The sequence below is a fragment of the Ambystoma mexicanum genome, chromosome 6p (assembly GCF_040938575.1).
Source record: "Ambystoma mexicanum isolate Mex_15411 chromosome 6p, UKY_AmexF1_1, whole genome shotgun sequence".
In the NCBI taxonomy this organism is placed as follows: domain Eukaryota; kingdom Metazoa; phylum Chordata; class Amphibia; order Caudata; family Ambystomatidae; genus Ambystoma; species Ambystoma mexicanum.
Window position 1 is genome coordinate 238,778,847 of NC_090935.1, and position 72,089 is coordinate 238,850,935.

Below are 72,089 nucleotides of genomic sequence, written 5' to 3' on the forward strand. Positions count from 1 at the left end.
AGAAGCAACCATCCATTTGCAAAAGGCTAAGGAAAAATACAAAAAGGATGCGGATCAGCACAGAAGTGAAGCTCCTCAATACCAAATAGGGGACCAAGTATGGTTAGCCACTAAGCACTTACCACTCAAGGGGACTCGGACCTTTAACCCCAGGTATTTGGGACCTTTTTCTGTCAAGGCAATTATTAACCCAGTGGCCGTCAAGTTGGACCTACCTGCTCATATGCGAATCCATCCCGTCTTCCACGTGTCTCTTTTGAAGCCAGTGCAACCAGGAACTAGGCTAACCACTTCACCTGAACCTATCCTCATAGACGGGGAGCCCGAGTTCGAAGTCAAAAATATTTTGGACTCAAAAAGAGTGAGATCAAAACTCTTTTACCTAATTGACTGGAAAAGTTATGGTACGCAGGAAAGGTCTTGGGAACCTAGTGACCATGTGCATGCACCTCGTTTAGTGAAGAGGTTCCATCGGGAATTTCCAGACAAACCACGGCCAAGGGGGAGAACGACTTTAGGAGGGGCCTTGAGGGGGAGTGCTGTTATGATGCCTGCCCTCGGAAGACCAGACCAGGCCCAGCAGCCCGGGAAGCAGGCATCATGCCACTTGGAGCATGCCCAAAAGCCCCAGTTAGGGGCTGTTTGGGTGCAGTCCTGGCGCCTATGGCGCCAGCCTCATAAAGATAAAGTCAGTCCTGGCGCCATGGGCGCCAGGCTCATTATTGATAACTTACCTGAAGCAGACCATGCTGCATACTCACCTAAGGCAGACCATGCTGCATGAAGACTCAAGCCAAATGAGGCTTAGGAGGGACTATTTTACTGAAGGGACTATTTTGTTACTTGGGTGGGGCTGTGGAAGAATACTTACCTGGATCTTCTTCCAAGGCAATTTAAACCACGCCCGGACAGCCACACGTGCTTCGCGTTATTCTGCTTGCTGCAGCGTAACGCTCACCGTGTTTTCAGCAGCTCCAGTCTTCAGCCACGCCCGCTTCAGTCCTGGGACTACTGAAACAAGAAGAAAAGAAGGATAAAGGTTAGAACAGGAGTTTTAACTTTAATCATTACCTGAATCCTGATCCATTTCGCCACGGAGCTGAAAGACAGAAGTCTTTGAAGCATCGCTTCGCATTCCTACGGCGCCGCGCTGAACTCACCTGCTTGGCGGTACTTCAGCATTCCATCACGCTCTCTCCATCTCGCGGCCGCCCTCCGAAACCTAAGGAGACAAAGACAGCAAGGTGAGCAAGGGGACTCTCTAAGGCTATACAAGCTACCCCCAAGGACTTACCTGATTTACCACGGGGGTACTCGCCTCATCTCGGGTCGGCGCAGTCAACTCTGCTTCATCGCCGTACCCCGGCCCCTAAGGGGAAAACCACAATAAACTTACCTGAATCTTACCAATTGCCCTTTGGAAATCTTCGAGTGGATTAATCGGCAACCTGTAAGGAATCGGACAGAGTGAAGATCAGACATTTCAACTCTTATGAACAATTGGACTTTAGAGTCAATACTGGAACTCATCAATTCCTCTACGCCAGTAAAGTAACTGGTCATCAACGCGCCCCTGCGGTCAACGCAGGATGGAGAGCTCATCCTTCCAAACCATCAGGTGAGACTAAGGAGGGGACATCAAGAGTGATCTGTGGGAAGACAACGGGAGTGGGGAAGGTGGGTTGACACTCAATTCCACGGGTGGTTAATTCCTCTTCTCCTTTGCAGAAGAATATTCCTGCGAGCCAGACAAACTAGGCTGAGCGGGCCAGTCCACTCAGTCATCTCGGTGCTACACGTCACGCTGGTGGAAACAACAGCAGCCCAGTTCCGGTCGACGCCCCCGTGGGAACCAGGTGAGCGTAACAGTATTTAAAAAAATTCTTTATTGCAACTGTCATCCAGGAACGGTGCCATTTTAACGTGCTCAAAAATTACAATAAACCAATTAAAATGATGTTAAAACAAATAATCAAAAAGTCAAAAAGGTGGATGGGGGGGGTGGATGGAGGAGCACCAGCAGATCCAAAATCACTCCATGGTGGGTGGAGGCACAGAAAGGCTCCTCTTATTATTTATTTATTTTATTTTATTTTATTTTATTATAGGAATCCAACCAATCCAGCGCTTATACACTTATCACCATCAGGAAACACCACAGCGAAAACATTATTTCTGCTATGAAAGGCCCTTAGAGAAAGCTGTCTGGCAACTTCTTTAGCTCCCCGAAACGATCTTCTCAGGTTTAAAACTTCTCTAGGATAGTCAGGGTAAACAAAAACAGCTTTACCTTTAAAAGTGACATTCCCAGCCAATCTTGCAGCTTTCATCAGGCGCTCCTTAGATCTGAGGTTCAAAAAGGTAACCAAAACATGCCTTGCCTTGTCTCCCAGGTGTTTGCCAATCCGAAAAATGTTATCAATGTCCTCCAGTTTGATAGTGGTGCACTTAAAACTGTCTTTAAAAACCTGAAAAACCAATGAAGGCAAGTCTTCATCACCAATATCCTCCACACCAACCAATCTGATGTTCCTTGCCCTGATCCTTAATTCCAGATCCAGACGTTGTTCCTTTTCTTTCTTCAAGTCAGCCTTCAGATTATTGTAAGCCTGAAAGCTACCAGCTATCTCAGAGCTCATGGTAAGGGAAGATTTTTCCAAATCAGTGACTCTGCCATCCAACTGTCCAGTCTTCAAATTAAGCTCCGTCATAGTTAGTTTAATATCACTAACATCCTGGTCCACCTGTAGAATAGTGTTGTAGACATCAGAAAGGCTTGGGGTGTCCTCCATTTCAGGAACCTGTTTGGATTTCTTAGAAGCAGGGTTTTCAGCCTCACAAATCTTTTTCTTGGAACTCATAACAATTTCTTTATAAATATCTTCAGGGAGAGGTCCAGAGCAGTTGAGTTAAGCTGCTACACCGCTACCAGCCATTCTAGAATCTGACTATGGTTCTAGTTTGAACATCTGTAGGGCTGCAACATAGAGGCAATCAGAGTATATTAGCTCTGGATGCAATATATCGCTAGGATTCTCATTTTGCGTGTTTAAATCTTTTAGTAAGTACAGAGTCCACCTACATCGATTTCTGCCACGGGAGACGGCAAGTGCAGGGCTATAAAATTGCAGCTGAGGGAGAGCCACAGGAAGAGACTAGGACGATGATAGAGATAGCAACTCGTGAACACTATATTTTTGGGGGTTCACTTAAAATCATGAATGACTGCAAATAGATCACGGTCTGTATAGAAATAATCAAGATTGCTTTTGCTTATCTCTTCTCCAGGTATTCCGAGGAGGAATGTTGCCAGGAGTCGTTTCATTGACCCTGATGAGTTGTCTGTCATCCATCAATGACGACCAACGATGTGAAAGGGCTGCATTTCGGGTGTAGCCTTTGGACAGAGAATGCATGTTGAGGTCACCAGCTAATACTGTGTGATCTACCGAGCAATCACTGATGATTAAATCTAATATATGTTCAAGATTGTGCAAGAACACATCAGGCCACATTACGAGTTGGCCGGTAAAACAACCAAATTACTGGCATGCCGGTGCAAGCGAGTCCGTGTTGCTCTGCTGCCGGAATCAACGGTTGATTCTGAGTCAGCGGGCACGCGCATACTGGTATGCCGGTAACGGCTGCACCTGCTTGCCGGTAAGGCCCTACAAACCCCCAATAGCGGCATTATCCATGGCGCAGACACGGGCACCGGCATCCTAGATGCCGTAAAGAACGGTACCATTGATACCGATATTGTAAAAACCGGCACCGGAAGTGCCGGTACCGGAAGCAACGTCATTGCGCCGGAACAGGGAATGCTCTGGCAGCCATCTTTAAAAACACAATCCTTTGCAATCCTCTGCCTACAACACCTGAATTCTGAAACTGTGGACAGTGTTAGCAAGGACATGGCCAAGGCAACCCGAAAAGGCGCAGTGTGGAAGCGAAAGCCACGTTTTATAGAAGAGGAACTCAACATGCTGGCCGACACTGTTACGCTCACCTGGTCTCTGCGGAGGCATTGGGGCATGGTTGCAGCTCTCCCAGGAGTTAGATCGCCCCTTCAGGTCTCTTCCCCTGCGAACAAGCTATGGGCGGCGACAATTGGTGGCACTCCTCTTGCGTGGATATGAGAAAATGTGAGTGCGCTGATCAGTGACTGTTGCACCTCTCAAACCCTTCTACCCAAGGTGCGATTTCTGTGGGCAAGTATCGGCCCATAAGGCTCACCTGGTAATTATAGATGATGAGCTCTCCATCCTGCTACTTCTGGCAGGGTCACTTGTTGATGGGATTTAGTTCCTTCACTGATCCCTGGTAAGTAATAGTCCAGTCCAGCTGCAACTATGCTTCTCCTGTTTGGTGGTAAGTGTCTCTCAATGTCTCTTGTCTTTTGCCCTTTCTGTTTTCTCTCAATGTCTCTTGTTTTTTCCCCTTTCTGTTTTCTGTCTTGGTATTATTGCTCTCAATATTGTTGTTAATTCCTGAATAACGTTTTCTTTTCTGTTTTCTTCCCAATAGATGGAAATGCGGCCCAAAAACAGCTGTGGAGGCGTGGACCACGACCTGGAGGAAGATGGATCTAACCGCAATGTCCGACAACAGGTGAGTGAAGGTTTAAGGGAAAGCGCGAGGTTCGGTGTTAGCGGGACCTTAAACTTAATGTCTGTTAAGTGTCTAACCTTGCCTTGCATTTTTAATTGCAGGTGCTGTGGTCACAGGTGGAGCGCATCGTGCTGCATTGTCAAGATGAAGATTTCAGCGGTCCGGAAGGTTTGGAGATGAGCTGCGGTACCAAGTTGAAGATTACAGCATCACAGAAAATTTGAAGATGAGCTGCGATGCCAATGAAGACACGCACAGGTGAGAGCAGGATTCCCAGGTGGTAAGTATGGAAGCAGGGAACAGGATTTCCAAAGGTAAGTTTAATCCCAGGCAGCGGTGAGCGTTACGCTGCATGGATGTGCAGAATAACGTGAAGCGTCTGCCTCAGGGATCGGATCAGCTTATATATCTGCGATCGTGGGCACGCCCACTAGGCCTGGCTTGCCTGCCACACCCCACCCGAGTACATGTGGGGCTGCTGTAGAGATGAAAGTTCCCATGTCAAATACTCTTTGCACCCGAAATGAGGTGCTATGTTCATAATAAAAGTATTCTTGCCCCAAATGAGTGTTCTGGCTTATTGTTTTTCATGAGCCTGGCGTCAAAGGTGCCAGGACTGTTTCCATCCGGGCCCCCTGTGTATGTGACCCTGTAAGGTTTGCGTCCTTGGCCCGATGACCATGACACACACAGATGTCATGTTCTGTGCAGACCTGCGCCGTGTGGCACAAATAAGAAAAAAGAACATTTGGGAGGAGGTCGCACAGAAGGTCTCTGCAGAGCGGACACAGTTAAAGACTGCAGGAAACGTTGGGACGATCTGCGGCTGCGTGTCCGCAACATCCTGTCAGCAAACCGGAGCCAGGCCCAGGCAACAGGTAGTGGAGCATCATCGCCTATAAAGCTGGCACAGTGGGAGGAAACCTGCAGCTCTGTAATAGATATGGAGGCCATTGAGGGTGATGTCCATTCCGAGATGGGAGTCCCATCATCGGTGGATGACGGTGAGTGACCCTTAGCGTAACACAAAAGTCACCACACACACCCAATAACCCAAGAACAATGTTGGAGTCCAAATGGCAACTAGATGTGAGCAAATACATGGGCCATCACCTTCCACCTAAAGTCAGCCCCTACAAAAGCACAACATCCCTGCCATGAAAACACACAACCAACCCCACTGACACAATCCACATGAGTCCCCATTTGCAAACACAAGCACCATCTGCATACACACACACACACACACACATATACATCACCACAAAGATACAGGCCTGACAACTGTGCAATCCCATTGCATGGTGCACACATCACCACTGCCGATTGCACACTTAACATACCCACCATGACCATGCACAAAGGGTAAACACCAATGCAACAACGCACATAGTGCAAGCACGTCAGACCCACATCTAGACACCATATGGCACACAGCTCCTGAGGCATGGCCAGAACATGCAAGCCACGATACACCTGTTGGCCACCCAACAGACACCATGCCCATCATGGCTGCACCAGAAGGATGCCCAAAAACGGTGCCCCGCCAACTCCTGTAAGCACCATGGCCACCCCTCCAACATGTACACGACAATGCACAGGACTCTAATTGTACTAGCATCGATGTATATAGGATATACGTTCACTCATAACTGATGCCGTGCCTCTCTGTCCCCCACAGGCACCAGATTAGACCGCGAGGCCGAACATACCGCAACACCTAAAAAGCCAACATCACGCCTGAACAGAGGGACCGACGATGCCTCCAGGGCTGGCCACAGGCATACCACCGCACCCAAGCCACAGCCACCACGCCAACAGGGCACACAGGCTGGAGAAGCAGATGAGTACCTAGCTCAAACACCTAGCCAGGAACCCCAGCAACAACACACTGGTGCCATCAAGGCACCCATGCCAAAGGGCACACCTGCCACCAAGGTGGCATCAAAAAAAACTCCTGCACCACAGCATACCCCTCAGGTGGATGAGGAGGGATCACCAGTGGGCAGTGATGTTGAGGGGCCACAGTTGACGGCCACGAGTGACCTCAGTGAGGCGGCACAATCCGCACAACATAGCGCGAAGGAGGAGGATGAGGAACTGGAGGAGGCGTACACTGCAGGCTTTTGCATGTCTGAGGAAATGCCACACACCCCTACTATGCCGTCTACACCAGAGTTCTCCTCCGAACATGGCTCTGATGGACGCAGCTCTACAGAGGACACAGCCCCAGAACCACGCAGACACCACCACCTCCCGTGCAACCACTACCTGCGGAATCCATCTGGGACTTGGAAGGGTGGTTGAGCCGTATAGGGAGGAGCGCCTGCAGTCCATGTAGGATATGGTCAAACAATACATAACGGAAGGGGAAGCCACACGTAAGGCTATGCAAGAGAACAGCAGGACAATAAGCCGTGCCGTCTACCGTGTGGCCTGGCACGTGCGTGAGGGCATGGCAGCATTCACCCATGCGGTCACTCAGTTGGTGGCCACCATGGCCCAACATCGCGCTGCAGAGCCCAACTCACAACCCCCCCTCGACCAGCTCAACACCGGCGAGTTCCGCTCAGACGAGCCCAGTGCGCAGGCCACTGCACAGTCTGCGCTGGCCAGGAGAACAAACCCCTCCACCCAAAAGGGGGCGTCAGTAGCCTGACACAGTTGAACTTGAAATGGGTGCAGGGGGTGGGGAACGTGGGTGTGTGGGGATGTTGGGGGGAGGGGTGTGGGGGGAATGGGTGTGTGGGGATGTTGGGGGTGGGGGGTAGTTTGTTGTATATTGAGGGGTAAAACCCACGTAAGATCCAAGGGAGTAGATGTCTCAGAACCTATGCAAATCGGGGGGGTTAAAGGACCCTTAACCCAGAAGGAAAGAGATAGAAGACGGCAGCGGCAATTATGTTTATATTGCGGAACTACTGGTCATTTTCTTCGGAACTGCCCTGTAAAACCACCCAAGAAAGTTATAGGAGCAGCAGACGAAAACCATGTGAAATCTGACTCGGGAAACGACCACGCCCGGCAAGCGTAGAGGTCCGCTTGCCGAGCTTAAAGAAGGACACTCTGACCTCCCATTTCACCATACCCATGGTCCTTGTAGATCCAGAGCAGCCATCACGCATGCACGCGGTAAAGGCGTACGTAGACAGTGGGGCCATAGGAAATTACTTGGACTGGGAATTGGCTACCAGGATGAATCTATCTCTCACCCGCAAGACCACGGCTGATGTTGTCACCACTGTAGATGGAACGTAACTCATTCCACTGCAGAGATGACATTGCTGAGTCAAGATGGGCATCGAGAGGCTATGTTGTTTGACTTAATCAAGGCCCCACAGTTTCAGCTGATACTGGGGATACCTTGGTTGGAAAAACATAATCCCTGTATTGATTGGCGAGAGAAGAGACTAACCTTCCCAGAATGTGCTCACACCTGCTACCCAAGGAAAACTCAAAACTCAGTCCTGGCCCCAGTAATTCCAGTAGCCATACAATTACCTGTTGAATACCAAGACTTTCAGGATGTCTTCCAAAAGGAACAGGCAAACACCTTACCACCTCACAGATCATATGATTGTCAAATAGATCTTGTACCTGGAGCACAACCACCTTGCAGCAGAATCTATGCCCTTACGGAACCCGAAAATCTCCATTTGCGCCAGTACCTAGACCAGTACCTTGCTAATGGCTTCATTCACCCGTCCAAGTCCCCTGCATCTTCAGCTTTGTTCTTCGTACCGAAAAAGGAAGGCGACCTTAGAACATGTATAGACTACCGCGCACTGAATCAGATAACCATCAAGAATCGATACCCACTGCCTTTGATCCCAGAACTACTAGACCAGGTGAAGGACGCTTGTACATACACAAAACTAGACCTTCGGGGGGCATATCATCTGGTACGTGTCAAAGAGGGTGACGAATGGAAGACTGCTTTTCGCACCAAGTACGGACTATTTGAGTACCAGGTGATGCCCTTCGGACTATGCAATGCACCAGCAGCCTTCCAGTTCTTCATGAACGATGTCCTCCGAGAGCTTATAGACGTTTGTGTGGTCGTTTACATCGACGACATCTTAGTATACTCTTTATCAGAATCTGAGCATGTAAAACACGTCCGAGCAGTCCTAGAGAAGTTACGCCAGCATAAATTATATGCTAAACTGGAAAAGTGCATCTTCCACACTACTGAAGTGGAATTCCTTGGATTTATTCTGACCCCGAGAGGAATCCGGATGGATACACGAAAAGTGGATGCCATTCTTAATTGGCCTTCGCCAAGTTCAATCAAAGGAGTTCAAAGCATGCTGGCTTTGCCAATTTCTACCGCAGGTTTATCCCAGACTTCTCGCACATTGTACATCCCATTACGACGCTATTGCGAAAAACAAACGCTTTGTGTGGACAGAGGAAGCCGAGAACGCTTCCAAGAGTTAAAAGCTAAATTCACATCTGCTCCCATATAAGACACCCGCGCCCCGAGCTTCCCTACATAGTGGAAACAGATGCATCCAGTTCAGCCATGGGAGCAGTCCTTTCCCAAAAGGATCCTGAAACTAACCAGCTTCACCCAGTGGCATTTTGGTCAAGAAAATTTTCAGCCCCCGAATTGAACTATGCCATAACCGACAAGGAGCTGCTGGCCATCAAGTCCGTCTTCAAGGCTTGGCGGCACTATCTACTGGGTGCCAGACATACCATCACGGTCATCACCGATCACTGCAACTTACAATACCTAAAGACAGCCAAAGCCCAATCTTTGCGCCAACTCCGTTGGGCATTGTTCTTCGCCGAGTTTGATTTTGTAATAACCTATCGACCAGGTTGTAAGAATGGTAAAGCAGACGCCTTGTCCCGGATTGGAATGGGAGAATCAGAAATAACTTTAGAACCCGTACCCATAATTCCGGAACAGAGAATCCTTGGCCTGACATCCATACAGACACTGGAGGACATTCAAAACAAGATCCACCAACTCTTTGATTCCGTTGCCCTACAGGACTGGGCAAAGAAAGGTCCAGAGTACTCTGTCATCGATGATTTACCTTATTACCAAGGCCGGCTATTTTTACCGCAAAAAGAACTACAGGAACTTGTCATTTCCCATTACCATGACACCTTAATAGAAGGGCATCCGGGTATTGCAAAAACCGAAGCTAAAATTAGGAAGCAATTTTGGTGGCCCACCTGGCGAAAGGATGTCAAGTCATTTGTCATGTCTTGTGGCATTTGCGCACAAAATAAAGGGCAAAAGAAAAAACCTGCTGGATTATTGCAACCATTAGACATGCCACCTACCCCTTGGCATACCTTGTCATTAGACTTTATCACGGATTTACCCCCGTACCAAGGTTACAATACCATTCTAGTTATTGTAGATCTTTTTTCTAAAATGGCCCACTTCATTCCTTTAAAAGGGATACCTTCAGCTTCAATCCTGGCCAAGGAATTCCTTGAAAATGTTGTCCGCCTGCATGGCTTTCCTTCAGTGTTAATTTCAGATCGGGGCAGTCAATTAATTTCACATTTTTGGAGGAAATGCTGCCAACTGGCACAAATTGATGTTAGGCTTTTGACCAGTCACCACCCTCAGACCGACGGTCAAACGGAGAGGACCAACCAGACTCTTGAACAGTACCTCCGTTGTTTGCTACATCAGTCTGAGGGGAATTGGAAAGACATTCTGTGGATCGCAGAGTATGCGTACAATAATTCCGTACACTCAGGAACTGGACAAAGTCCTTTTTTTTACCATTTATGGGCACCATCCTTGAACCTCGGATTTTGACTCACCCTAGCATTTAGAGATGCCCGCAGTGGACCATCTCCACGCTGTTATTACACAAGCCTTTAAAGAAGCAACCATCCATTTGCAAAAGGCTAAGGAAAAATACAAAAAGGATGCGGATCAGCACAGAAGTGAAGCTCCTCAATACCAAATAGGGGACCAAGTATGGTTAGCCACTAAGCACTTACCACTCAAGGGGACTCGGACCTTTAACCCCAGGTATTTGGGACCTTTTTCTGTCAAGGCAATTATTAACCCAGTGGCCGTCAAGTTGGACCTACCTGCTCATATGCGAATCCATCCCGTCTCCACGTGTCTCTTTTGAAGCCAGTGCAACCAGGAACTAGGCTAACCACTCCACCTGAACCTATCCTCATAGACGGGGAGCCCGAGTTCGAAGTCAAGAATATTTTGGACTCAAAAAGAGTGAGATCAAAACTCTTTTACCTAATTGACTGGAAAGGTTATGGTAGGCAGGAAAGGTCTTGGGAACCTAGTGACCATGTGCATGCACCTCGTTTAGTGAAGAGGTTCCATCGGGAATTTCCAGACAAACCACGGCCAAGGGGGAGAACGACTTTAGGAGGGGCCTTGAGGGGGAGTGCTGTTATGATGCTTGCCCTCGGAAGACCAGACCAGGCCCAGCAGCCCGGGAAGCAGGCATCATGCCACTTGGAGCATGCCCAAAAGCCCCAGTTAGGGGCTGTTTGGGTGCAGTCCTGGCGCCTATGGCGCCAGCCTCATAAAGATAAAGTCAGTCCTGGCGCCATGGGCGCCAGGCTCATTATTGATAACTTACCTGAAGCAGACCATGCTGCATACTCACCTAAGGCAGACCATGCTGCATGAAGACTCAAGCCAAATGAGGCTTAGGAGGGACTATTTTACTGAAGGGACTATTTTGTTACTTGGGTGGGGCTGTGGAAGAATATTTACCTGGATCTTCTTCCAAGGCTATTTAAACCACGCCCGGACAGCCACACGTGCTTCGCGTTATTCTGCTTGCTGCAGCGTAACGCTCACCGTGTTTTCAGCAGCTCCAGTCTTCAGCCACACCCGCTTCAGTCCTGGGACTACTGAAACAAGAAGAAAAGAAGGATAAAGGTTAGAACAGGAGTTTTAACTTTAATCATTACCTGAATCCTGATCCATTTCGCCACGGAGCTGAAAGACAGAAGTCTTTGAAGCATTGCTTCGCATTCCTACGGCGCCGCACTGAACTCACCTGCTTGGCGGTACTTCAGCATTCCATCACGCTCTCTCCATCTCGCGGCCGCCCTCCGAAACCTAAGGAGACAAAGACAGCAAGGTGAGCAAGGGGACTCTCTAAGGCTATACAAGCTGCCCCCAAGGACTTACCTGATTTACCACGGGGGTGCTCGCCTCATCTCGGGTCGGCGCAGTCAACTCTGCTTCATCGCCGTACCCCGGCCCCTAAGGGGAAAACCACAATAAACTTACCTGAATCTTACCAATTGCCATTTGGAAATCTTCGAGTGGATTAATCGGCAACCTGCAAGGAATCGGACAGAGTGAAGATCAGACATTTTAACTCTTATGAACAATTGGACTTTAGAGTCAATACTGGAACTCACCAATTCCTCTACGCCAGTGAATTAACTGGTCATCAACGCGCCCCTGCGGTCGACGCAGGATGGAGAGCTCATCCTTCCAAACCATCAGGTGAGACTAAGGAGGGGACATCAAGAGTGATCTGTGGGAAGACAACGGGAGTGGGGAAGGTGGGTTGACACTCAATTCCACGGGTGGTTAATTCCTCTTCTCCTTTGCAGAAGAATATTCCTGCGAGCCAGACAAACTAGGCTGAGCGGGCCAGTCCACTCAGTCATCTCGGTGCTACACGTCACGCTGGTGGAAACAACAGCAGCCCAGTTCCGGTCGACGCCCCCATGGGAACCAGGTGAGCGTAACAGTATTTAAAAAAATTCTTTATTGCAACTGTCATCCAGGAACGGTGCCATTTTAACATGCTCAAAAATTACAATAAACCAATTAAAATGATGTTAAAACAAATAATCAAAAAGTCAAAAAGGTGGATGGGGGGGGTGGATGGAGGGGCACCAGCAGATCCAAAATCACTCCATGGTGGGTGGAGGCACAGAAAGGCTCCTCTTATTATTTATTTATTTTATTTTATTTTATTTTATTATAGGAATCCAACCAATCCAGCGCTTATACACTTATCACCATCAGGAAACACCACAGTGAAAACATTATTTCTGCTATGAAAGGCCCTTAGAGAAAGCTGTCTGGCAACTTCTTTAGCTCCCCGAAACGATCTTCTCAGGTTTAAAACTTCTCTAGGATAGTCAGGGTAAACAAAAACAGCTTTACCTTTAAAAGTGACATTCCCAGCCAATCTTGCAGCTTTCATCAGGCGCTCCTTAGATCTGAGGTTCAAAAAGGTAACCAAAACATGCCTTGCCTTGTCTACCAGGTGTTCGCCAATCCGAAAAATGTTATCAATGTCCTCCAGTTTGATAGTGGTGCACTTAAAACTGTCTTTAAAAACCTGAAAAACCAATGAAGGCAAGTCTTCATCACCAATATCCTCCACACCAACCAATCTGATGTTCCTTGCCCTGATCCTTAATTCCAGATCCAGACGTTGTTCCTTTTCTTTCTTCAAGTCAGCCTTCAGATTATTGTAAGCCTGAAAGCTACCAGCTATCTCAGAGCTCATGGTAAGGGAAGATTTTTCCAAATCAGTGACTCTGCCATCCAACTGTCCAGTCTTCAAATTAAGCTCTGCCATAGTTAGTTTAATATCACTAACATCCTGGTCCACCTGTTGAATAGTCTTGTAGACATCAGAAAGGCTTGGGGTGTCCTCCATTTCAGGAACCTGTTTGGATTTCTTAGAAGCAGGGTTTTCAGCCTCACAAATCTTTTTCTTGGAACTCATAACAATTTCTTTATAAATATCTTCAGGGAGAGGTCCAGAGCAGTTGAGTTAAGCTGCTACTCCGCTACCAGCCATTCTAGAATCTGACTATGGTTCTAGTTTGAACATCTGTAGGGCTGCAACATAGAGGCAATCAGAGTATATTAGCTCCGGATGCAATATATCGCTAGGATTCTCATTTTGCGTGTTTAAATCTTTTAGTAAGTACAGAGTCCACCTACATCGATTTCTGCCACCGGAGACGGCAAGTGCAGGGCTATAAAATTGCAGCTGAGGGAGAGCCACAGGAAGAGACTAGGACGATGATAGAGATAGCAACTCGTGAACACTATATTTTTGGGGGTTCACTTAAAATCATGAATGACTGCAAATAGATCACGGTCTGTATAGAAATAATCAAGATCGCTTTCGCTTATCTCTTCTCCAGGTATTCCGAGGAGGAATGTTGCCAGGAGTCGTTTCATTGACCCTGATGAGTTGTCTGTCATCCATCAATGACGACGAACGATGTAAAAGGGCTGCATTTCGGGTGTAGCCTTTGGACAGAGAATGCATGTTGAGGTCACCAGCTAATACTGTGTGATCTACCGAGCAATCACTGATGATTAAATCTAATATATGTTCAAGATTGTGCAAGAACACATCAGGCCTCATTACGAGTTGGCCGGTAAAACAACCAAATTACTGGCATGCCGGTGCAAGCAAGTTCGTGTTGCTCTGCTGCCGGAATCAACGGTTGATTCTGAGTCAGCGGGCACGCGCATACTGGTATGCCGGTAACCAGTGTCGGATTGGCCCGTCGGCCGATCGGCCCGTGGCCGATACGAAATCCTTAGAGGCTGGCGAGGGGCCGGTTTCAAGCCCATGCCTGGGCCGGTCTCGCGCTGGCTCAGGGCTGCCTGCGGTGCTGATCTGCTCTGCATGATCAGGGCCTGCGGGCAGCAAGTCGGCGCGAGACTGACACCATGGCGCTGCTGCTAGGTGATTGTGAAGGAAGTTTTACTTTTTTACAAAACACTGGTAGTGGGTCGGGCTGGCCTCAGCCCGGCCCGCTACCAGTGTTTTGTAAAAAAGTAACAGATTCCTGCAACTGCTCGTCCTTGAAGGACCTGGGGCAGCAGCAGGCAGTCTGATGGAGGAGCCTGGAGGCCGCCTGCAGGGCTGGGCTTGGCCAGAGGCACGATAAATTGCTTTCAACTTTGCAGGAAGCAAGCAACACATTTCGTTGCACGCTACTTTGCAAATTTGAAAGCAACTAATATTGGCCATGGCCAATGAAAATGCGGCGAGACTCCGTGCCGCCACCACCCCTCACTCCCAGCCCAGGTCAGGATTGGAGCTGTAGCCTGCAGGAAGCTGCGCACAAATGAGGACCTTACCAGTGCCATGGGCGAGGTCGAGGCCCCTGTCTCCACACCACAGCAAGAGTCCCTCGACTCGTCACCAGCAGTGCAGCAGAGGCCAGCCCAGGAGGGCACACAGGCACTCGGGCACGGGTGACCCCCCCCCGATCCTCCCTGCCCACACAGTCACCACCCCACAGCGTCAGCGGAGATGGAGAGACACCCCTGGCTGAGCTGAGGAGGTAAGAGTCACCGGCCGTAAATGCTGTTATGGGCGGTAAAATAGCTCAGCGGGTTGAGCGCTCACTGCTGCAATCTGAGCGTGATCTGCAGGTCGCAGGTTTGAATCCGGCAAGGCCAACACAGCCTTTCACCCTTCCGAGGTCGATAAATGAGTACCAGTTTTGGTTGGGTGATATTGTATGTAAGTATGTAAAGCGCTTTGGATTAAGGCGCTATATAAATAACACATCATTATCATTAATGTCCCCCCCACCTGTCTCACTTTGTATCTCTTAGCTCCACACCCTGATAACCAAAGCTCCATTCTTTGAATAAAAAAAAAAAAGGTGCAACGGATGCACCTTCTTCAAATGCTGCCTGCCTCTTGGAAATGTGGAAATCCTTGTGCCTAAAAGCTTGTGCTCAGTGTAGAAATATTTGACCATGCACATCAAGTGGCCATTGACTAGTCTTCATTGTGCCGCAATGAATGCCTTGTTGTAATGTGTCTATCTTTCCTATCTGCATAGCATGCTGTTCAGGATGTTTGTTTGCATGTATGAGGTAACGACTGCTCAGAGTATGGAATGTTCTGTGAGTGTGCTGCTTTCCCTATTTTGCCAACCTCTAATCTGAAGCCCGAAAAGTAGATGCACGCAGTCTTGAAATGCGGCCAAATTTGCACAGACTTGCAGATGAACTTAACTAGTCTGCTGTTAAATCTCAGTTACCAGTTTAATGGTATCCACTACATAACAATTGCTCAGTTTACTATTGCTGATTTGATAGCTCAGTGGGTTGAGCGCTTGCTGCTGCGATGTGTGTGTGATCTGCAGGTTGCAGGTTCGAATTCCTGCAAGGCCATCTCAGACTTTCATCCTCTGAGATTGATAAATGAGTACCAACACAGGTTGGGTGATATTGTATGCATATTTGTTCTATAAAAAAGAGCTTAAGAGTAGGTGCTATACAATAACATATTATCATTTGGCCTTGGACGTCTGCTTGCATTGATGATCGTTTGAGGGCCACTTTTCTTGATGCAAGGGGTGGGCCACTTTTTGAGGTGACCTTGAAGGCTGGGCCACTTTTTTGAGGCGAGGGAGGGCCACTTTTTTTTGGGTGTCCGGGCCTATTTCTTGTTCCAGTCCGACCCTGCCGGTAACGGCTGCACCTGCTTGCCGGTAAGGCCCTACAAACCCCCAATAGCGGCATTATCCATGGCGCAGACACGGGCACCGGCATCCTAGATGCCGTAAAGAACGGTACCATTGATACCGATATTGTAAAAACCGGCACCGGAAGTGCCGGTACCAGAAGCAACGTCATTGCGCCGGAACAGGAAATGCTCTGGCAGCCATCTTTATAAACACAATCCTTTGCAATTCTCTGCCTACAACACCTGAATTCTGAAACTGTGGACAGTGTTAGCAAGGACATGGCCAAGGCAACCCGAAAAGGCGCAGTGTGGAAGCGAAAGCCACGTTTTATAGAAGAGGAACTCAACATGCTGGCCGACACTGTTACGCTCACCTGGTCTCTGCGGAGGCATTGGGGCATGGTTGCAGCTCTCCCAGGAGTTAGATCGCCCCTTCAGGTCTCTTCCCCTGCGAACAAGCTTTGGGCGGCGACAATTGGTGGCACTCCTCTTGCGTGGATATGAGAAAATGTGAGTGCGCTGATCAGTGACTGTTGCACCTCTCAAACCCTTCTACCCAAGGTGCGATTTCTGTGGGCAAGTATCGGCCCATAAGGCTCACCTGGTAATTATAGATGATGAGCTCTCCATCCTGCTACTTCTGGCAGGGTCACTTGTTGATGGGATTTAGTTCCTTCACTGATCCCTGGTAAGTAATAGTCCAGTCCAGCTGCAACTATGCTTCTCCTGTTTGGTGGTAAGTGTCTCTCAATGTCTCTTGTCTTTTGCCCTTTCTGTTTTCTCTCAATGTCTCTTGTTTTTTCCCCTTTCTGTTTTCTGTCTTGGTATTATTGCTCTCAATATTGTTGTTAATTCCTGAATAACGTTTTCTCTTCTGTTTTCTTCCCAATAGATGGAAATGCGGCCCAAAAACAGCTGTGGAGGCGCGGACCACGACCTGGAGGAAGATGGATCTAACCGCAATGTCCGACAACAGGTGAGTGAAGGTTTAAGGGAAAGCGCGAGGTTCGGTGTTAGCGGGACCTTAAACTTAATGGGCCTCATTACGACCCTGGCGCTAAGTGAAAAACGATGGCGGTAAATGGTTACCGCCATCGTTTTCCGCCAGGTCCGATCATGACCCGTGACCGTTAACTACGATGCCATTAGCGGCATCGTAGTTAACGCTGGCGCTAACTGCGCCAAGGGTGCGCGCACGCGACCGCCCACACCGTACTTAGCGCCATGGCGGAAAGGTACGCAAATGCCGACCCAAGCGGACATGCACCTAACGCCATCACCCAGCCCGTTAAGTACCTTACCGCCATGGTGCAAATAACGCCATCGCGAACCAACCGTAAAGGGCCATGTTAAGTGAATGCAGCTGCCACAGGTGCACAGAAACAGCACAGGTGAAGGCAATACAGACTCAGGGAAGCACAAAAAGAGCACACCCCACCCCTTCCCACACCCAGTCACACTCCACAATGATGGCAATACGACTAGCAATGTTGGGGCTGGAGGACCGGATAGCAATGCATGTGCTACAACAGCAACAACAACAACAACAACAACAACAACAGGCAGCACAGAGGAGACGCAGGAGGAGAAGGAGGGCAAGGCAGGCCCAGCAAGCCCCACCAGCACAGCCAGTGCCACCACGCAGGCAGCCCCCAATCCCACGCATCAGAGCCAATCCATTCAACCTCACTGCTGAGCAGATCCACACCCTGTACCGTTTGGACCGGGACACCATCACCGCCATCGTAGACATGACACACAACGACATCGTCAGCATGATAGAAAGTCCAACCGCCACCCCCCCCCTACTGAAGGTAGTGTCTGTACTCCACTTCCTGGCCACAGGCACCTACCAGCACACAGTGGGGCACCTGCATGGCATTTCACAACCATTATTCTCACGAACACTCATCCAAGTGCTCGATGCCCTCCTCAAGCACACAGACGACCACATCTCATTACCACGGACTGGCCAGGAGATTGCAAACACCAAAGTGGGTTTCCATGCACTAGCCGGCATACCCGGTTGCATTGGTGCCATCAACTGCACCCATGTGGAATTGGTGGTTCCACGTGCCATGGAGGTACCATACCGCAACCGGAAACAGTTCCACTCAATCAACGTGCAAATGGTCTGTGACTCCAACAAGATCATCACACATTGTTGTGCCCGATTCCCCGGATCAACCCATGATTCTATGGTCCTGAGGAACTCCTTAATACCACGTTACATGGAGCGACATGCAGGCCCAAGATCCTGGCTACTCGGTGAGTCCAATGTCATGGAAGTGGGCAGGTGAATGACGTACCGATGCATACTCCACCTGGCAGAAAGGGGGGGTGGATGATGCATACTCCACCTGGCAGAAAGGGGGGGAGGGATGATGCATACTCCACCTGGCAGAAAGGGGGGGGGGGATGATGCATACTCCACCTGGCAGAAAGGGGGGGAGGGATGATGCATACTCCACCTGGCAGAAAGGGGGGGGATGATGCATACTCCACCTGGCAGAAAGGGGAGGGGGGATGATGCATACTCCACCTGGCAGAAAGGGGGGGGGATGATGCATACTCCACCTGGCAGAAAGGGGGGGAGGGATGATGCATACTCCACCTGGCAGAAAGGGGGGGGGATGATGCATACTCCACCTGGCTGTGAGTAACACAGAGAACGGAGACAGCGGATGGGCACTCACAATGCACACAACCCCTCTGCATACATTGGGTGATGGCATGCAAAACAGGCCATGGGAGCCATGAGCATATACTGGTTGCATTGTGTGAATCAATCAGTGCATGTAGAAGTGAGCCAAAGTAACAGTTGGATGCGAGCCATGGTGGAACATCATGTTCCTGATCAGACAACATGACTGACACATAAATTCTCGCCTACATACAGGTGATGCAGGCTATCCCCTGAAGAGGTGGCTCCTTACACCAGTCCGGAACCCGCAGAACCAGCACGAGGAGGACTTCAACCGTGCACATACACGTACTAGTGTGGTCATAGAGCAGACATTCGGACAATTGAAGGCACGGTTCCGAAGCCTCAGCAGGTCTGGTGGCGCACTCCTGTATGGCCATGAGAAGGTGGCAAAGATCGTCATGGCATGTGTCATGCTACACAATATGTGCGTCAGACGGAATGTGCCCCTGCCCCCTGACGCAGAACTGCAACCACCTGACGATGAGGATGAGGAGGGTGCAGATGGGGCGGCACCCCATGGAGGAGGCGATGCACAGGAGGGGCGTGCAATGCGCCAAAGTATCATCGACCACTGCTTCTAGCACACACGGCTGGTGTTTATCACATGGAGCCTGCACTTGGGGCACTGTGTGTCTCTGGGACATGCACACTGTGGACTGTACACCAATAAAGCACACATACGCAATGAAAATGTCCACACATTACTTTTTTTGAAAGAAAAAAGTGTATTGAAACTATGAAATGTCGTGTCACACCCCCTCCCACCTCCCCCCTGCACACCCCAACACACCCCCTCCCACCTCCCCCCTGCACACCCCAACACACTCCCTCCCACCTCCCCCCTGCACACCCAACACACCCCCTCCCACCTCCCCCCTGCACACCCCAACACACCCCCTCCCACCTCCCCCCTGCACACCCCAACACACCCCCTCCCACCTCCCCCCTGCACACCCCAACACACACCCTCTAGGTGTCAACAGATGCCTGTGACGGTGGCCATAGGCTGTTACAAGCCCCCTCTCCCGGCCCCCGGGGCACCCCTGGCTGTGGAGCGCAGGTTACGTCCGGAACGTCGCACGGGGCTGCTCTGTGCAGAACTGGCAGTGGAGGATGTCCCTGGCTGCCCCTGTGCATGCACATCCGGTAGGGTGTGGGTGTGCCCAGTGAGCGCACGACGCAAGGTGGCAAGTTCCGCACAGATGTCCCTGGACATGGCCTGCATGGCATCCCTCAGGGTGGCAGTGCTCTGTGCTACTTCGGCCCTTAGGGTCTCCGTGGCCTGTTCAATGGCAGACCTAGCCCCCACACATTCCGCGGCATGCTCATTCAGCATCGTGGCCAGTTGATGCTGCCGTTCAGTGATGTCCTCGAGGGACTGATGGCCCTGATGGCCCATGGCCAGTGCTGGTGGAGTGATGGAGGGGCTGCTCCCCTCCTGTGGAGTGTGGACAGGGCATGGGGTGGAAGGCCACTCCTCTACCTCTGTGTGCCCCTGTATGTGATCCTCATGGGGGCTGGCGTCTGAGAAACAGGGGGAATGTAGTAGGTCAGTGGGGCTTCTGACCTCGTGCTCCATGTCTGAGTCTGAGCATGCAGCTGTTGCAGCTGTCTCACCGATGTTGCTGCTGGCCGCTGACCCCGTGCCTTCTGTGGCAGGCAATGTCGGTGGAGGTGGAGCAGCTGCTGCTGGCCTGCTGCCTACAGGGGTGCTTGCCGGTGGGACGTCAGGTATGCTTGCAGTGGGACCTGCTTGTAGTGGGGTCTGCCTCACTGCAGCTGAGGTTGAGGGTGCAGGGACGTTATTGATGGCCTTCTTGGCTATCTTCGGCGCAGGGGTGTCCTGGTCCTCTGGGTGTGAATCTGTGCCTGTGGTGGAGCAAAGGAGGGAGGGCGTTATTGATGGGTCTGCGGACTTTGGAATGACAATGATTGACATTATTCTGGTCAGTAGATGAGGCAGATTTCAGGCAGTGCCATGCAGGTTGTCTCCTATTAGTGTGGAATGTGGATGCAGGTATGCGGGTGCCAGCAGTGCATACAGGGTGGTGCTTGTATGTGGCTATGGGCAGTGTTGATATGTGTTGCATTTACACTCTAGGGCAACCTTGTGCTACACATGATTGGACTGCAGTGACTATGGCATGTCTTGTTTGAGGCACCTACCTTCATTGCCTGATGTCGGAGCTCCCCTTTCCATCCCTCCGACGCCTTCAAATGGATTCCATGCCAATCGTGGTAGCACAGATCTCCTCCCACGGTTGGAGTTTTAGGGGGGATTCCGACCCTCCACCGGTACCCAGGGCAAGGTTGCGGTTTGCAGAGATGACGGCTCTGACTCGTATGCGTAGGTCGTCCCAGCGCTTCCTGCACTGCTGTGGGGTGCGGGGTACGGTCCCCACCGCGCTGACGCGCTCAGCCACCAGGGCCCAGATGGCCTTCTTCTTCCCTATGGCTGTCCTGGTCATTTCCGGGGAGAAAACGACACCTGCGTTGTCTTGCAGGGTCTCCGTAAGCATGCAGAGTTCCTCCCGGCTGAATCTCTCCTGGCGCTGGCGGTCACATGCCTTTTTCACAGCTTTTGGCATTTTCGGGTACTTGGATGGGTGGGTGATAGGTTGGGACAGGTGTCAGGGTTGGGTCTGGTGTTGTTCGGTAGGATGGCAATGGATTGTGTTTTTAAAGATGGCCGACGGGCTGTTTCCCGTTCCGGCGCGATGACGCTATTTCCGGTTCTGCTTTTTACGGCCGCCGCAAATTGCGGTGGCCGCTACTTACGGCCGCCGCAAATTGCGGTGGCCGCTACTTACGGTGGCCGCTACTTACGGTGGCGGAAGTGCACCTTGCTCGCTTTACGATGCCGCTAGGGGCCTTTTCCGCCATGGCGTTAATTGCATTACCGCCATGGCGTAATGCTCGTGCGCGATGGGTCGTAATGTGGCGCTCTTTACGCCATCGGCCCACGGCGTAAACGCTCATTACGGCATGGCGGTAATGACGGACGATTACCGCCTGGGTCGTAATGAGGCCCAATGTCTGTTAAGTGTCTAACCTTGCCTTGCATTTTTAATTGCAGGTGCTGTGGTCACAGGTGGAGCGCATCGTGCTGCATTGTCAAGATGAAGATTTCAGCGGTCCGGAAGGTTTGGAGATGAGCTGCGGTACCAAGTTGAAGATTACAGCATCACAGAAAATTTGAAGATGAGCTGCGATGCCAATGAAGACACGCACAGGTGAGAGCAGGATTCCCAGGTGGTAAGTATGGAAGCAGGGAACAGGATTTCCAAAGGTAAGTTTAATCCCAGGCAGCGGTGAGCGTTACGCTGCATGGATGTGCAGAATAACGTGAAGCGTCTGCCTCAGGGATCGGATCAGTTTATATATCTGCGATCGTGGGCACGCCCACTAGGCCTGGCTTGCCTGCCACACCCCACCCGAGTACATGTGGGGCTGCTGTAGAGATGAAAGTTCCCATGTCAAATACTCTTTGCACCCGAAATGAGGTGCTATGTTCATAATAAAAGTATTCTTGCCCCAAATGAGTGTTCTTGCTTATTGTTTTTCATGAGCCTGGCGTCAAAGGCGCCAGGACTGTTTCCATCCGGGCCCCCTGTGTATGTGACCCTGTAAGGTTTGCGTCCTTGGCCCGATGACCATGACACACACAGATGTCATGTTCTGTGCAGACCTGCGCCGTGTGGCACAAATAAGAAAAAAGAACATTTGGGAGGAGGTCGCACAGAAGGTCTCTGCAGAGCGGACACAGTTAAAGACTGCAGGAAACGTTGGGACGATCTGCGGCTGCGTGTCCGCAACATCCTGTCAGCAAACCGCAGCCAGGCCCAGGCAACAGGTAGTGGAGCATCATCGCCTATAAAGCTGGCACGGTGGGAGGAAACCTGCAGCTCTGTAATAGATATGGAGGCCATTGAGGGTGTTGTCCATTCCGAGATGGGAGTCCCATCATCGGTGGATGACGATGAGTGACCCTTAGCGTAACACAAAAGTCACCACACACACCCAATAACCCAAGAACAATGTTGGAGTCCAAATGGCAACTAGATGTGAGCAAATACATGGGCCATCACCTTCCACCTAAAGTCAGCCCCTACAAAAGCACAACATCCCTGCCATGAAAACACACAACCAACCCCACTGACACAAACCACATGAGTCCCCATTTGCAAACACAAGCACCATCTGCATACACACACACACACATATACATCACCACAAATATACAGGCCTGACAACTGTGCAATCCCATTGCATGGTGCACACATCACCACTGCCGATTGCACACTTGACATACCCACCATGACCATGCACAAAGGGTAAACACCAATGCAACAACGCACATAGTGCAAGCACGTCAGACCCACATCTAGACACCATATGGCACACAGCTCCTGAGGCATGGCCAGAACATGCAAGCCACGATACACCTGTCGGCCACCCAACAGACACCATGCCCATCATGGCTGCACCAGAAGGATGCCCAAAAACGGTGCCCCGCCAACTCCTGTAAGCACCATGGCCACCCCTCCAACATGTACACGACAGTGCACAGGACTCTAATTGTACTAGCATCGATGTATATAGGATGTACGTTCACTCATAACTGATGCCGTGCCTCTCTGTCCCCCACAGGCACCAGATTAGACCGCGAGGCCAAACATACCGCAACACCTAAAAAGCCAACATCACGCCTGAACAGAGGGACCGACGATGCCTCCAGGGCTGGCCACAGGCATACCACCGCACCCAAGCCACAGCCACCACGCCAACAGGGCACACAGGCTGGAGAAGCAGATGAGTACCTAGCTCAAACACCTAGCCAGGAACCCCAGCAACAACACACTGGTGCCATCAAGGCACCCATGCCAAAGGGCACACCTGCCACCAAGGTGGCATCAAAAAAAACTCCTGCACCACAGCATACCCCTCAGGTGGATGAGGAGGGATCACCAGTGGGCAGTGATGTCGAGGGGCCACAGTTGACGGCCACGAGTGACCTCAGTGAGGCGGCACAATCCGCACAACATAGCGCGAAGGAGGAGGATGAGGAACTGGAGGAGGCGTACACTGCAGGCTTTTGCATGTCTGAGGAAATGCCACACACCCCTACTATGCCGTCTACACCAGAGTTCTCCTCCGAACATGGCTCTGATGGACGCAGCTCTACAGAGGACACAGCCCCAGAACCACGCAGACACCACCACCTCCCGTGCAACCACTACCTGCGGAATCCATCTGGGACTTGGAAGGGTGGTTGAGCCGTATAGGGAGGAGCGCCTGCAGTCCATGTAGGATATGGTCAAACAATACATAACGGAAGGGGAAGCCACACGTAAGGCTATGCAAGAGAACAGCAGGACAATAAGCCGTGCCGTCTACCGTGTGGCCTGGCACGTGCGTGAGGGCATGGCAGCATTCACCCATGCGGTCACTCAGTTGGTGGCCACCATGGCCCAACATCGCGCTGCAGAGCCCAACTCACAACCCCCCCTCGACCAGCTCAACACCGGCGAGTTCCGCTCAGACGAGCCCAGTGCGCAGGCCACTGCACAGTCTGCGCTGGCCAGGAGAACAAACCCCTCCACCCAAAAGGGGGCGTCAGTAGCCTGACACAGTTGAACTTGAAATGGGTGCAGGGGGTGGGGAACGTGGGTGTGTGGGGATGTTGGGGGGAGGGGTGTGGGGGGAATGGGTGTGTGGGGATGTTGGGGGTGGGGGGTAGTTTGTTGTATATTGAGGGGTAGAGGTCCACGTTGGTTCCTGTTCACTGTATATAGTTTTAAATCATTCAATATACCTGGTGTGCATAAGAAAAACACATGACTGGACATTGCTTCTTGAGTGTGTGTCAATTTATTTCTAAACAGTGCCAAGTGCTCAGTGTTCCCCAGTCCCTCAAAAGTATTGTGCAATCAAAGCTTGCCGTACAACACGTCCTTCATTCACATTGTGCAGTGGTCGATATGCATCTTCTTCACCATCATCTTCATCTTCTGGTGGAATCTGGTCTGTGTCAGGGGGCAGGGGTACGCTGCGCCGGATTCACATTTTGTGCTGCATGGCACATGCCAACAGTATCTTGCCCATCTTCTCAGGCCTGTAAATGAGTTCCCCACCCGACTTGCTGAGGCAGCGAAGACGGGCCTTCAACAGGCCAAAAGTCTGCTCAATCGTGACACGAGTGCGTGCATGTGCACGGTTGTAGTCCTCTTCGTGGCTGTTGACTGGTCAGGAGCCATAGCTTCAGGGGATACCCGGCATCACCTGCACAGGAGCAATGGAAAGTGTATTTGTGAACATTGTTGTCAAGCCTTGTGTGCAATGCCTGTACAGTGTTCATGGTCAGATGCCACAGATTCATCATGACTGCACTGGACATTTCCTCATAGTGAGACCCAGGTAAGTGCACTTAGGGATGACCCATGCTTGGTGGGTATGTGTGCCATTCACGTCTAAGGGACCTTTCCATCAGGTACAGCACTCACACAAATCAGTTGATAATGACCATGATCTGCCGACATCTGATGGGTGTGTTGCATTTGAAATATGTACTATACATATGGAATGCATCATGATATGTTTGCCTGATTTGCCTCATGATACACTGTGGTTTGCTAATCATGTTCATGACTATTTGATGTCACCATGTACTTGTCCATCACTGCATATTTCTGTGAGGGGGCTGGGTGTGTACTGGCATGGTGGAGCAGAGGTACTGTGGATGGGTCCTGCGCCACTCACTCATATGTTAGTGGTGGTAACTGATCAGTGATTACATTAGTTTCCTTGCTTGCCCCATTGCAATTGTAAGTGTCCCTTGAGATGCCTGGCCCGGTATACGGGTCTGCGGTGTACCTGTGGGGTGGTTGCAGTGACAGAGATGTCCATGTGTGGTAGTTGGGTTTGCCCCAGGCATGGCTGCATGTCCCATGATGGACTATGCTCCGCTAATGTATTACAGGCATTGTGCCTGTAGGGTGGTGCATCGTGGTACTTGTGGTTCATGTACGATGTTGTTCAAGGTGCATGTGCTGGGGTGGGCGCTGTGTTTGTTGCTTGCATTTACGCACAGATGTGTAGGCATGCCACATCTGCATCCATTGGCGGTGTCGAACATTCTGTTGAGGTGATTGGGTCACAGTTTTGCCACCCAGGTCGCTATGTCCCCCCCCCCCCAGGCAACACAACACCCCTCATACCCCAGCCAGCAGACAGATGGCCTATGCTTGTGGTCCCCCCCAGGCAACACCCCTCATAGCCCTGTTCTTGGACTTACCCAGCAGCCAGGTACATTATGCAGCGCGTCGTGCCATGTAGCGGGGAAGCGTGGTGTTGTGCAGCACCATGGCATCATGTGTGGGTCCCGGGAATCTTGCACAGCAATGCGTGATTAATTGCCTTGCATCACCCACCATCTGGACATTCAGGGAATAGTAGAGCTTCCTGTTGCATTCACCTCCTCGATAGTCTGTGATAAATATGTGTGGTCCCTTCCATGTTTCAGGAGGGCATCTAGCACCTGGTTCAACACACGGGAGAAACATGGTTGTGAGGTGCCATGCAGCTGCCCCACAGTGTGCTGGTAGGTGCCTGTGACAAGGAAGTGCAACACAGACACTAACTTCTGCAAAGGGGGTATGCCTGTCTGGATGTTGATGAGGCTTACCAGGTTGTCATGGATGATGTCCACTATTGTGCATATGGTGTCCCTGTCCAGGCGGTACAGGGTGTGGATTTGTGCAGCGGTTAGGTCAAATGGACTGGCCGTTAGGCTAGGTATTGGTGGCTGCCTGCGGGGTACAACTGCCTGTCCTGGTGGTATATGCTGGCTCTGTCTCACCCTCCTTCTCCTCCTGCGCCTCAGCTGCTTTCCCTGCTTCAATGCCTGCTGGAGAAGTATCAGTTCAGGCATGTCCTCCAGCCCCACTATTGAAACTGACAATGGTAGCTTTTTCGGTTTGGAAGGGGTGAGGTGTGCTCCTTTTGTGCTGTGCCAGACTCCATTGCCTTCACTTGTGCTGATTGTGTGCACCTGTGGCAGGTTTCAACACAGCAGATTGCTATTAACGGATTCCCCGCGATGCCGGTGTTAACGGCATCATGGTACCTGTTCTTACCGGCATCTGGATGCCGGTAAGTGCATGTCGTGAACCTCGTAATGCGCACTTACTTACGCCATGCCGGTGTTACTGGCACGGCTGCCGCATGCTTGTGCTCATTCCGGGTGGGTGCTACCCGGTCACAACAGGTCCCTGCAGACCGGCATTGCGGGTCGTAATGCATCGGTCCGGTAAACAATGCCGGTATTCCCTTACCGGTATCCTTATTACCAGACCGCCAACCTTGTAATGAGGCCCATCATCATTTATACCAGCATGGTTCCAGTATACCTTAATTACGGCCAAGATTTTGGAAGAAGTCTTGATTCTTTCTAACTGTATGAACATGTTTGGAGACGTCCATGGTTCAAGCTGGAGACCTGATGCATCTTTTACTGCTACAAGAAGACCAGCCATGGGTTTGCCTCTGGCTAAAGCTTTGGCTGGAAGTAAAGAGAGGTTATAACTGTCCCAAATGGGAGGTTCAGTTAACCAAACCTCTTGTAATGCAATGATGTCATAGGAGTTCAGCGGGTTTGAGGCAATTGACAACAGATGGTTAAAGCCTCTTGTATTCCAGCAGTCCATCCTTGGGTTGTTAATTTTTATTCTAATGATGTGAATACAAGGAATGGTTTAAGACAGGTTCTACCTGACAGAGTGTCTCAAAGGATCCTTGAGTACAGGTTATCTTTAAAGGTAAAGGATGTGAGTTTGTATTCATCAACAGGGCACTCTCATCTGAGAGTTCGGACGATGAGAGTTGGTTTGACAAAGGTTGTTGCGTGAGCCAAAAGCCTAGACGAAATAGAGCCACTCTAGCTTCCAGAATACATGGTAAATATGCAATTTCATTCTGGCATATGCTACTGAATCAATAATCAATGGTTATTGAACAGACTTACTCCACGACTTACTCCACGACTGCCTACCTACCAACTTTTGCTAACTGCAGGTTTTGTTCTATTTCTCTCTCCTTTTTTGTTTTGGACTACCTTGGTGATATCCTTGACTGGGTAATATGAATATTGAGTATCGCTTTATTTATGAATGGCACATGAATACTCTTGGCTAAATGCATAATTGTTTTCTTTTATTTTGTATTATGAATGATGACAATTGATGCCTGTTAATTGTGTATTAGCTGATTACACACTATGCTGACAACTTGTTGCCCACCAATACCTGGCCCATGCTTTCTGAATGGATGTGCTTAACTATTGTGTACATCTCTACACATGCTTGACTGTAGGTACTCTAACAGCCTCAGAGGAAGAGCTACGCTCGAAAAACGTGTCAGGCTGTTCATGGCATTGATTAAATAACTGTACACTTGTACTTTGTGGCAGAAATCTTTTGTGCGTGGCGCAGTTCGATTGTTATACCTGGTCTCATATGGTGGTGAGTACAATGCCTGGTTGCATCCAAAGTCTCATAATTGACAAATCATTGTAATTTAGGAACTCAACCTGTGCTATGTCAGAGGAGCAGAGATCTTCTAGCAGTGGAATATCACCAAAGATGTTCAAAATGCTGGTTCTGTTCAGATCATAGATGGTGGACGCGGCCACCTCTGTATTGGAGAGTTAAATGATGATAATTATAGGTGGTACGTGTGACATCCTTGAGTTTGGAAACGGGCTCCTGCAAATACTTCTGGGTCAGACCAGGAGCACTATTAGTTATTGATAGGGATTGGGGCCTCATCACATGTTCAACTGGTGATGGCAGAGCCCGAGAGTTGTTTGCTGTGGCGTGCTTCTGTATTGTTTTTTTGGAATTCCAAGTGTGTATAGGTGATTTGTTTTGTCTAGTCTGTGGCAATGCAGCAAACAGAGCAATTGACTTTGCGATTTCAGATCGCCCTTTTTCTAGAGTTAGGAAGTCATATTTGCAAGGAGTCAGGGGGCATGAGAGGAGTCAATGGGTGCCGAAGAAAGGACATTTTGAGGGATCGGGATTGGATTGGGAGTTTTTTTGTCATGAAGTTCCACCTCTTGTAAAAGATCATATAGTGTCTTTGTATTGTAAATTGACAACACCAGCCTTGGGAGATCTAATGTTAATTAACTTTTTCTGCACATCTGTCTTTAGTCCCACTAAGTTTTCATATGTTTTAGTGATAGCATTTTTGTTATCTGACTTTGTTTATTTGGCAGGGTTCATGAATGAATAAAACGCTGACAGCCCGATCGGTTAACAGCCGTAGAAGACTTCATATTTTTAGGTTTTTTTAAGGACTCTGGCGAATTTGGGTTAAAGATAGTGGCAGTAAAGGTTTGAAAAGTTTCATCACGAAGTTGGGTGTCAGGAACTATGATAACCTTGTCAGTTGGTACCGATACTGTGTTAGAAGAACCTTTAAAAGTTAGAGTCTCACCCTTTAATGGGATCTTGCTGTAGTTATCCTCAGCGAGTAGGACTCTATTAGTCTTCTTCCGAAGTATCAGCCACAGCACACGAGTCATGTTGCAATAGCTGAATTAGCACAGAGGTCTGGGAATTAATTTTCGTGTCTAGGTTTTCAAAGAGCTTAGTCAGGGATAGAAGAGCTGTATTCATGGTACTAAGAGTGAGTTCAATAAAAGGACTAGCAGAAGCTTGAGGAGACACAGATTAATTATCTCGCAAGAAGGCTGGTTTTCTGGGGGTAGGGTTTGCAAAGGAAAGTGAATGAACAGATGAGTTATGCGTGAAGTTTGTAAACATAACTGCGGATTGCGATAAATTGGTCATAGAGGGGTGGGGCAGTGAAGCAAGGGGTGCCAGAGAAGCGATGTTTGCATGTGAAAGGGAAGGCGCTTGGGACGCGTTATCAGAAAGATTGGCAGCGTCATAGCTCGAGACGGTTTCAGTCTCTACATTTTGGGCAGTGCAAGTTTGGTTATATGCAATGGATTCTTGGGTGCCAGGAGATTGTGAGGGGCAATTATCCACCTGGGCTACAATAACGTTGTCACTACAGCCATTAGAGGTTGTGGTGCTGAAGTTTTTTAAGACTTGCGCAAGCATAGCTTCCGGGCATAAAGTTGAAGGAGCATGTGGTGGAAGAACTGACGACAAGGCAAAGCCAGCCGCCAGTAAAGAGTCTGGTGGAGTGCACAAATCAACCAACGGCAAACTGGCACTAGAACAATCAGCAGGTAGCTGGGCAGTGATTTTAAAAGCAGAATCATTGTTCAGAGGTTTAGAGATCAATTAGGTCGACGACACCGAAACGCAAAATCCACGCATGTCTGCTGTTACAGAATTCGAGCGAAGTCGCGTGGTGGTGTTACAGCACCGCGTGAGATTTAAGGTACGTGTTACTTGCAATGGAGTGTGTTTAGACTTATCGAGTAATTTGGAGATTTCCTTGCTGGCGGCTTTGATTTTTTTAGCGAGGAAATGCCAGACATAGGAATACAAAAGTATGCCTTGCAGAAATATAATTGCTAACAGGCGGCAGTAATTTAGCAAAATGTAAAATTAATAATAAAAACGGAAATAAAGAGAGGCGTGCACTAGCAAACAGTTAAACAGCAAAACAGCACTTGTCACAAGCACTTTCCACAAATGCGTGTGCCCTCTGTTAATAAAGGGCTTCTGGAGGAAGTGGGCGGAGCCAAGATTTTGTAAACAAAAGTGCTTAAAATGCAGCAGTATAATGCCAAATCGTTTTCTTTGGAGGAGCACTGGAGCCGGGGCAACCAGAGACTGCAAAACAGCACTTGTCACAAGCACTTCCCACAAATTTGCGCCGACAGATAGAATGGATGCAGCACTCTGGATGATGAGACAATGGGAGAAAGGCAATCAAAAGGCCAAAATGTTCAAAAGGATATTCCTTTGAGTTGCAAAAGACCTAAGCAAGCAACAGTAACTGTTGGACTCCTAGAAGAGAAGGCCGTAGTTAATGGTGGTATTTTAGCACATGAAGTCCCACTAGACAAGGGAGTGGGTGAAAATTCTCTCATTCTGGTTGTGAATGGTACCGGGTCCACTGAGGGGATCCAGTTCTGGCCAATAATCAGATATTTATGGACATTCTGTCCATAAATGGGGAAAAGTCTCCTGTTTTGCATGATAATGCTGCGAGTATCATGGCTGTATCAACAACTGGTAAGAGTGTTTGATGGTCTGACTTAATGTCACTTGGTAATGGTAGAGCTTAGTTGGAGGGTTAACACCTCCCTGCACAGTGTTGCAGTCAAGAACTACATTCCAGAAGGGTGTTGGTTAGGAAATGATCCCCCTGACCCAGACATAGTGGAGGCAGTACTTGCAGCGCAAGCTCGAAGACCAGCACAGGTGGAAGGGCTTGAGGGCCGAGGCACTGAGGTTTCCTCAGCTGGACTGTGCAAGAGATCAGTCTAACTGGTAGCTCCTAGTCCAGGCCTGAAGTCCACTGAGGATACTACTCTTGCGAGGGAGGACTCAGTAGCCACTGAGGTGACTATGGACTTTGCACCAGATTCAGTGATCTCAGGGTTGCCTACAGGCATAGAGGAGATACCTCAGATGGCGTACAGGGACGTTTCAGACTTGAAGGGCCTGCAGCTGGAGGAGTTGTCTTCAGCTGGAGGCCCAGATATGATATGATATGACATTTATAATGTGTCTGTGCACAAGTACTTCTAGGCACGAAAGATCCGATTAATTTTTTCCAGGAACAGAGGGACTCTCCCACACTGGCAAGTTTGTTTTCTGGCTCCTAAAAGGGGATCAGGTGCATAGCGGAGGCCCTGACCTATTCCAAAACCAGGCACCAGTGCAAGGTGGATTCTAGCCAGTTCACAAATAAGGATTCCTATAACTTTGGGGCAGGGCACATCCAGGAGTTGGCTGTTCACCCAGGCCCCAGGAGTTTTCTACCTGACTTGGTTCCTGATAAACCTGTTGGCCACTTAGATGTGGCTGGGGCATCCGACAGCTTGTTAGATCATTTCTACAATCCCTGTGTGGATTCAGTCCAGTCCTGACTGGGTACTGACAGGAGAGGTATACCAGACCCCCTTGAATCCACTATCTGTGGTTGTGTGAGAGGAAAAGAAACTTCTTTCAGGTGGGATCCCCCAAGATGTCATAACTGACCGTGGACCCCATGTCATCTTTGTGGATCTGCAGACAACATAGCAACCTCAGCAGGCCTCTGCCTGCCAAACTACTTTCAAGCGCTGGAAACCTGGCTTAAGCAGGGGCCCAGTTCTAAACTGTAATTGGAGTGGGCTGAGTGCAGCTGAGCCCAGATGATGCTGATCCGTCCATTACCTGTCTTCAAAGGTGGCTAATGGGATTAGAGGGAAACTGGGCCATGGTTGAGAAGGGAGCTTAGGCACTGGGGCATCTCTCTACAGCGAGTTAAAATGGGCCTGCTGCTTTAGTATAGACCACAACATGCTAGTGCATATGGCATTCAGTTATTTTCTCACCTTGAGGATGAGCCTGACCCTTAGGGAGGTGGTTCTCAATCTTTTTGGCTGGGGTCCGTCTGATGAATTACCATCTGGCAAGGGTGTGGAAGCCCTGGCTTTTTTTATTTTTATCAAATACTAAAATGATGCGGGTAATTCCATCTCTGAAAGGGCAATCTGCTGTTCAGATTCCAGTTTTGAATGCTCCATGCCAAATGTATAGTAGTATCTGTGACCTGATGCATCAGTACCCTAATTTACATCTCCTGCTCTACCAGTGCCAGAGGGCAGGTTCAGAGATCACAGCTGCCCATTTGACAGCTTCAGTTACAACCAGGTCCCTGCAGCACAGCGGCTGCATTTAAGATATACATTCCTGTTCCAAAAACCGCATACCTCTCGGGATCAGGTGCTGGTGGCACACTGAACTGTAGATATAAGCCATACCTGAGTTAGGATATGGTGGCCAGCATCTCACAGAGTTATCTCAGCCACATTAAATTGGCATTGCACAGGTGTCAACCCTGTGGGTCAAAGTTCAGCTGTGAAAGGATGATGTGGATTCCTCCAAGACAAGACGTACCGGCAGAATTGTGGCCTTGTTCCTTTGTAAGGGCAGGTAACACATTTTCCCCAGGGTCAACTACTCCATAGAAAGCTGGCCTGGGAACAGAACATTAGGGGTACACCCATTCATAGAGAGCCAGGACACCAGGGTGCAGCATTTCTAAAGGCCTTTGTTATTTGAATGAAGGGAAGGGGGCAGAGCTAGAGTAGTCAGGATAACTCTGTTCAAGTGAATGAGACAGCCACCATTTTGAATCTCTCTGCCTCTCTTTCTCTTTCCTGTCCCCTCCACTTCCTCTGACGCAAAGCACGTTGGGTGTGACATCAGAAGGGCAAAGTCCACTCATTTCAAGGGCAGTTATTGGACCCTTTAAGCAGGCTAGCTTTAATCCAATCACCTGGATACTTTTACCTATAAAAATAAGGGGTCTCCCTCCACTTCTTTGAACCATCTTGAAGCATCTTTGGATCATCACTTAAGAACATTTCTCTGGACCCTGCTGAGTGAGCAGTCATTTCCAAAGTCCCCCAGTTGTGAGGTAAAGGCAGGTGTTCCAAAGCAGAGGCAACCTCTGTCCCCCAACCATCCTCAGATACCAATGGGGGTGAACTCTGCTGCTGGACCAGAAGCCTGACTCTCTGCCAGCCACCCTGTGCCTAGGACCTCACCATTGTGCCAACCTGTGAGTCCTACTCTAGGGTCTCAAAGGCCAATGTCAGTTATTTTCTCGGGCTCCCAAACATGGGGCAGGCTGGCACAGAGAGGCAGGCATATGGTCCACTAGCATAGTTCAACACCTATGGTCCCTGGGGATGGCTGGGGGACAGAGCTTGCCTCAGCATTGGACCACCTGCTTTCACCACACAATTGGGGGACTTTAGAAAGGACTGCTCTCTCAGAAGGGTCCAGCGAAATCTTCTCAATTGATGATTGTTGCGGGGTGGCCGACGATAAATAACCATGTGGCCTTGAATGTGAAGTCCAAGGGTGTTTATTTCAAAATCTTTTCAGATAGAACAGCCATATCTCCTGGACAAAGGTATCTGGGTTTAGCAGGCCCTGGCATTTAGGCACTAGGGCCATCCCTCTCTTTCTTGTCTACCCCGGCTTTGTCCCTGCCTTCCTAACCTTGGCATTCCTAGTAGGGGTTGTTAGTACTGCAGCCAGGTTACCCCTACTGTCTAACGTTCTTCCTGGGGCTATTTTGGCTACCTGTCTCCTTAGGGGTCTTTTAACTCTCCAACTCCTAGCCCACTTAGTGTTATTGGCAGTTTGGGATCTTGCCTTCTTCTGTCCAGTGTCCCAGTATCACTCTCACTTCTCTCACACCTGCTCCTACCTGACCCTTCACTATACTGGTCTCTTAAAATGTTCTCCTCCCACCACGTCTTCTCTTCCCTCCTTCCTCTCACTCCTTGCTTCTCACTCTTTTTCTTGTTACTCTCTCTATTCTTACCACTCCCTATTCCTATTCTCTCACTCCCTGTTGATATCCCTACTCATCCTCTACTACTGTTCTTAATCTGTTACTAACACTATCCCTTTACTACCCTTACGTCCTACTAATATTACTACTGTCAGTCTATGATTCTCCTCACTAATGCACACTATCGCACTCTACTACAAACTACCACTCTACTGCCTGTTCCTCTCACTCTCGCTACCTACTGTCTCTACCCACAACTACTACTACCTGTGCCACTACTACCACCACTATCACTGTACTACTCTTACTCTACCTCTACTCCTCACACTCCCCACCCTAGAACACAAACACTCCACAGACCCCCTCCTTAAAATAGCCTCTGCACTTCTTTTGCTCTCGCCTCCTCTGGTCTCTGGGACATCCTCCACCAACTCCTGTTATCACCCTACTAACCCACATTGAATCATTCACACGCACCTCCTTAAAAATCCCATCCCCTCCCAGGATTTGCCACTTACCTTAACCAATAGCTTTTCTGACGCCAGGGGTTGTATCATGGAAAGTTCTTGGGTGGCTTCAAAAAGGGCATGTAAGCACTACCCTTTTTCAACATGGACCCTGATGTAGTCCAAGGAAGCTGGATTTAACAGGCCTCCATGGGCCTTTTAATATAATATTAATCCCTGGTGGTGTAGTGGAGTAAAATATCTTTCGGGAGGCCTTTATTTTTATTCAATAATTAAAATTACCTGGGTTGGTTAGTGGAGGCTCCCTGTGTGCATAGGCACCAGTTGACACAGTCTCTTGTAGTTGGCGCGGCATCCTGCAGCTGATGTTGCCGTGTTCGCGACACCCCTTCCAGTGATGTGGACTGCCTCTGCTCTGTCTCTGGTGTCTCCTCTTGCTGCAGCGCTGCTCTATCTGTGGCGGGGTCCTTTCTTTCCCCCGCCGCCTACATTTTTCAGTTAAGGAAGGGTGGGATGGGATCTGCCCTCACCTTGGCACTGGTTGAGGGTTTTTGGTGGGGCAGGTGCCCTGCCCCCTCTTGACAGGGCCTGAAAGTAGGCCCTGCCACATGATCCAAAGATGCTTCAAAATGATTCAAAGAAGTGATCGGAGACTTCTTCTTTTAGAGGCAAAGGTCTCCAAGTTATAGGACTAAAGCTAGGCTGCTTTAGGGGTCCAATCTCTGCTCTTGAAATTAGTGGACTTTGCCCTTCTGATGTCACACCCAATGTGCTTTTCTCCAGAGGAAGTGGAGGAGACAGGAAAGAGAAAGAGAGGCAGAGAGATTCAAAATGGTGGTTGTCTCCTTCCCTTGAACAGAGTTCCCCTTGCTATTCTAGCTCCAGCCCTTCCCTTCTTTTGAAGAACAAAGGCCTTTAGAAATGCAGCACCCTGGTGTGGTGACTGGCTCTCTGTGAATGGGTGTGCCCCTAGGTTTCTGTTACCAGACCAGCTTCCTATGGAATGGCTGTCCCTAAAGGGTGTTGCCTACCCTTACAAACGAACAAAGAAAAGCACTCCCCCCAAGGCCACAGTAATACCGTGCTCTAACCCAGTGCAACCACTCCCAGAGGAGTATAAAATAATTCAGGTGGGGGGTGCAGTTGCAATCATATTTAAATCTAGATTTCAATTACTACAGATTACTCTGGCACAATGTCTCAAGATGGAGGCGCTGTTAGTTTGTCTGAAAGTTTTGCCATCTTGCTTGGTGCATTTTGTGATTGTTTACAGACCTCCTGGTTATTATGGAGGGTGTTTAAACCCCCTTTTGGACTTGATAGCTGAGCTTAAACTGAAGTATTCACAATTGGTGGTTCTAGGTGATTTCAATCTGAAGTTTAATTGTTTAGATACTCCTACCATGTTCCTCTTCCTTGAGGCCTTGACTGACCTAGGTTTGGGGCAAGTTGTAGCTGAGCCCACCCATGTGTTGGGTAATATTCTTGATTTGTTTTTTTTTCAGATAAATCTAAAACTGATTTTTCATCAGCTGACCCTGTGACTTGATCTGACCATTTTCATGTGCTCTTCACACTGAAACTTTCTACTTCTCCTTCTAAAAATGCTGCTATTCGAGAGACGCGGCTGAATTGGCATTCTGTGGATAGGACTGCCTTTTTACCTATTGTGGAAGAGCAGTGTATTACTCGTACTAATATTAGTTTAACCACTCTGACAGAAGTGCTCAGGCACGTGGCAAATGTAGTGGCACCCTTGAAGTTAGTCCGGTCCCGTATTCGTATTCGTTGATCTGAACTTTAGTTTTCAGATCAACAGAAAGCGTTCCGCCTTAAGGTACGACAGGCAGAACACAAATGGCACAAATGGCGCGACTTCTGCAGGACAGCTGAAAAGGCTATTTCGTCAGTGTTCTAAGGATTATCACGCCGCCATTGTTGTAGCAAAACAGGCCTTTTTCACCCGTAAAATCTAAAGTGCATTAGATCAACCTTGAGATTTGTTTTCATTAGTTAAATCTCTGTCTTCTATGGATGATCTTGTTCCTGTAGTTGCTCCCACACTATTACGTTGTGATTTACTGGCTTCATTTTTCATTACTAAAATTGAAAATAATCATGCTGATATTTACACGGCGGATCAGGTTATCAGCATCCCAGGCCATGTTGAGACTAAGGGCCTCATTACGGGTTTGGCGGTAGCCATGCCGCTATTGGCGGCATGGCTGCCACCAAAACCGGGTCCGGGTTCCCTGAATGGGGAATTACCGGGCCATTCTGAGTTCGGAGGGCCTGGTAATTCCTCCCTCTGGGAACCCGGACCTTCCCCATTCCCATTTGAGCCCCCATAGGGCTCAATGGGAATGGGAGAGGGAGCTAACAATGGGCCGATTACGACTGGCCCGTTGTTAGCTCCCTGGTCCCTTTGCGGGACCCGGTAATGACGCCTGGTTTTACCAGGCGTCATTACCGGGTCCCGTGAGGGGACCTCGTAATCATGTGGAATGGTGTTAACGGGTCTGCATCCATTAGCGGAACCCGTTAACCCATTCCGCATGTTTCTTCCCATAATTGGTCAGATTTTCCAATATTTGTCACTGAGGTGGTGAGTAAAGCTGCTATGCAGCTTACATCTGCTGCTCCTTCTGACCCGTCACCATTGAATGTTCTGAAGGACATTATGCCAGGTATAATTACTTGGGTAGCCCAAGCTATTAATCTTTCTTGCCAATCCGGCTACATTCCGGTTGAATTGAAGTAGGCCATTGCCATCCTGCTCATAAAGAAACCGTCAGTGGATTCTTCATTTTTCTCTATGTAACCCCCAGTCATGGGGAATCAAATAAAAGATCCCTGGCACGTGAAGCCATGCCAGGGATGCCGATAGTAAAAAAATAATAATCTGATCCCGGGTGCGAGAGTTGCGCCAGGGATCAGGAAATAATAAAATATATTAAAGTAAGGGACCCTCATGCGTGTGCACGCGTAGGTCCCTTTACTCTGAAAAGAAAAAAAACTGTCACCGGCTCAAGCGGAGCGTCAGTGACAGTTGGAGAAACCCTTCAACAGGGTTATAGGCACTCCGCTCAAGGGAGCGTTTTGAATATTTTGCTGTCGCGCGGCTGCTGTTGCTCTACTGGGGCCTTGGACACATACATTAAATCACTGGTGCTCCCCATAGTTGGGGAGCGCCTTAAATGTGTTCTATGACTCCTGGGGCTTAATTTAATTTAATGATAAGTGCCACGGGTGTCCCACCAGAACTCTTTAGGCCACACCTGTCAGACGTGGCACAGGTGGAGTGAGTAGAGTGGGGCCCCACATTGCCTCTGAGTGCTGGGCTGCATCTAACATATGCAGCCCCTCCCATACAAAGACTTTGAGGCCCACACACACTGCTGCTGCCTGATGCTGCCTACTGCCAGCCCATATAAAGACTTTGAGTCCCATACATCCTGTTGCTGCCTGCCGCTGTCTACTGCCAGGCCCAAGAACCACCACTGAAGAGTGCAGGAGGAAAGGAGAACCCGGAAGCAGCAGCAAGGACCTTGAGGCAGCCTTGGCCATGTTGTCTTGCAATTAAGGTTTTTTTAAATAATGTTTTAATACAGTGCACTGTATAGACTTTGTATATATTTTTTAAGACATTTTATTTTTTGAAGATTCTTTTTGTATGTGTTGTGTTTTATTAGTAACTCAGATGCTTAGAATTTAATTTAAGTTGTACATAGTGCCTTCTGCTCCTTCCCTTTTGTAAAAAGAAATCTCACAAAACCATGCTGGTGTACTGGAAAAGTATATAAGAAAGCTTGAAACAACTAAAAAGAACCGTGCACCAGCATCCCTTTTGTCTGCCTCTCCTTTTGTGCTCCAGTAACTCTAAACCTGTGTTTCCTCTGCCCTAATCTCTTGATCTTCCCTACCCATACCTTCTTCCTATCGAAGTACACCAGGGTGATCTCAAACCCAGGGGGAGCGAGGTTTGGAGATGGCTAAGTTATAAGTGAAGAGTTAAGTTGTATATTGTGTGCCCGCCTACACCTGTCTCCCTATAAGGTGTGTTAGAAGACCACCCCGATACATCTAACTATCGTCCCATTTCTTTATTACCCTTCTTCATGAAACTGTTGGAAGCCCTGGTGTCTCCTCTTCTCTCTGCTTTCCTTGAAACTTCTCATTCTCTGGACCCCTTTCAGTCTGGTTTCCGGCCGGGGCAGGGTACGGAGAATGTCCTAGTGTCTGTTGTTGATGACTTGACCAGGCCAGGTGATGGCGGAGGAGCGGGTTCCCTGATTTTGTTAGATCTTTCAGTGGCTTTCAACATTGTCGACCATTCCATCCTGCTATCCCGCATGGCCCTGGCGGGGCTCTCTGGGACCATCCAGGCCTAGTTTGTCTCCTTCCTTGCTGATAGGGGCCAATCTCTTTCCCTTCCTTCTTTTCTTTCTCCATCTTACTCTTTGACCTGTGGTGTTCCACAGGGCTGGGCACTGTCGCCGTTGCATTTTAATATCTATATTCAGCCTCTTGTTTGTCTCGTCCACTCCTTCGGCCCCCGGTTCTACTCTTATGCGGATGACAGCCAGATCTTGGCTCGACTTGATCTTGTCGCAGCCGAGGTGTCCCCGCGCTTGAGTCAGTGCTTGGCGGCCGTGGGGGGCACAGGTGGATGAACAACAATTGGCTGATGTTGAATGGGGGAAAAACAGAGATTCTGGCAGTGGGTTCCCCTCCGAATCCCACTCTTTGGACTCCTTCTTTCTGTCCTCCTTCACTCAGTGAATTTATAGTCCAGTGACAGCAGTGTGAAATGTAGGGGTTATTCTAACCTCTACTCTTTCTATCGCTGCCCAAGTTGGTGCATTCTGCAAAGCTGGCCATTTCAGCTGAGGTTACTATGGAAAACGTTACCTTTTTTGCCTATACATCTGCATCCTGTGGTTATGGCTTAGTTGATCCTTACCAGATTAGATTACTGCCATGCCCTATTTCTGGCTCAGCCATTTGGGCTTATCCATTGACAAGAGGTGCTGCAGAACCTAGTTGCCCGGGTGGCTTCAAACCTATCTTATGGAAAGCATATTTCCCTGGTTTTCATGATCCCTTTATTGGCTGCCGGTGGTTAGGTGAGTGGAGTTTAAGGGTCTATGCCTTGTTCACTGAGTTTACTATCAGCAGGGGGCAGCCTATCTCTGTCACACGTTTGTCCCATACATCCCTAGTCGGGCTCTACATTCTGTAGATGCGTGTTTGGTGGTAGTCCGTAGGTACCGCCTTGTAAGAGTGGGTGGCCAAGTATTTTCAATATCAGCTGCTAAGCTGTGGAATGGGTTGCCGCCTCATCTGGGAAGCATTCAGAACCATCTGGAATTTAAATGGAAGATGAACATTGTACTTTTTTACATCCAAATGTATGTTGACTTTGGTTGTGTTCTAGCGCCAAGATGTCTATTGGCCTACGTACGCTTTACAAACTTGCATTAACACAACATAACATAACATAACAATCCTGCCGGGGGGGCAAGAGACAGGCTTTGTCTGGGAGGAATTGACATAATCCTTCCCCAGCTGAACTGGGCCTACAAGGCTGACACGTGCAATACCAATTTAATGTGGCTGGGATAACTCTGAGAGATGCTGGACACCATACCCTAAGCTAGGTGTGGCTTATATTTAAAGTTTAGTGTAACGCCAGTAGGGATCCCCAGAATTATGCAGTTTTTGGAACAGTGGTGCATATCCTAAATGCAGCCCCTTAGCTGCAGGACTAGCCTGTCACTGCAGCTGTCAAATGGGCTTCTGTGCCCTCTGAACCTGCTCTGTGCCACTGGTAGACAGGCACTGCTAATCAGGATACCGATGCAGCAGGTCACAGATACTAGGCTTTTGGCATTGAGCCTATAAAAGGGGAATCTGAAAAGCAGATTACCCTTTCAGAGAGAGATGGAATAAAAGTCATAATTTTAGTATTTAATGAAAATAAAGTAAAAACATGGCATTCACACCCTTGCCAGATGGCAATTCATCACACACATTGACACTAAAAATCATTAACTCTGCCTCCAATATAATTCAACAGGCAGGAAGTGATAGGGCTGCAGCAAGGATATTTGCTGCCCGAAGGCAAACCTAGATTGAGTTAGATTGTGCTGCACCCCCCCCTCCCTTGTAGGGGCAATTTGTTGGTGGCACCTTAAGGGACCATGTGCTGGCCTTGTGAAATGCTAAATAAACCCTGCCACGGTGCCCGCAAGAAATTCTCCAGTGGCTGTAAGCCGGCAGGATTTCCTATGTCCCCCTCAAGGCTCCCTTCAAGGCATATTGCCTGCTGTCCAGGGGTTGTTTGCGGCTCGGCACGCTACTCTCTTCTTCAATACCCTAGTATCCCTGCTGCAACCTGCTTCACCCTTGGATTACCCTTGATGTGTCGCTATGATGCCGTGCCACACTACGCACAAGGTAGGGAGGGACCACCGGTTCTATCCTTTGTGACTGTTACTGGTACCTCCTTGTTCTTATCATGACTTTTTCTACAGTGTTGGCTACTCTTGAACGCACTTTATCCTCATGCCAGAGCCTCCTGCCGCATATGCGAATAACTTTAACTATTTACAATTTTTGATTGCCTCTGCATTTGATTTACTGTCGGTTTTCTCTTCTGTGCACCGTATTGCACTGTTCTCCGCATGGCACGTCTGCTAGACTGTTCGGTCCTCATGAATATGTATGTGTGCCCTTCTACAATTGTTGCCTTTTTTACTCATGTGGTGTTGTCATTCCACGAGTGCACCGCACCCACCATATTGTTTGATACTTTGCCTTTGTCGCCTTGCACATTAATGTAGCCCCCTTTTTATATGATAATGCCTGCCACTGTATGCACCCTACATATTATGCCTGGCGGCTCTTAAGCTCCCTCCTACTGCAATCTCCTGTCTCTCTCTATTTCACAGCCTTATCCTGCTTCTCGTTTCTTTATCCATGAGCCGCCGATACTAATCATGATTCTTACTGTATTCCATCACCTGCCTGATGTAGCACCTCATTCATGAGGCGTGGCTTTTCCAGCTCTGCAGCCACTCATTCCTGATTGTCATACTTGCTTTTCTGGTTTTCATTTATGCAGTTTACCTATTTGTTCCTGCACTTTTTTTTAAACTTATTAATGTAACTCTCACCTCTCCCCCTCCTGCACTCCCCTTCCTCCCCATGCCCCTTTTTTCATGTTTCAATACTTGCACATTCTAAATCGTCTCACAACCTAGTCAGAGGGCCTCATTATAAGTTTGCTGGTCTGGGAACTACGGTACCAATAAGCTTGCCGGTACCGTAGATCCCGGACAGGCAAACTACAAGTTGTGCTCGCGGGCGCCAGAAAGGCACTCACAAGCACAGCATGTCGGATGCACGGGCACCATTTATAATGGTGCCGGTGCATCCGACATCCCCATTCCCATTTGAGCCCCATGGGGCTCAAATGGGAATGGGGAGCATTCCGTTCCGGCTCCCCCAAAAGGACAATTACCGGGTCCGGCAGGGACGTAATGACCCAGTAATTGCCCATCCGCAGGCACTGGAAATGTTCAGATGTTTGGCGGCAGCCTGCCGATTTTACCGGCAAGGCTACTGCCAAACTTCTAATGAGGCCCAGAATGTTTTTGTCTGTTCTTCCTCCCTTTTTTCTCTTCCTGCACTTCTCCTCCATTCCTTCTGCCTTAGCACTTGCACGTTCCGAATGTTTCAAGACCTTTTAAGAACGGTTTTGTTTTTGTTTTATACCTTTTCCCCCATCCCTTGTCTTGATGCACCGTGAAACAAATTTGCTGTATAGTGCGCATTACAAATAACCAATAAATAAATAAAATATCTAAGGTGCAGCTGACAGGTGGCTATATTCTACAGACGCCATAAAAACGTCGATAGTTGGTCAGAGAAGTCCTCCCACGTAACATGGCAGCTTTTAACAACATTTTGTCCATCCTCAGCACAGGACAGAAAAAAAGCTGGCCATCAAAAAATGTGACCTGCATTTGCAAATCCCAAAACAAACTGTTTGAGTCGCACCTGGTTGCACAATTATCGGAACTTGTGTGGCAAAAGGGGCACTATAAATTACAGTGGATAGTAGCACATGTGCATTGCAGCTGCACAGTGTATGCATGCTTGTGTGTACAGGCTATTTATAGTGCCTAGACGTCAACAGAGCGCTGTAAAAACAAAGGGAGAATACAGAGTGTGAAGGACAGTGAACGAAGTGGCCTGCATTGGGCCCAAAACAATCCACAATGGCAAGTCGGGGCTGGCCTTCTGGACATTGCTCTATTTTTCCATGGGCAAGTCTGAGCTTGGCTCTGAAGCGCTGTTACATTCTTCAACGTTTTGCAGCGGAATGCTTTTAGAATTCGGAATATATGCCCTAAAGGGTTCTGCATGCAACCTTTGGATCTACAGTTGATATGAACTGCAACTCCCATCAGCGCTTCCCAGCACAGTCAATGAAGAGGAATCATGGGAGTCATAGTCAATAAGGGTGCAGAGTGCACAATCCTGCTTTATAATGTCTGGTCTACGCTTACCTAATATTTCCCGTTCAACATGTGCTTGTTGCAAGTTATTTCTGTGTGCACGCTCTGTTCAACTCCACTGAATGCGTGGCCTCCTACTTACACTAATGACATGTCACCCAATAGTTAAATGAACCACTGTAGACTCAAGTCAGTGCCACAGTTAGCCATTAAAAGGCGACGAAGGGTACACTCGACCAGAGTAATATTGGGCTTCGTGGTTTATGTTTCTGTGCATGCTACAATTTTGCAGCAAACACGCAGTAACTGAAAGCGCCCAGCCACTCCCAGAAGCCGAAAGATGGATACATCTACAAGGTGTAGGCATCAAAGTTTTGATGTAGCTTCGGTCTTGAGCAACAAAAACAAATGTTGCTGACAATGACTCTGTGACGCCACAGAGGGATTATTTCAAGAGTTTTTCTTTTAGAAACACAGGGGTATAGGTGTGCGCTGCCATCTGCTAATCTATAAAAGAACAGCTTCACCTGAATGCCAGGTACTTTTCTGAGAAGCTACCATCAAAATGTCAGGAGAGGTGCGGATGGAGGTGTCAAAAGGCATGTCCAAACCAATGCTGTTACTAACTGAATTTACCAGCTGTGGGATTAGCCCACTAAAACGGGAGGGGGATTTATTGATAGCCACACTGTTATATGCACCAGGCTAGAGAATGCCCCAATTAATTGTGTTTTATGCTAACAACATATAGGCAATAGAGTTACGTTACAGGTAAGTATACAAGGGCTGATATTAAAACGAGGCACGTTGAACAGGCCTCAAAGCATGCTTCTTTAGAAACATCTTCAAATTACATTAACTTGCTTAGTAGCAGGAGAGGCTGATAGCACATTGAAAATTATACATTCCCAAGATCGCACAGTAGGAAGGGAACAGCTTTTGTTACTTTCGAGGTCAGGAAGCAGAGCTCATGGGTCTCATAGAAAAAACAATGAACACACAACTGTTTTATAATTCGGCATATTATTTTTGAAACTGGTCTACTGACGGTTTCAAAATGCCCATGGAAGTTTCAAATTGCCCCTTAGCAAATTCTAGCCTGTGAAGAAGTTTGAAGAGTTCCAAAGATGCAACATTAAAGCGTTAACTTGTTGGTAGTTAATGGCTCTGGCAGTGTCCTGATCTAATACCTTCCCATGCGAAGACGGATGGGGCTGATCGGCGGCAGTTGAATAAAGATCTGCTGGTCATCCCAAATGTTTCAAAAAATTGGCACTGCCAATGTGGGAATTGGGGACCTGTGACATTAGAAGGGTGGACAAGGATGGTGTGGTAAAGTTTTCTAGACCCAATCATTTTGAGATAATGTATGTCCCTCTATAGGGGAATGATACGATCCCGCCAATCAATCGCTCGTGGAGGAATGTCCTAATGTTGAAATGTGTTTTGATGCTAATTAGTTTATGAGATTATAAAAGCTTTTGTTTTTGAGGCGTATCTTTGACAGCGTTCTTCATGCAGTTCTGCTCCGTATTCTGTTTGAATTTCGCTTTACCATTTGCGACTGGGCCGAGAATAAATTGCGTTACTTCTTGCCCGGTGAATACCCCTTTTTAGACTACTTTTGTAACTGTTACTGGTGAGTTGGGAGTTAACCCACTGAATATATTTGGCGGCCCGTATGGGGACTGATCGGCTTTCCTGATCAGACATGGGGATTCCAGCAGTACTTCCGGAGGAGTGCAGGACAGCGCCCGCTGACCAGCCCAAAGAACTTAAACATTGTGGAGGCTCACAGATGCTGAGCTCCCGAAGGTCTGCCTGGTCAGAGCGCTTGATTTGCTCGGAACGGGTATTGGCCTTTAACGTGAGACTCTGAGGTCGGGAGATGTGGAGAATCTCCTAAAAAGGATACATGAGTGTACCGGTGCACAAACGCGCAGGGAGAGGGAGGGATTATTTTTATGGTCCATAGGACATACCCTCAAGAGGTGGAGGGCGATTGGTCATAGTAGTCTTAGATTTAAGGTCCACTCACCTGTTAAGGAGTGAGCGGGTAGTGGCACATCTGCATTAGTGCAGAGGGTTGCGTAGTAAGTGGCTGACCTCGTTAGATGGGAGTTGCATGCAGTGCAGGCACTTGGTATAGTTGCGTCATTTTTATTTAGGGGCATGAAGTAGAAAAGGGAAAGCCCATGTACTGATGTTGTTTTGAAGCAGCAGTAGACTTATTGTGATTGGGTGCAAGAAGTGTGTTGTTGAGTTCATTGTGGCTGTGGATGTCGCGCAAGGGCCTGAGCCGAATTAATGTGTAAATATTGGAGAAGCTGTCTAACCCATGCAAAGGTTATTGTTGAATGGATAGAGGAGCAACTGAACCCTAAGTATATTAACATAGGGCATAATTATTACGGTGGTGGGCCTGTGGAGAGGGCCATTTGTGCATTAACCAAAACTAACTGTGCGGGCATGTGGAGAAGGTGTACAAGAGGGCGGAGCGACCTCTGACAGGCCCATGGGATCAGAGCTCACCCTCGAGTACTTTAAGATGAGATAGCTGCACCCTGAGGTGGATGGGGTGCGGGATTCTCTTACTCCAACACCAATCAATAAGGACAACTCAATGTTTTGGCAAAGGGAAGTCCGATTAATGACAAGTACAAAAAACGGGGAAACAATAGGAAATCATCAGTAATGCAATCGCCTGTCTCGCTTCAACTCCCAAATCCTACATGCAAACAGTAACTTTTATATCCAAAACTCGTCATCCTTGACGTGTAACACTCACAAGTTTTTCACACAATTCTATTGGTTGGAAAAGGTAACTTAAGTATAGGTAATATATCTCTATATGGTAACAGAGTGTGAGGATTGGATAACTCTTATCAGGTGGGCGTCTAAGCCCATCCTTCTACGTCACTTGTGCTAGGCGTCACTAAAAGTACAACATCTCATTGGTTCTACTAGCTATAGGACCCTTGATTATTTGGTCCATTGTGATTGGGTGGGTTACACCCCTAGGCATTAATCTCCACTTTAATTAGCAGCATGCAGAATGATCACCCAGATGCGGTATGCCCCAAGATTCACCCTGCCTACCTTCCATCAATCAGTACCTTAGGGCTATGTGTCAATTAGTTGGCTGAGGATGGCCTCGAAACTGTAGCTTCTTATCAGGAGAAGTTATGGCATCCTCTGGGTTTAGATGACATCAGACATTGGTACTTCGTTGTGCTTGGCTGGTCACGTGTCAGTGCACCGTGAATCTGCTTCATTTTCCCTCTATTTGCGTATTTAATTCTTCCTTTAGCCTTGCCACCTGCCTGGGCCTCCTTATCTCGACCTTCACTGGCAGGCTGCTATGCTCTTAAATTTTGTTTCTTCGAAGTTGCCGCTCTCCTCCCTTCCTTGGGTGACCTCGAATTCCCAGGCATGAGCTGCTTCTTGCTAAGTTTTGATTCCGCTCTTTTGTCTGGCTTTGTGCTGGTATATGAATCCTGGCCTGTTTGACCACTATCATCCTGGGCTTAATTCTGCTTTTGTAAAATGGATTCGCACTTGTATAATGTGCTTCTTTGAGGTAGATATATAGTTGGTACTTGCCGCTCTATTCTTCTACTAAGCATAGCAAGCAGTACTTTTTCCTTAGCTTCTTGCGTTCCAAGCCTATTTACAGGCGTCTAGCCAGTTGCATATTTCCATCCTGCTTTATGGTTACGTTTCTTTATATTTCACCATCGTTTCTCCTTTTAGGTCCATTACACCATTATTCCTTATATTTCGTCTTTGCATGTCGTCATTCGAACGTCTGTCCGGGCACTTGTGTCGTCATCATTCGCCTTCGATTAAGGCCCTTTGGGTCTCTTCTGGGACAGTTTGTGAGTAGTCTTCATTTCGTGTCAGCTGTTGGTATGGTTGTCTCAATGGGTACCATGCTGCCCATGGTTGTCTGGTTATTGGTACTTCAGCAGGTATTGGTCTTCTGATGGGTACTGGACAGAGCCCCAGTCTGCCTCTCTGTTGGTTTATTTGCTTCTCATACGTCACATATCTCAGCGAGTATGTTCCTGGTATTTCAAAATGGGTGGCTGGAGTGCAGGCCATATCTGGAACCTCCTCTACACTCCCCCCTCTGGTCGGTTCATCAACCACTTCTTCTTTCTCCTTTGGATTAGTTTTACTTGGTTCTTCTGTATCCACTTCTTCGTCTTCTGGGTTTGTACATGATGGTGTGAACGTGTGTTTCTTTCAAGTCCAATTTTTATCACTCCTTTCAAATTTCCTGCTGTTTGTACATGTTCGTCTTTGTTCCAGGTCATTAGCTGGCACTGTTCATTTGGACTGCAATAGACCAATTTTCCTTCATAATTTCGACATTTTCTGGGATACACAAACTTTGTTCCTTCCGGCGCATATTCGCTGGCCTTCACAAAATCTCTTATTTCTTCATCAGTCAAGTCTATGGGCTTCCATCCTGGTATGACATCGATCATGATCTTCATCCCTATGGCTTTCTTCGCAGTTTTCTGGCATTGCGAGATGATTATCTTGACAAAACAAAATCCTAATAGTATCATCAACAGCAGGGCTCCCAGAAACTTGAATATGTCTGCCATCCATTGTGGGACCCATGAGAACAGTGTTCCAAACCAACTGTCATCATCAACTTCATCAGTTTCATCGATCATCTGGTTCTGTAGCTTCGTTAGCATCTCTATGGCTTCTGTCAAGGTTCCGTTTTCCTCATCGTGAGAAGGTATAAATGTGCAACATGATTCTCCTATTTTTGCACAAACTCCTCCATCCATTGCTGTGATCATATCAAGTACATATCTGTTCTGTAGAGTCATCAGTTGGATTGCTCTTAATTTTTCCTTAATCACATTGAATCCTTTTATGGTAGTGTTGATGGTCTGCAATAACTCCCATCTGGTTATCAGCAACCGTTTGGTATTTACTCGAACTTGGATTCTTGGCATGAGGATCGTTGTGAATACTGATGAGGTGCGGCTGAAAAGCCTGTGTTCATACGGGATTGCATGGAATGCCTCCTCTGATTTGGCAGAGAAGTAATTTTCTCTCTTTACTCGGGATACCAGTTCCACAGATCTCCTTTTCCTCAGGTGAGCATCTGCTTTTGGCAAACTGTAATATTCAGGTCGCCTTTCGGGATCACTAGTGCAGGAACATGGACGTTCACTATTGTGCATATACCTCCCCAGTTTTTTGGCAATCTTATGTATGCTTTGGATCCACGCGCCCAGTAATGATCCATAATTACTGCGGTTCCGTGAGTCATTCCTGGAGCTTCAAAGATTCGTCCGCAGTTCTGGTTCTCTCCCATCTTCCTAGTGCCATTGTTCCTAAAGCACAATTTTGGGTTTTCCAGTGGCACTATCTGCAAGGGTCCTCCTCTGTCTTCGACCCATGTAAGTAATTTTGTGAGTTTTGGCCATAACGGTTTACACAATCTCTGTGAGTTTTCTATTGCTTCTTTGCAGGCTCCAAGGACCATCCAAACTCAGCAGATCACCACTCCTTCTTCCCATCCGTTTGGTGAAAGTACTGTTCCCCAAATCTGCATCTGGCCTCTGTTCTTACAAATTTGAGCTTCTTCTGCAGTTTTTCCTTGGACGTTCAGTCTTGGGTTAATTTCACATCTTATTCTTGCTCCTTTAACTCCTGGCTTTTCATACCTGATCACATGATTCCTAGTATGAGCTCTATTTCTTGTCTTAATGTCCCGGAAGTAGTCATCTTCATCAGGGTAATTCGTTTCAGTTGCCCATATCAGTGAGGCATCCCTTCCCATAAACTGTCCCCTGGTGTTGCACATTGCTACGTGTGACAAACAGTGTGCTGCAGGGACATCAATTTCTACAAGCACGAAGATCTTCGATTTCCCCATGCTGTACGGTAGAAGTGAACAAAAGAAGCATTCTCCTTCTGATCTTCTTCTTCCGACTTCTTTCATGTGTTGATACCAAATGTTGTTTCCTAGATGTGCTGTGCTAGCCAGGTAATCGTTCAGTTCATTGTTATCTTCGTGTGGGCTTCTCTTGGTTCTTAGTGTCCTCCTGTAATTGGCTACAACTACATCTCTACGCGCGCCTGTGTGACTTTTTCTTGCTGGTGGACTCTCGGGCATTCTGGTCCATGGCGCAGGTTTTTTTAGTTGCACCGATGAGGTAGGTGGAGGTTTTACAGTTCTCTCCTTCTTTTCTTGCATCCTTTTTCTGCTCTCTATAAGTGCTTTTATCAGCCACCAGCCTGTCGCCGGCCTATTGTATGGCTGCATCGTAGGCCTGGTACGTGTTCCTTGTGTTGGAACTTGTGTGCTGGGCAATACAGTCTCTGCGGTCTTATTTTCCATTTCCTCATGCTGCTTTTTCGCTTTGGCTATAAATGGGAATAAATGATCTATTAACATTTGTGTCCTTGCAGTAAATTCTCCTACAGCCGCTTCTGTCTTCTTAAGGGCTTTTGTTAAGTCTTCTTTCGTTGGCATTTCTCTCAATTCTTTTCGGTCTCTTTCATTATTTTCTGGGTCTGATTGTCAGGTAGGCAGTCTCATCCTCTCGGTCGCCTTTGCTTGAGGTTCTGTGGCCACTGACACATGCCCTGGTTCATGTGCATACAGTGTGTGGGTGCGTGTAGTTGTCAGTGCTAAGTTTTCGTCCATTCCGTCTCCAGCTTTTCTCTTCATTCGTTACCTCAAGTGTGTATGTATCACTGCCAATTGCATTCATTTTCAGTTCATTTGCCTTACCATCAGATTTACTCGGGATTTACTCGGGATTGGAATAACTATATAGAGTCTGGGTGCTTTTGTGGGACACATGCATACACCATCAGATGGGTGCACTGAAATTGGACCGCTTCCAGCACCAAGGAAAAATGCAGGTTTGATCGTTAATGATAGCAAAATAATGATAAACACAATGCATAGATACATGATAGTGCAGTAGGTTAAACAGCAGCATTTCCTTCCAGAGAAGTGAGGGTGCCCCTCTGCTTGTGGGAGGACCAGGTTACTGTTCTGGGTCCCCTTCTTGATTATTTATTCATCGACAATGTTACTGTTTTTCTCAATTCAATTTAGTTCTTGAACAGTTTGTGTCATAAAGTGTCTGGTGCTTCACAAGTGTCCCCCCTCTTGCGGGTGACGATTGTCTCTTGATACAGGATGCAGTATCCTTGCTAGACTATGGAAAAATAGGTTAGACTAAACACTTTGATGAGTCACTTTTACTGTGCATGTTCGAAATAGGTGAGTTCCCAGTCCACCCCCCCCAAATCTGCTTCAGTCCTGAGGACATGCTGGACACTGTTCAATGTGAAGAGGGAAGAAATGGCAATCAAAACAAATAAAGGCGAAGTTCTTGTCTCTGCTCCCTCAAGCTGTCCCTCGGCGGAAAGATGAAGTGCTTGGCCCTGCTTCCTCGTTCTGTCCCTCGGCAGAAGGTTTCACTGGAATCTCCTCCTATAATCTCTCTGAAAGTTGGACAGCTCCACTTGCAGCATGATGCCATGGAAGAGCGTTCCCATCTGTGCGACGTTAGCTTGATCTCTGATGAAGGTGAGGACGTCAACCTCGATAGGTCTCCCCACCATTTCTGGAAAGTCAGTGATTAGGCGAAAGAGGACGTTGTGCGCCAGTCGGCTGTCCTCAGGTGACAGGGACATTTGTCCTGCCTTGCTGGATTCATTATTACAGGCCCTTCCCTTGACGTGAACAATCCTTGCACTTTCCTGAAGGGTGGATTGCAACTAAGTAACTGAGTTTAATCCACAGCTGGCTCAAATGTTCAGAGTTTGCTGGATCTCGAATAAATGTGAGAGTGTCTGTGGTTCTCCCGACAATAGCTGGGCACTCCTCTATGATGCAAAAGAAAAGTGTATTGATGAGGTCATCTAGAATCACCTGTGGTGGAATCATTTGTGTCTTTATCACTGTATTCAGGTAGTTCTGTGATGGGTTCCGCGATGACAGTGAGTAGTTGCCAGATTACTTTCTTGTTGGCAGTATCTTGGATAAAGTCTGTGACACTGGTGACCCTCCCTACCAGCGAAGGATTTGTTGCCAATACAAAATGGAAGTAGGTGAGCACGTCCCTTGCAATGTTTCTGCTGGGGGACACCATAAGTGCTTCCATACAAAGTCCTGATATTTGATGATTCAGGATACTGTGTTTAACTCTTAAGGTAAAAGTCCTTGATCACTGTCTGTTAGAGTCTTGTTTCTCAACAACGCTTCAGTGTGGTTTGATTTATAAGTTTGTGTCAACAAACGTGTTGCAGCTAAAATGCGCAATTTTCTTCTTCACCCTGCAACTAGGATGCACAGAGTTTCCGTTTGTGTCCTTATCCCCATTTTCTTAGAGAAATTGTCCAGTTTAAGCCACAACTTGCACAAGGGTTCTTTCTGTCTTTGCTTTGCTGCTCATGCGTCCTTATTCCTCGTCATGGATCTTGTCTGCACGTGCTGTGGTTCTTCCCCGTTGTCTGTGGTCTCTTCGCGGTGGGGTGCAGCTAAAGGGTTTTCTCCGACATAGGGCTTAATGTCATTGAGAAAAATCCATGCTCTTCTGCCCGGCAGTTTTACAGCTGAAGGAGTGCAGTCCTCTACGATGAAAGGGCCATTGAATCTTGGCTCGTCCCACCTCTTCTTCGTATGGTTTTTTACTAACACCGCATCTCCAGGAAAGACGAGTGGAATACGTAGACCGTAGTCTGTTTCAGTGTCTCCTGCTGTGCTGCTCCCTTTTTGTCGCTGCTGTAGTTGGTCTTAAATTACAGTAATGCAGGTCAGATATTTGCTCGTTTCGGTTCCGAGGACCTCCTGGGTTGACTGGGCATCACATCTAGTTCTGTCTCGAGGGGTTAGGGGAGTAGTCATTCTCCTTCCTGTGACTATCTTGTGTGGCGTAAGATGATGGTCAGAGCCTGGTTGGTTCCGAAGAGCATACAATGCCAGTGGAAGGCAATGCAACGATCCCCTCTTTAGAGTAAGCTTCAACCTGGCTATCCTTTCCTTTAACAAGCCGTTGATCCTCTCACAAATACCATTACCTTCCAGATGATACGCCGACGAGAACTTGTGCCTTATACCAAGCAACAAGCTAATCTGCTCAAAGACTGAATTTACAAAATGAGCCCAATTATCTGATCTCATCACTTTACACACCCCCCATCAAGGGAACACTTCCCTCACTAGGAATTTGGCCGCACAGGTAGAGTCTGGGTGTGTACATGGACTTGCCTCTTTCCATCTAGAGAATGGACACACCACTACAATTAAGTATCTGTACCCGTTACACACTTGAATCATGTTTACATAGTCGATATGTAAGTGCTGAAAAGGGCCATTTGGCTGGGGGATGACTCCTCGCACTACTTTTAATGTGTGCCCAGCAGTGAATTGCTGGAAGATTATGCAGTTCACCATAAAGAATGCAATGTGCTCAGCTAAATTCGGTATAAACCAGTTTTCCGTGAGCTTTGCTTCTAGATTCTCTTTTGACATGTGTAATGGGTAATGCAATTGCTCCAATGCTATTTTCAGTAGGGCTACAGGCATTACTGGTTTACTAGTGCTGATATGCTGCCACAATCCGTCTGAGGGGTTTAAAGAACACCCTCGAAGTTTCCCTAGGTTCTTCTCATCCTCTGGTGCCTCCCCTTGAAGCTCCATTAGTTGCGTCTGCCCCAGACTACTATAGGATTCGGTTGTGGTACGTGCCACCATCATTCTCTCATGGGTGCACGCCACTTCCACTTCCATGACCGTCTCACTTTTGGAGGCCATACGCTTAGCTTCAGTGTCTGCTGCGTGGTTTCCACGTGACATGAAATGTGTCCCTTTAGTGTGGGTGGCGCATTTCACGACCACTATGCTTACTGGGAACCGTAGTGCCTTAATCAGCCTGTCCCATAAGGCTGCATGCTGCACTGGCATGCTGTCTATGGCTTCTGTCAAGGTTCCGTTTTCCTCATCGTGAGAAGGTATAAATGTGCAACATGATTCTCCTATTTTTGCACAAACTCCTCCATCCATTGCTGTGATCATATCAAGTACATATCTGTTCTGTAGAGTCATCAGTTGGATTGCTCTTAATTCTTCCTTAATCACATTGAATCCTTTTATGGTAGTGTTGATGGTCTGCAATAACTCCCATCTGGTTATCAGCAACCGTTTGGTATTTACTCGAACTTGGATTCTTGGCATGAGGATCGTTGTGAATACTGATGAGGTGCGGCTGAAAAGCCTGTGTTCATACGGGATTGCATGGAATGCCTCCTCTGATTTGGCAGAGAAGTAATTTTCTCTCTTTACTCGGGATACCAGTTCCACAGATCTCCTTTTCCTCAGGTGAGCATCTGCTTTTGGCAAACTGTAATATTCAGGTCGCCTTTCGGGATCACTAGTGCAGGAACATGGACGTTCACTATTGTGCATATACCTCCCCAGTTTTTTGGCAATCTTATGTATGCTTTGGATCCACGCGCCCAGTAATGATCCATAATTACTGCGGTTCCGTGAGTCATTCCTGGAGCTTCAAAGATTCGTCCGCAGTTCTGGTTCTCTCCCATCTTCCTAGTGCCATTGTTCCTAAAGCACAATTTTGGGTTTTCCAGTGGCACTATCTGCAAGGGTCCTCCTCTGTCTTCGACCCATGTAAGTAATTTTGTGAGTTTTGGCCATAACGGTTTACACAATCTCTGTGAGTTTTCTATTGCTTCTTTGCAGGCTCCAAGGACCATCCAAACTCGGCAGATCACCACTCCTTCTTCCCATCCGTTTGGTGAAAGTACTGTTCCCCAAATCTGCATCTGGCCTCTGTTCTTACAAATTTGAGCTTCTTCTGCAGTTTTTCCTTGGACGTTCAGTCTTGGGTTAATTTCACATCTTATTCTTGCTCCTTTAACTCCTGGCTTTTCATACCTGATCACATGATTCCTAGTATGAGCTCTATTTCTTGTCTTAATGTCCCGGAAGTAGTCATCTTCATCAGGGTAATTCGTTTCAGTTGCCCATATCAGTGAGGCATCCCTTCCCATAAACTGTCCCCTGGTGTTGCACATTGCTACGTGTGACAAACAGTGTGCTGCAGGGACATCAATTTCTACAAGCACGAAGATCTTCGATTTCCCCATGCTGTACGATAGAAGTGAACAAAAGAAGCATTCTCCTTCTGATCTCCTTCTTCCGACTTCTTTCATGTGTTGATACCAAATGTTGTTTCCTAGATGTGCTGTGCTAGCCAGGTAATCGTTCAGTTCATTGTTATCTTCGTGTGGGCTTCTCTTGGTTCTTAGTGTCCTCCTGTAATTGGCTACAACTACATCTCTACGCGCGCCTGTGTGACTTTTTCTTGCTGGTGGACTCTCGGGCATTCTGGTCCATGGCGCAGGTTTTTTTAGTTGCACCGATGAGGTAGGTGGAGGTTTTACAGTTCTCTCCTTCTTTTCTTGCATCCTTTTTCTGCTCTCTATAAGTGCTTTTATCAGCCACCAGCCTGTCGCCGGCCTATTGTATGGCTGCATCGTAGGCCTGGTACGTGTTCCTTGTGTTGGAACTTGTGTGCTGGGCAATACAGTCTCTGCGGTCTTATTTTCCATTTCCTCATGCTGCTTTTTCGCTTTGGCTATAAATGGGAATAAATGATCTATTAACATTTGTGTCCTTGCAGTAAATTCTCCTACAGCCGCTTCTGTCTTCTTAAGGGCTTTTGTTAAGTCTTCTTTCGTTGGCATTTCTCTCAATTCTTTTCGGTCTCTTTCATTATTTTCTGGGTCTGATTGTCAGGTAGGCAGTCTCATCCTCTCGGTCGCCTTTGCTTGAGGTTCTGTGGCCACTGACACATGCCCTGGTTCGTGTGCATACAGTGTGTGGGTGCGTGTAGTTGTCAGTGCTAAGTTTTCGTCCATTCCGTCTCCAGCTTTTCTCTTCATTCGTTACCTCAAGTGTGTATGTATCACTGCCAATTGCATTCATTTTCAGTTCATTTGCCTTACCATCAGATTTACTCGCGATTTACTCGGGATTGGAATAACTATATAGAGTCTGGGTGCTTTTGTGGGACACATGCATACACCATCAGATGGGTGCACTGAAATTGGACCGCTTCCAGCACCAAGGAAAAATGCAGGTTTGATCGTTAATGATAGCAAAATAATGATAAACACAATGCATAGATACATGATAGTGCAGTAGGTTAAACAGCAGCATTTCCTTCCAGAGAAGTGAGGGTGCCCCTCTGCTTGTGGGAGGACCAGGTTACTGTTCTGGGTCCCCTTCTTGATTATTTATTCATCGACAATGTTACTGTTTTTCTCAATTCAATTTAGTTCTTGAACAGTTTGTGTCATAAAGTGTCTGGTGCTTCATAAGTGTCCCCCCTCTTGCGGGTGACGATTGTCTCTTTATACAGGATGCAGTATCCTTGCTAGACTATGGAAAAATAGGTTAGACTAAACACTTTGATGAGTCACTTTTACTGTGCATGTTCGAAATAGGTGAGTTCCCAGTCCACCCCCCCCCAAATCTGCTTCAGTCCTGAGGACATGCTGGACACTGTTCAATGTGAAGAGGGAAGAAATGGCAATCAAAACAAATAAAGGCGAAGTTCTTGTCTCTGCTCCCTCAAGCTGTCCCTCGGCGGAAAGATGAAGTGCTTGGCCCTGCTTCCTCGTTCTGTCCCTCGGCAGAAGGTTTCACTGGAATCTCCTCCTATAATCTCTCTGAAAGTTGGACAGCTCCACTTGCAGCATGATGCCATGGAAGAGCGTTCCCATCTGTGCGACGTTAGCTTGATCTCTGATGAAGGTGAGGACGTCAACCTCGATAGGTCTCCCCACCATTTCTGGAAAGTCAGTGATTAGGCGAAAGAGGACGTTGTGCGCCAGTCGGCTGTCCTCAGGTGACAGGGACATTTGTCCTGCCTTGCTGGATTCATTATTACAGGCCCTTCCCTTGACGTGAACAATCCTTGCACTTTCCTGAAGGGTGGATTGCAACTAAGTAACTGAGTTTAATCCACAGCTGGCTCAAATGTTCAGAGTTTGCTGGATCTCGAATAAATGTGAGAGTGTCTGTGGTTCTCCCGACAATAGCTGGGCACTCCTCTATGATGCAAAAGAAAAGTGTATTGATGAGGTCATCTAGAATCACCTGTGGTGGAATCATTTGTGTCTTTATCACTGTATTCAGGTAGTTCTGTGATGGGTTCCGCGATGACAGTGAGTAGTTGCCAGATTACTTTCTTGTTGGCAGTATCTTGGATAAAGTCTGTGACACTGGTGACCCTCCCTACCAGCGAAGGATTTGTTGCCAATACAAAATGGAAGTAGGTGAGCACGTCCCTTGCAATGTTTCTGCTGGGGGACACCATAAGTGCTTCCATACAAAGTCCTGATATTTGATGATTCAGGATACTGTGTTTAACTCTTAAGGTAAAAGTCCTTGATCACTGTCTGTTAGAGTCTTGTTTCTCAACAACGCTTCAGTGTGGTTTGATTTATAAGTTTGTGTCAACAAACGTGTTGCAGTTTAGATGCGCAATTTTCTTCTTCACCCTGCAACTAGGATGCACAGAGTTTCCGTTTGTGTCCTTATCCCCATTTGCTTAGAGAAATTGTCCAGTTTAAGCCACAACTTGCACAAGGGTTCTTTCTGTCCTTGCTTTGCTGCTCATGCGTCCTTATACCTCGTCATGGATCTTGTCTGCACGTGCTGTGGTTCTTCCCCGTTGTCTGTGGTCTCTTCGCGGTGGGGTGCAGCTAAAGGGTTTTCTCCGACATAGGGCTTAATGTCATTGAGAAAAATCCATGCTCTTCTGCCCGGCAGTTTTACAGCTGAAGGAGTGCAGTCCTCTACGATGAAAGGGCCATTGAATCTTGGCTCGTCCCACCTCTTCTTCGTATGGTTTTTTACTAACACCGCATCTCCAGGAAAGACGAGTGGAATACGTAGACCTTGAACTGCGTCTGTTTCAGTGTCTCCTGCTGTGCTGCTCCCTTTTTGTCGCTGCTGTAGTTGGTCTTAAATTACAGTAATGCAGGTCAGATATTTGCTCGTTTCGGTTCCGAGGACCTCCTGGGTTGACTGGGCATCACATCTAGTTCTGTCTCGAGGGGTTAGGGGAGTAGTCATTCTCCTTCCTGTGACTATCTTGTGTGGCGTAAGATGATGGTCAGAGCCTGGTTGGTTCCGAAGAGCATACAATGCCAGTGGAAGGCAATGCAACGATCCCCTCTTTAGAGTAAGCTTCAACCTGGCTATCCTTTCCTTTAACAAGCCGTTGATCCTCTCACAAATACCATTACCTTCCAGATGATACGCCGACGAGAACTTGTGCCTTATACCAAGCAACAAGCTAATCTGCTCAAAGACTGAATTTACAAAATGAGCCCAATTATCTGATCTCATCACTTTACACACCCCCCATCAAGGGAACACTTCCCTCACTAGGAATTTGGCCGCACAGGTAGAGTCTGGGTGTGTACATGGACTTGCCTCTTTCCATCTAGAGAATGGACACACCACTACAATTAAGTATCTGTACCCGTTACACACTTGAATCATGTTTACATAGTCGATATGTAAGTGCTGAAAAGGGCCATTTGGCTGGGGGATGACTCCTCGCACTACTTTTAATGTGTGCCCAGCAGTGAATTGCTGGAAGATTATGCAGTTCACCATAAAGAATGCAATGTGCTCAGCTAAATTCGGTATAAACCAGTTTTCCGTGAGCTTTGCTTCTAGATTCTCTTTTGACATGTGTAATGGGTAATGCAATTGCTCCAATGCTATTTTCAGTAGGGCTACAGGCATTACTGGTTTACTAGTGCTGATATGCTGCCACAATCCGTCTGAGGGGTTTAAAGAACACCCTCGAAGTTTCCCTAGGTTCTTCTCATCCTCTGGTGCCTCCCCTTGAAGCTCCATTAGTTGCGTCTGCCCCAGACTACTATAGGATTCGGTTGTGGTACGTGCCACCATCATTCTCTCATGGGTGCACGCCACTTCCACTTCCATGACCGTCTCACTTTTGGAGGCCATACGCTTAGCTTCAGTGTCTGCTGCGTGGTTTCCACGTGACATGAAATGTGTCCCTTTAGTGTGGGTGGCGCATTTCACGACCACTATGCTTACTGGGAACCGTAGTGCCTTAATCAGCCTGTCCCATAAGGCTGCATGCTGCACTGGCATGCTGTCTATGGCTTCTGTCAAGGTTCCGTTTTCCTCATCGTGAGAAGGTATAAATGTGCAACATGATTCTCCTATTTTTGCACAAACTCCTCCATCCATTGCTGTGATCATATCAAGTACATATCTGTTCTGTAGAGTCATCAGTTGGATTGCTCTTAATTCTTCCTTAATCACATTGAATCCTTTTATGGTAGTGTTGATGGTCTGCAATAACTCCCATCTGGTTATCAGCAACCGTTTGGTATTTACTCGAACTTGGATTCTTGGCATGAGGATCGTTGTGAATACTGATGAGGTGCGGCTGAAAAGCCTGTGTTCATACGGGATTGCATGGAATGCCTCCTCTGATTTGGCAGAGAAGTAATTTTCTCTCTTTACTCGGGATACCAGTTCCACAGATCTCCTTTTCCTCAGGTGAGCATCTGCTTTTGGCAAACTGTAATATTCAGGTCGCCTTTCGGGATCACTAGTGCAGGAACATGGACGTTCACTATTGTGCATATACCTCCCCAGTTTTTTGGCAATCTTATGTATGCTTTGGATCCACGCGCCCAGTAATGATCCATAATTACTGCGGTTCCGTGAGTCATTCCTGGAGCTTCAAAGATTCGTCCGCAGTTCTGGTTCTCTCCCATCTTCCTAGTGCCATTGTTCCTAAAGCACAATTTTGGGTTTTCCAGTGGCACTATCTGCAAGGGTCCTCCTCTGTCTTCGACCCATGTAAGTAATTTTGTGAGTTTTGGCCATAACGGTTTACACAATCTCTGTGAGTTTTCTATTGCTTCTTTGCAGGCTCCAAGGACCATCCAAACTCGGCAGATCACCACTCCTTCTTCCCATCCGTTTGGTGAAAATACTGTTCCCCAAATCTGCATCTGGCCTCTGTTCTTACAAATTTGAGCTTCTTCTGCAGTTTTTCCTTGGACGTTCAGTCTTGGGTTAATTTCACATCTTATTCCTGCTCCTTTAACTCCTGGCTTTTCATACCTGATCACATGATTCCTAGTATGAGCTCTATTTCTTGTCTTAATGTCCTGGAAGTAGTCATCTTCATCAGGGTAATTCGTTTCAGTTGCCCATATCAGTGAGGCATCCCTTCCCATAAACTGTCCCCTGGTGTTGCACATTGCTACGTGTGACAAACAGTTTGCTATAGGGACATCAATTTCTACAAGCACGAAGATCTTCGATTTCCCCATGCTGTACGGTAGAAGTGAACAAAAGAAGCATTCTCCTTCTGATCTTCTTCTTCCGACTTCTTTCATGTGTTGATACCAAATGTTGTTTCCTAGATGTGCTGTGCTAGCCAGGTAATCGTTCAGGTCATTGTTATCTTCGTGTGGGCTTCTCTTGGTTCTTAGTGTCCTCCTGTAATTGGCTACAACTACATCTCTACGCGCGCCTGTGTGACTTTTTCTTGCTGGTGGACTCTCGGGCATTCTGGTCCATGGCGCAGGTTTTTTTAGTTGCACCGATGAGGTAGGTGGAGGTTTTACAGTTCTCTCCTTCTTTTCTTGCATCCTTTTTCTGCTCTCTATAAGTGCTTTTATCAGCCACCAGCCTGTCGCCGGCCTATTGTATGGCTGCATCGCAGGGCTGGTACGTGTTCCTTGTGTTGGAACTTGTGTGCTGGGCAATACAGTCTCTGCGGTCTTATTTTCCATTTCCTCATGCTGCTTTTTCGCTTTGGCTATAAATGGGAATAAATGATCTATTAACATTTGTGTCCTTGCAGTGAATTCTCCTACAGCCGCTTCTGTCTTCTTAAGGGCTTTTGTTAAGTCTTCTTTCGTTGGCATTTCTCTCGATTCTTTTCGGTCTCTTTCATTATTTTCTGGGTCTGATTGTCAGGTAGGCAGTCTCATCCTCTCGGTCGCCTTTGCTTGAGGTTCTGTGGCCACTGACACATGCCCTGGTTCGTGTGCATACAGTGTGTGGGTGCGTGTAGTTGTCAGTGCTAAGTTTTCGTCCATTCCGTCTCCAGCTTTTCTCTTCATTCGTTACCTCAAGTGTGTATGTATCACTGCCAATTGCATTCATTTTCAGTTCATTTGCCTTACCATCAGATTTACTCGGGATTTACTCGGGATTGGAATAACTATATAGAGTCTGGGTGCTTTTGTGGGACACATGCATACACCATCAGATGGGTGCACTGAAATTGGACCGCTTCCAGCACCAAGGAAAAATGCAGGTTTGATCGTTAATGATAGCAAAATAATGATAAACACAATGCATAGATACATGATAGTGCAGTAGGTTAAACAGCAGCATTTCCTTCCAGAGAAGTGAGGGTGCCCCTCTGCTTGTGGGAGGACCAGGTTACTGTTCTGGGTCCCCTTCTTGATTATTTATTCATCGACAATGTTACTGTTTTTCTCAATTCAATTTAGTTCTTGAACAGTTTGTGTCATAAAGTGTCTGGTGCTTCATAAGTGTCCCCCCTCTTGCGGGTGACGATTGTCTCTTGATACAGGATGCAGTATCCTTGCTAGACTATGGAAAAATAGGTTAGACTAAACACTTTGATGAGTCACTTTTACTGTGCATGTTCGAAATAGGTGAGTTCCCAGTCCACCCCCCCCCCAAATCTGCTTCAGTCCTGAGGACATGCTGGACACTGTTCAATGTGAAGAGGGAAGAAATGGCAATCAAAACAAATAAAGGCGAAGTTCTTGTCTCTGCTCCCTCAAGCTGTCCCTCGGCGGAAAGATGAAGTGCTTGGCCCTGCTTCCTCGTTCTGTCCCTCGGCAGAAGGTTTCACTGGAATCTCCTCCTATAATCTCTCTGAAAGTTGGACAGCTCCACTTGCAGCATGATGCCATGGAAGAGCGTTCCCATCTGTGCGACGTTAGCTTGATCTCTGATGAAGGTGAGGACGTCAACCTTGATAGGTCTCCCCACCATTTCTGGAAAGTCAGTGATTAGGCGAAAGAGGACGTTGTGCGCCAGTCGGCTGTCCTCAGGTGACAGGGACATTTGTCCTGCCTTGCTGGATTCATTATTACAGGCCCTTCCCTTGACGTGAACAATCCTTGCACTTTCCTGAAGGGTGGATTGCAACTAAGTAACTGAGTTTAATCCACAGCTGGCTCAAATGTTCAGAGTTTGCTGGATCTCGAATAAATGTGAGAGTGTCTGTGGTTCTCCCGACAATAGCTGGGCACTCCTCTATGATGCAAAAGAAAAGTGTATTGATGAGGTCATCTAGAATCACCTGTGGTGGAATCATTTGTGTCTTTATCACTGTATTCAGGTAGTTCTGTGATGGGTTCCGCGATGACAGTGAGTAGTTGCCAGATTACTTTCTTGTTGGCAGTATCTTGGATAAAGTCTGTGACACTGGTGACCCTCCCTACCAGCGAAGGATTTGTTGCCAATACAAAATGGAAGTAGGTGAGCACGTCCCTTGCAATGTTTCTGCTGGGGGACACCATAAGTGCTTCCATACAAAGTCCTGATATTTGATGATTCAGGATACTGTGTTTAACTCTTAAGGTAAAAGTCCTTGATCACTGTCTGTTAGAGTCTTGTTTCTCAACAACGCTTCAGTGTGGTTTGATTTATAAGTTTGTGTCAACAAACGTGTTGCAGCTTAGATGCGCAATTTTCTTCTTCACCCTGCAACTAGGATGCACAGAGTTTCCGTTTGTGTCCTTATCCCCATTTGCTTAGAGAAATTGTCCAGTTTAAGCCACAACTTGCACAAGGGTTCTTTCTGTCTTTGCTTTGCTGCTCATGCGTCCTTATTCCTCGTCATGGATCTTGTCTGCACGTGCTGTGGTTCTTCCCCGTTGTCTGTGGTCTCTTCGCGGTGGGATGCAGCTAAAGGGTTTTCTCCGACATAGGGCTTAATGTCATTGAGAAAAAGACATGCTCTTCTGCCCGGCAGTTTTACAGCTGAAGGAGTGCAGTCCTCTACGATGAAAGGGCCATTGAATCTTGGCTCGTCCCACCTCTTCTTCGTATGGTTTTTTACTAACACCGCATCTCCAGGAAAGACGAGTGGAATACGTAGACCTTGAACTGCGTCTGTTTCAGTGTCTCCTGCTGTGCTGCTCCCTTTTTGTCGCTGCTGTAGTTGGTCTTAAATTACAGTAATGCAGGTCAGATATTTGCTCGTTTCGGTTCCGAGGACCTCCTGGGTTGACTGGGCATCACATCTAGTTCTGTCTCGAGGGGTTAGGGGAGTAGTCATTCTCCTTCCTGTGACTATCTTGTGTGGCGTAAGATGATGGTCAGAGCCTGGTTGGTTCCGAAGAGCATACAATGCCAGTGGAAGGCAGTGCAACGATCCCCTCTTTAGAGTAAGCTTCAACCTGGCTATCCTTTCCTTTAACAAGCCGTTGATCCTCTCACAAATACCATTACCTTCCAGATGATACGCCGACGAGAACTTGTGCCTTATACCAAGCAACAAGCTAATCTGCTCAAAGACTGAATTTACAAAATGAGCCCAATTATCTGATCTCATCACTTTACACACCCCCCCATCAAGGGAACACTTCCCTCACTAGGAATTTGGCCGCACAGGTAGAGTCTGGGTGTGTACATGGACTTGCCTCTTTCCATCTAGAGAATGGACACACCACTAAAATTAAGTATCTGTACCCGTTACACACTTGAATCATGTTTACATAGTCGATATGTAAGTGCTGAAAAGGGCCATTTGGCTGGGGGATGACTCCTCGCACTACTTTTAATGTGTGCCCAGCAGTGAATTGCTGGCAGATTATGCAGTTCACCATAAAGAATGCAATGTGCTCAGCTAAATTCGGTATAAACCAGTTTTCCGTGAGCTTTGCTTCTAGATTCTCTTTTGACATGTGTAATGGGTAATGCAATTGCTCCAATGCTATTTTCAGTAGGGCTACAGGCATTACTGGTTTACTAGTGCTGATATGCTGCCACAATCCGTCTGAGGGGTTTAAAGAACACCCTCAAAGTTTCCCTAGGTTCTTCTCATCCTCTGGTGCCTCCCCTTGAAGCTCCATTAGTTGCGTCTGCCCCAGACTACTATAGGATTCGGGTGTGGTACGTGCCACCATCATTCTCTCATGGGTGCACGCCACTTCCACTTCCATGACCGTCTCACTTTTGGAGGCCATACGCTTAGCTTCAGTGTCTGCTGCGTGGTTTCCACGTGACATGAAATGTGTCCCTTTAGTGTGGATGGCGCATTTCACGACCACTATGCTTACTGGGAACCGTAGTGCCTTAATCAGCCTGTCCCATAAGGCTGCATGCTGCACTGGCATGCTGTCTATGGCTTCTGTCAAGGTTCCGTTTTCCTCATCGTGAGAAGGTATAAATGTGCAACATGATTCTCCTATTTTTGCACAAACTCCTCCATCCATTGCTGTGATCATATCAAGTACATATCTGTTCTGTAGAGTCATCAGTTGGATTGCTCTTAATTCTTCCTTAATCACATTGAATCCTTTTATGGTAGTGTTGATGGTCTGCAATAACTCCCATCTGGTTATCAGCAACCGTTTGGTATTTACTCGAACTTGGATTCTTGGCATGAGGATCGTTGTGAATACTGATGAGGTGCGGCTGAAAAGCCTGTGTTCATACGGGATTGCATGGAATGCCTCCTCTGATTTGGCAGAGAAGTAATTTTCTCTCTTTACTCGGGATACCAGTTCCACAGATCTCCTTTTCCTCAGGTGAGCATCTGCTTTTGGCAAACTGTAATATTCAGGTCGCCTTTCGGGATCACTAGTGCAGGAACATGGACGTTCACTATTGTGCATATACCTCCCCAGTTTTTTGGCAATCTTATGTATGCTTTGGATCCACGCGCCCAGTAATGATCCATAATTACTGCGGTTCCGTGAGTCATTCCTGGAGCTTCAAAGATTCGTCCGCAGTTCTGGTTCTCTCCCATCTTCCTAGTGCCATTGTTCCTAAAGCACAATTTTGGGTTTTCCAGTGGCACTATCTGCAAGGGTCCTCCTCTGTCTTCGACCCATGTAAGTAATTTTGTGAGTTTTGGCCATAACGGTTTACACAATCTCTGTGAGTTTTCTATTGCTTCTTTGCAGGCTCCAAGGACCATCCAAACTCGGCAGATCACCACTCCTTCTTCCCATCCGTTTGGTGAAAATACTGTTCCCCAAATCTGCATCTGGCCTCTGTTCTTACAAATTTGAGCTTCTTCTGCAGTTTTTCCTTGGACGTTCAGTCTTGGGTTAATTTCACATCTTATTCCTGCTCCTTTAACTCCTGGCTTTTCATACCTGATCACATGATTCCTAGTATGAGCTCTATTTCTTGTCTTAATGTCCTGGAAGTAGTCATCTTCATCAGGGTAATTCGTTTCAGTTGCCCATATCAGTGAGGCATCCCTTCCCATAAACTGTCCCCTGGTGTTGCACATTGCTACGTGTGACAAACAGTTTGCTATAGGGACATCAATTTCTACAAGCACGAAGATCTTCGATTTCCCCATGCTGTACGGTAGAAGTGAACAAAAGAAGCATTCTCCTTCTGATCTTCTTCTTCCGACTTCTTTCATGTGTTGATACCAAATGTTGTTTCCTAGATGTGCTGTGCTAGCCAGGTAATCGTTCAGGTCATTGTTATCTTCGTGTGGGCTTCTCTTGGTTCTTAGTGTCCTCCTGTAATTGGCTACAACTACATCTCTACGCGCGCCTGTGTGACTTTTTCTTGCTGGTGGACTCTCGGGCATTCTGGTCCATGGCGCAGGTTTTTTTAGTTGCACCGATGAGGTAGGTGGAGGTTTTACAGTTCTCTCCTTCTTTTCTTGCGTCCTTTTTCTGCTCTCTATAAGTGCTTTTATCAGCCACCAGCCTGTCGCCGGCCTATTGTATGGCTGCATCGCAGGGCTGGTACGTGTTCCTTGTGTTGGAACTTGTGTGCTGGGCAATACAGTCTCTGCGGTCTTATTTTCCATTTCCTCATGCTGCTTTTTCGCTTTGGCTATAAATGGGAATAAATGATCTATTAACATTTGTGTCCTTGCAGTGAATTCTCCTACAGCCGCTTCTGTCTTCTTAAGGGCTTTTGTTAAGTCTTCTTTCGTTGGCATTTCTCTCGATTCTTTTCGGTCTCTTTCATTATTTTCTGGGTCTGATTGTCAGGTAGGCAGTCTCATCCTCTCGGTCGCCTTTGCTTGAGGTTCTGTGGCCACTGACACATGCCCTGGTTCGTGTGCATACAGTGTGTCGGTGCGTGTAGTTGTCAGTGCTAAGTTTTCGTTCATTCCGTGCTGACCCTGTCTCCAGCTTTTCTCTTCATTCGTTACCTCAAGTGGGTATGTATCACTGCTAATTACATTCATTTTCAGTTCATTTGCCTTACCATCAGATTTACTCGGGATTGGAATAACTATATAGAGTCTGGGTGCTTTTGTGGGACACATGCATACACCATCAGATGGGTGCACTGAAATTGGACCGCTTCCAGCACCAAGGAAAAATGCAGGTTTGATCGTTAATGATAGCAAAATAATGATAAACACAATGCATAGATACATGATAGTGCAGTAGGTTAAACAGCAGCATTTCCTTCCAGAGAAGTGAGGGTGCCCCTCTGCTTGTGGGAGGACCAGGTTACTGTTCTGGGTCCCCTTCTTGATTATTTATTCATCGACAATGTTACTGTTTTTCTCAATTCAATTTAGTTCTTGAACAGTTTGTGTCATAAAGTGTCTGGTGCTTCACAAGTGTCCCCCCCCTTGCGGGTGACGATTGTCTCTTGATACAGGATGCAGTATCCTTGCTAGACTATGGAAAAATAGGTTAGACTAAACACTTTGATGAGTCACTTTTACTGTGCATGTTCGAAATAGGTGAGTTCCCAGTCCACCCCCCCCCCCCCCCCGAATCTGCTTCAGTCCTGAGGACATGCTGGACACTGTTCAATGTGAAGAGGGAAGAAATGGCAATCAAAACAAATAAAGGCGAAGTTCTTGTCTCTGCTCCCTCAAGCTGTCCCTCGGCGGAAAGATGAAGTGCTTGGCCCTGCTTCCTCGTTCTGTCCCTCGGCAGAAGGTTTCACTGGAATCTCCTCCTATAATCTCTCTGAAAGTTGGACAGCTCCACTTGCAGCATGATGCCATGGAAGAGCGTTCCCATCTGTGCGACGTTAGCTTGATCTCTGATGAAAGTGAGGACGTCAACCTCGATAGGTCTCCCCACCATTTCTGGAAAGTCAGTGATTAGGCGAAAGAGGACGTTGTGCGCCAGTCGGCTGTCCTCAGGTGACAGGGACATTTGTCCTGCCTTGCTGGATTCATTATTACAGGCCTTTCCCTTGACGTGAACAATCCTTGCACTTTCCTGAAGGGTGGATTGTAACTAAGTAACTGAGTTTAATCCACAGCTGGCTCAAATGTTCAGAGTTTGCTGGATCTCGAATAAATGTGAGAGTGTCTGTGGTTCTCCCGACAATAGCTGGGCACTCCTCTATGATGCAAAAGAAAAGTGTATTGATGAGGTCATCTAGAATCACCTGTGGTGGAATCATTTGTGTCTTTATCACTGTATTCAGGTAGTTCTGTGATGGGTTCCGTGATGACAGTGAGTAGTTGCCAGATTACTTTCTTGTTGGCAGTATCTTGGATAAAGTCTGTGACACTGGTGACCCTCCCTACCAGCGAAGGATTTGTTGCCAATACAAAATGGAAGTAGGTGAGCACGTCCCTTGCAATGTTTCTGCTGGGGGACACCATAAGTGCTTCCATACAAAGTCCTGATATTTGATGATTCAGGATACTGTGTTTAACTCTTAAGGTAAAAGTCCTTGATCACTGTCTGTTAGAGTCTTGTTTCTCAACAACGCTTCAGTGTGGTTTGATTTATAAGTTTGTGTCAACAAACGTGTTGCAGCTTAGATGCGCAATTTTCTTCTTCACTCTGCAACTAGGATGCACAGAGTTTCCGTTTGTGTCCTTATCCCCATTTGCTTAGAGAAATTGTCCAGTTTAAGCCACAACTTGCACAAGGGTTCTTTCTGTCTTTGCTTTGCTGCTCATGCGTCCTTATTCCTCGTCATGGATCTTGTCTGCACGTGCTGTGGTTCTTCCCCGTTGTCTGTGGTCTCTTCGCGGTGGGGTGCAGCTAAAGGGTTTTCTCCGACATAGGGCTTAATGTCATTGAGAAAAATCCATGCTCTTCTGCCCGGCGTTTTACTCTACGATGAAAGGGCCATTGAATCTTGGCTCGTCCCACCTCTTCTTCGTATGGTTTTTTACTAACACCGCATCTCCAGGAAAGACGAGTGGAATACGTAGACCTTGAACTGCGACTGTTTCAGTGTCTCCTGCTGTGCTGCTCCCTTTTTGTCGCTGCTGTAGTTGGTCTTAAATTACAGTAATGCAGTTCAGATATTTGCTCGTTTTGGTTCCTAGGACCTCCTGGGTTGACTGGGCATCACATCTAGTTCTGTCTCGAGGGGTTAGGGGAGTAGTCATTCTCCTTCCTGTGACTATCTTGTGTGGCGTAAGATGATGGTCAGAGCCTGGTTGGTTCCGAAGAGCATACAATGCCAGTGGAAGGCAGTGCAACGATCCCCTCTTTAGAGTAAGCTTCAACCTGGCTATCCTTTCCTTTAACAAGCCGTTGATCCTCTCACAAATACCATTACCTTCCAGATGATACGCCGACGAGAACTTGTGCCTTATACCAAGCAACAATCTAATCTGCTCAAAGACTGAATTTACAAAATGAGCCCAATTATCTGATCTCATCACTTTACACCCCCCCCCATCAAGGGAACACTTCCCTCACTAGGAATTTGGCCGCACAGGTAGAGTCTGGGTATGCACATGGACTTGCCTCTATCCATCTAGAGAATGGACACACCACTACAATTAAGTATCTGTACCCGTTACACACTTGAATCATGTCGACATAGTCGATATGTAAGTGCTGAAAAGGGCCATTTGGCTGGGGGATGACTCCTCGCACTACTTTTAATGTGTGCCCAGCAGTGAATTGCTGGCAGATTATGCAGTTCACCATAAAGAATGCAATGTGCTCAGCTAAATTCGGTATAAACCAGTTTTCCGTGAGCTTTGCTTCTAGATTCTCTTTTGACATGTGTAATGGGTAATGCAATTGCTCCAATGCTATTTTCAGTAGGGCTACAGGCATTACTGGTTTACTAGTGCTGATATGCTGCCACAATCCGTCTGAGGGGTTTAAAGAACACCCTCGAAGTTTCCCTAGGTTCTTCTCATCCTGTGGTGCCTCCCCTTGAAGCTCCATTAGTTGCGTCTGCCCCAGACTACTATAGGATTCGGGTGTGGTACGTGCCACCATCATTCTCTCATGGGTGCACGCCACTTCCACTTCCATGACCGTCTCACTTTTGGAGGCCATACGCTTAGCTTCAGTGTCTGCTGCGTGGTTTCCACGTGACATGAAATGTGTCCCTTTAGTGTGGGCGGCGCATTTCACGACCACTATGCTTACTGGGAACCGTAGTGCCTTAATCAGCCTGTCCCATTTGGCTGCATGCTGCACTGGCATGCTGTCTGCTTGGAGGTAGCCCCTCCTTTTCCAGCGTGCTAGCCCTGCATGCACTGTGGACGTCCCATAGGTGGAGTCACTGTACACTGTAACTTCCTGGTCTGCGTGATTCTCTATGGCAAGTATCAACACCAATAGTTCTGCAGCCTGTGCTGAGTAATGAGATGGTATTTGAGCACTGACGATTACTCGAAATTCTCTGTTTGCTATGTGTTTCATCACAGCAACACCTGTATATCTTTGTCCGTCTTCTTGGTTGATTCTCGAAGAACCGTCAATGAAAACGATCTACCCTCCCGCCACGGCATTTTTTTTCACCCTGGGTATTTCATCATAGAATTCTTCATAGTTTGCACAGTCATGTATCGGCTCTCCTTCAGAGACTGGCTCAGCTATGAACGTAGCTGGGTTCACTGTTTTACATCGAACTATTTTGATCGATGGATTAGATATAATCACTTCATAGGCGGAAGCTCTTTGAGATGTCAATGTGCCCTTTGGTTTCTCTAAAATGGCAAATAATAAGTGCTCGACGTATAATGTCATAGAACATCCCATGACAATGGTTGTCGCTTTCTCTGTGGCGAATGCTGTGGCAGCTAAACTGTGTTCGCATAGGAAATGGCCTCTCATTACTGGGTCCTGGTTCCCACTGTAATATGCCAGGGGCTTGTATCCCAACAAGGTTTTTTGCGCGAGCACTGCCGTCATAACGTTGCCACCTTTGTGCGAGAACAGGTAGAATTCCTCTGCATAATTAGGAATCCCGAGAACTGGAGCCGTACAAATCACTCTCTTGAGTTCAGCAAACCCCTTTTCCATTCAATCTTTTCCTTTGTCGCCTGGGCCTTCTTCGGGGCCTGGAGCAAGGGCTTGGTATATGAGCTATAATCGAAGACCCATGCTCTAACATAATTGCATAGGCCTAATAAGCTCTGCATTTGCTTTATCGTGAGTGGCTTAGCCATGTTCATGATGGCTTCAGCCCTTTCTGGGGTCACCTTTTTACCTTCATGTGAGATTAGCTGGCCTATGTATAGCACCTCCTGTTGACAATATTGCAACTTTTCCTTGTCAACCTTATAACCTTTCTCAGCCAGTATAGTCAATAGCTGAATAGAATCGCGCCTGCATTGTTCTTCCTTGGAGCTGCAGATCAAGATATCATCCACGTATTGCAAGCTGACACTTTCCAATGCAATGTTGCCTAGGTCCATCTGTAGGACTCTATTGAAAATGGACGGGGACTCACAGTACCCCTATGTGTCACACGTTTCTCCCCTTCTCACCTGTTTCTCCTTACTTGCAACCTTCTTGGAATTGGCTTCCTTCTTTCATACTGTCCGAGAACTGTATAGGCCTGGGCGCGGGTCTTCAGCTTCCAGCGTGAGTTCTCCTGCTGTCCTTCACCAGGTAGCGTTTAGTATCCAGGACGTGGAGCCAGGAGGGAGATAGAGTTCCAGGCTCGGAGCTAACCGAAGCGCCGTAGGACCGAGCACAGTAGAAATCCAGGCAAAAGCCACGGAACGAGGTAAGGAAGGGAACGAGCGGGGTTCCAGGAATAGGAATAAGGGAAAAATAGGAATCAAAAAGAGCACGGGAGTGAACTCCGACAACACACGTTTAACTACTCCAAGCAGTAGCGTTGAGATGCGCAGAGCCGCGGGGGCGTGGCTGTTTTCTAGGAACTTGAACATAACACGTAAGGGCTGGTGTGCAGCGTCTCGAAACTGTCGGCCATGTTGGAAGGACCACAGAGTTCATACTGCGGTGCATCATGGACCATGAAGTCCAGAATGGACGAATTTGGCGGTTCATGACAGTATGCCTCCTCCTAAGCCCTGCACCTCCGGGTTTGCCTGGGTGAACGAGATCGTCATGTTCAATTTTGTCATTAAGTCACTACCCAAAATGTTTACCCTGGTCTGACGTGAATAAAGTAACGGTACATTCATGTCGCACTCTCCTCTGGAGACTGGTAGTGCATTTGTAAAGAGAACTCGACTGTGAGCTCCTGTAAAACTCTGAATATCTATGGCCTCGCTGGACAAGGAAAACTTTCCTTCTCGTATGCACGAACGTGTTGCACCCGTGTCAACTAAGAAGGAATATTCTTTACCCCCATGACAACATTCACCCTAGGTTCCCTATTATGGTCTGGTGTCACTGATAGGATACAGCACATCAGGGTTCCCAGTGAGCTGTCCTATTTCATATATAAACTCGGCCCACTGTACGCTTGTGGACTCTCTCCACTTCCTGGGCTGCCTCCCCTTCCCGAGTTTGTGCCCTGAGACCGGCCTGAGACCGGCCTGTTGTGAGTTTGCAGGTGGATTCACCGTGCCTGCTCCCATTCCTTGGCTATTCTGCCATGCGTCTTGGCTTCTATACGTGCGTGCTAAATGCCCCATCATACCACGCAGACAACATACTGGCGGTGGTCGGATTATTTGTCTGATTGACATATCTAGGCTGCCTTTTTTGAAAGCCTCCTTGATTACTTTGGAACCCTCCCTGATTGCTCTGCCATCCTCTTCCTCTAAATCCGCTTCCCCTCGGGTAAAATCCTATGTTACCCTCGTTGTTCTGTTGTGTGTTCTGTTCGGCTGGGTTAGTCAGCATGGCTCCTTCAAGAACATACTTTGATAATTTATTTTGCACCAGCTTCGCTTCCTCACCCTTTCGAGTGGCCTCCTTTTTCCAATTCTTTTCTTGCATCAATCTACAGTAATGTGTGATAGTTAATTGTATTTCAGCCCAAGGTTTAGCCTCAACCTCTACCAATTTCTTGAGCTGTTTCTGCACTGGTTCTGGCAACCCTTGGCACAATATGTGGTAAAACACTGGTATAGATTTCATCGAAGATTCATGCGTTTCGAGCACCCACGCGTCTTGGAAATTCTGGATATAAATCAACGGATCTTCTGACTCCTTCATTTTCGGAGTCATTATAGCTCCCATATCGGAAGTGTCCGGGTAAAGCACTCGTAGCACTTTCTATACAGCTTCTCTGCAATTATTAAATGGCGCTCCGTCATGTGCAGTGTTAATTATGGTTACGCCAGGTTACCCTGGCCGTGTCCACACATCGTCTGCTCTCTCACCAAATATGGTGATC